The following is a 71,567-nucleotide window of genomic DNA, read 5'->3' as shown; positions in this document are numbered from 1 at the left end:
TTTGGCTGACGGCACCCTGAGAAGACCCTCTCTATGGGAGCGCATGCCGGTGCGAGGCATGTGGTAACAGAAGGCGGTCCCGAAGATATCCCGGTCCTATGCCATGGAGCGCTTTAAAGGTGGTAACCAGCACCTTGAAGTGCACTCGGAAAACCACAGGTAGCCAGTGCAGCCTGCGCAGGATTGGTGTTATATGGGAGCCACGAGTGGCTCCCTCTATCACCCGCGCGGCTGCATTCTGAACCAACTGAAGTCTCCTGGTGCACCTCAAGGGGAGCCCCATGTAGAGAGCATTGCAGTAGTCCAGGCGAGAAGTGACGAGGGCGTGAGTGACCATGCATAAGGCATCCCGGTCTAGAAAGGGGCGCAACTGGCGGACCAGGCGGACCTGGTAAAAAGCTCTCCTGGAGACGGTCGCCAAGTGATCTTCAAAGGACAACCATCCATCCAGAACACCCAGATTGCGCACCCTCTCCATTGGGGCCAATGATTCGCCTCCAACAGTCAGCCGTGGTTGAGCTGACTGTACCGGGATGCCGGCATCCACAGCCACTCAGTCTTGGAGGGGTTGAGCTTGAGCCTGTTTCTTGGAGGGGTTGAGCTTAAGGAATGCCAAAAAGCAGATTCTTTATATAGGCCATGGGGTGTGGCTCCATGACTCAGCACTTATCCAGGCCTGCCCCTCCCTTCCTTTTGCTGACGTCACCTCTCCATTCTCCGGAAGCGGGAATCTGCCCACCTTTCGTCCTTCTGCTCAGCTGGTGGCAATTCCAGCTCATGGCTGGCTTCATGCTCACACGCTGTAGGAGGGAGGTTTGTTTGCTCAGTCTGTCCGGACATGGTGCCAGAGCTGGGGGCTGGAGGCATGCCAGGCCATTCTTCTTCACTATCAGTCTCTGGCTCAGATAGCAGGAGATGGGAGGGGCCCGGCTGAGGAGAGGAGGGCAGGCGAGGCACAACACGGAAGCTCTCAGCGCCAACTTTGTACAAAGTGAACATACTAGGCCGAAGGCTTCCACACGCTGCCAACTCGACTACTACTGCGACCCGGTTCATAGCAGATCCCAATAAACAAAGTCACGGGTGAAGAAACCAAGTTCGGCTTGTTATTTAGCGGCGTCTGGCACAACCGCGGCTGAGTTAGCCAAGACATTCATTCTTTTGACACCCTTCTAACTACTAAAGCTTCCCCTAATGAATTCCAAGTATATTCCGAGATAGAATTGAAAGGCCATTTTCATGGTGAAGTGGGAATTCTGCTGCGGATTCTCCAAAACCTTCCTCATTTGTCAAGTCCACCTTAAGATCAGAAATGTCGCGATTTCTGCCGTGCCAATTACGGAAGGAGTTTTTCCACAAAGAGTGGCCTTTTCCAATTTAGTTCTCCTGCAAGCTCTGCAACCATTCTGCACCCTCCAAACCTAACTAACCACGAAGGCGGCCGGAGTATTGCTTGCTTGCTTTGCAGTTTTTGAAAATTGCAGTTTATTTATTTATTTGGTTTTCTTCAACAGATTCAGGCTCCCGTGAATACCAGCTAAACTCAAGTAATTCAGATTTCTTTGATACAGGGGTGAAATTCAGCAGGTTCTGACAGGTTCTCCAGAACCAGTAGCGGAAATATTGAGCAGTTTGTAGAACCGGCAAATACTACCTCTGGCTGGCCCCAGAGTGGGGTGGCAATGGGGATTTTGCAGTATCCTTCCCCTTGGGTGGGAATGGGGATTTTGCGGTATCCTTCCCCTGCCATGCCCACCAAGCCACACCACGCCCACCAAGCCACGCCCACAGAACCGATAGTAAAAAAAAATTAGATTTCACCACTGTATTGATACTGTATTGCTTATGATTTCGAAAGCAAAATTTAACCATAATCCCCAGCAGTGATTCATTGGCTAGCAATATCAAATGCCTATTTGGAACCAAATGGTCTTGTTTTCATAATGTGGCCATGAGTTCCACAGGTTAACTCGTGCATAAGTTAAAAAAAAAATACTTGTGCATATGTTTATAGAGTTATTTGCTTTAATTTAATTATGCCCAATTCTCATAATTCAGCCTTATTCAACCAACCCAGGTTTTTTTTTTTTCACCGTTCCCTCCCAAAGTTTGTTGAGATGAATTATCTTCAGTTCTACACATTTTTTTTGGTCTGCTTTTTTCCCATAAAATAAAAAGCACCAGATGTAGCCTCTCTAGGCCTTTGATCTTGAAGCAAATCAAAGGATCAAAGGACTACAATATAACACAGATGATGAGGCCCTAGAAAGGGTACAGGCAGGGCCCGACATACGGCCACAATTGACCCCAAAATTTCTGTTGCTAAGTGAGACAGTTGTTCAGTGAGTTTTGCCCCCTTTTTCGACACTTTCCTGACACAGTCGTTAAGTGAACCACTTCAGTTGTTAAGTTAGCCACATGCTTGTTAAGTGAATCTGGCTTCCCCATTGACTTTGCTGCAGTGGTGGAATTCAGTTTTTTTTTACTACCGGTTCTGTGGGCGTGGCTTGGTGGGCGTGGCGTGGCGTGGCTTGGTGGGCGTGGCTTGGTGGGCATGGCAGGGGAAAGATACTGCAAAATCCCCATTCCCACTCCACTCCAAGGAAAGAATATAACAAAATCTCCATTCCCACCCCACTCCAGGGGAAGGATACTGCAAAATCTCCATTCCCTCCCCACTCCAGGGGAAGGATACTGCAAAATCTCCATTCCCTCCCCTCTCCAGGGGAAGGATATAAAATCTCCATTCCCACCTCACTCCAGGGGAAGGATACTGTAAAATCTCCATTCCCTCCCCACTCCAGGGGAAGGATACTGCAAAATCTCCATTCCCTCTCCTCTCCAGGGGAAGGATATAAAATCTCCATTCCCACCCCACTCCAGGGGAAAGATACTGCAAAATCTCCATTCCCTCCGCACTCCAGGGGAAGGATATAAAATCTCCATTCCCTCCCCACTCCAGGGAAGGATACTGCAAAATCTCCATTCCCTTCCCTCCCCTCTCCAGGGGAAGGATATAAAATCTCCATTCCCACGCCACTCCAGGGGAAGGATACTGCAAAATCTCCATTCCCTCCCCACTCCAGGGGAAGGATACTGCAAAATCCCCATTCCCATCCCACTCCAGGGGAAGGATACTACAAAATATCCATTCCCTCCCCATTCTAGGGGAAGGATACTGCAAACTCTCCATTCCCACCCTACTCTGGGACCAGCCAGAGGTGGTATTTGCCAGTTCTCCAGACTACTCAAAATTTCCGCTACCGGTTCTCCAGAACCTGTCAGAACCTGCTGACTACCACCCCTGCTTTGCTGGTCAGACGGTCGCAAAACGGGATCACGTGACCCCGGGACACTGCAACCGGCGTAAATACATGCCAGTTGCCAAGCCTTTGAATTTCGATCACGTGACCCCGGGACACTGCAACCGGCGTAAATACATGCCAGTTGCCAAGCCTTTGAATTTCGATCGCGTGACCATAGGGTCGTAAGGATGAGAAGCAGCCCTAAGTCATTTGATTCAGTGCCGTTCTAACTTCCAACGGTCACTAAACAGGCCGTAAGTTGTCAGTAATTACAAGCGGCCCTTGTTGTTGCCATGGGCGCGCCGACTCTCGGAGGTGAGCAAAGCGAAAGCAGGCATTTTATCAGAGAAATACTGTCTTCCCCGTCAAAAACATGGCTCTCTGAGGGGGGCCTCGGGCTCCCCAAAGGATACGCAGCGGGAACGTTCATTAAAAATAATTGAATGTTAGGAAAGCCGCCATTCGAAGGAGAAAAACTATTGTTTCACGTAAATGGATGGTCCGGAAACAGAAAAGCAGCCAGATTGACAGGAAGAAATGGGGAGCTTTTGTAAACAGCTCGTATTTTCTGCTCCTCTTTCTTATTTTGGTTTTTTTGCAGGGGTGAAATCCAGCAGGTTCTGACAGGTTCGGGAGAACCGGCAGCGGAAATTTTTGAGCAGTTCCGAGAACCGGCAAATACCACCTCTGGCTGGCCCCAGAGTTGGGGGGAACGGAGATTTTGCAGTATTCTCCCCCCTAGAGTGGGGAGGGAATGGGGATTTTGCAGTATCCTTCCCCAGGAGTGGGGAGGGAATGGGGATTTTGCAGTATCCTTCCCCTGCCACACCAACCAAGCCACACCCACAGAACCGGTAGTAAAAAAATGTGGATTTCACCCCTGATTTTTTGGGGTGCTTTTTTTAAGAAATACTGGATTCACACAACTTTTCTGGGGCTTTTAAATGACCCTGTTGCAACTTGACAGGGTAGGTTTGATGACCTTAAAGCAGAGTTTTGCAACCTATAATAATAATAACAACAACAACAACAACAACAACAACAACAACAACAACAACAATAATAATAATAATAATAATAATAATAATAATAATAATTTTATTTAATTTCTATACCGCCCTTCTCCCGAAGGACTCAGGGCGGTTTACAGCCAACTAAAACAACGGTAAATAAATACAATATACAATTAAAAACAATTATAAAAAACGTATTCAATTTGGACCAATTAATTAAAATATACAATAAAACCCTAAAACCCCCATTAAAATTAGTAATAAATATCTATAATTATTATATGGCTTATATAATTATTACTATTATATAAGCCACGTGGACTAACTCCCAGAATTCCCCAGCCAGCATCAGGAATTGAAGTCCACTTGTCTTAAAATTGGCCTGGGTTGAGAAACATTGAGCTAAAGGACTTCAAGGTTCTTTTTTTCTCTCTTGCATTTCTCCCTTATCCAAGCTCCTCCCCTAGGGAATTCTGGGAGTTGAAGTCCACAGGTTGAGAAACACGGCTTTAAAACATCAGCAACCCATGAATGCTTTCGAATTCCCCTCCCTCCAAGTTTTAACTTTACTTGGGTTTGCCTGTAACATTACTTTGCATTATGTGCATCTGGTTCTATTTTCCTAACATGCTATGATTAATCTGATATTTTTATCAGATGGGCTTGTTTGGACCTTCACAAAATAATATATATATATAGTGTAAGCCGCCCTGAGTCTTCGGAGAAGGGCGGGGTATAAATGTAAATAATAATAATAATAATAATAATAATAATAATAATAATAATAATAATAATAATAATAATAATAATAATAATAATAATAATTTAATGTAGCCTCAAAAAAGTCTGCAGAAGAGGAAAAAGATGAATCCAGCACAGGTTTCTTACAGGAGAAAAATAAATGAGAATATTTTTCTTGTTTTTCTTCCATTCAGACACCTCCCAAATAATTTCTTCCCGGTTCCTCTGAATTAATAACTTCCTTGTTAATTCTCCGCACCCTTTTCCTCAGAAATAGACATGGAGAGAACATGCTCTGCCGTAAAGAAATAGGAACTGAGCCATCGAAAAAGTAGGAACTGCTTGATAGACTGAATGAAAGACAGGTAGTCCTCGACTTATGACCACAATTAAGCCCAAAATTTCTGCCGCTAAGCGAGACATTTGTTAAGTGAGTTTTGTCCCGTTTTACGGCCTCCCTTGCCAGCTCCCTTGTTAACTGAATCACTGTAGCTGTTAAGTGAATAACACGGTTGTTAAGTGAATCTGGTTTCCCCATTGAGTTTGCTTGCCTGAAGGTCGCAAAAGCGAATCACGTGACCCGTGATTATGCTGCAGCCGTCATAAATGTGAACCGGTTGTCATGTGCCTGTAAATCATGTGACCATGAGGATGCTACAACGGTTGTAAGTGTGAAAAATGCTTACAAGTCACTTTTTCCAGTACTTTGAATAGCCACTAAATGAACTGTTCTAAGTCGAGGACTAACTGTATATTTATTTATCCATTTAAATTATCTGATTGATTTTTATCCTGCCTTTATTACTCTGTAAGTAAGGCGGCAAACATATCCAAAGTTTATTTATTTATTTATGTATTTATTTTATTTATTTTGTCACACAGTATATATAAGCATAAGCATGAAATAACTATACAATATATAAGCCTATATATAAGTATGAGTATGTAATAACTATATTAATTGGATATAATGAAAGGAAACAATAGGACAGGAACGGTAGGCACGCTTGTGCTCTTATGCACGCTACAGTTCCTGTAGGAGAGGTGACTGACGAAGAGGTCAAAGGTGTCATAAGCCTTGAGTCCCTTCGTGCCCACAAGAAATCTCAATGCAGCCCACCTTGAATTCCCATCGATTCTTACCTACCGCCAATTTTTTTTAAAATTTATTTTATTTATTTATTTTTCAAATTTATATACCGCCCTATCTCCCTAAGGACTCAGGGCGGTTCACAGGCAGTTAAAATACATATACCGTATATACTCGAATATAAGCCGATCCGAGTATAAGCCGAGGTCCCCAATTTTACCCCAAAAACTGGGGTAAACTGGGGACTCGAGTATAAGCCGAGGGTGGGAAATGAGGCACCTACCGGTTGGGGAAACCCTCCCTCCCTCAGCTGAGAAGGCTGGCGGCTCCCCGCCCGCCTCTCACTGCACCGCAGGGCTTCAGTCCGGTAAAATGTGAAAAAGAAAAACCTCAGTATAAGCCGATATACTGAGTATAAGCGAGGCTTAAAAAAAAGTTTGAGTATAAGCCGTATAGACCCGAGTATAAGCCGAGGGGACGTTTTTCAGCACAAAAAATGTGCTGAAAAACTCGGCTTATACTCGAGTATATACGGTAAATACAGATTAAAAAACAATTAAAAAACTTATTCTATTGCCCGAAATTTAAAATAGTATAATAAAAATCCCTTAAAACCCATAACTTTAAAATCTAATCCAGTCCCGCGCAGATAAATAAGTGTGTTTTAAGCTCGCGACGAAAGGTTCGGAGGTCCGGAAGTTGGCGAAGTCCTGGAGGGAGTTCGTTCCAGAGGGTGGGAGCCCCCACAGAGAAGGCCCTTTCCCTGGGTGTCGCCAGACGGCACTGCCTAGCTGACGGCACCCTGAGGAGTCCCTCTCTGTGAGAGCGCACGGGTCGGTGAGAGGTATTTGGTAGCAGTAGGCGGTCCCGTAAATAGCCCGGCCGTTAGTAGTTCAGATTCTTGTAGAAAGCTTAAGCTTGCAATAACTCTTTATGAACTGGCTGGATTTTCTCCTTTTTTTCACCCTGGCACTTGACAGTCCCATCTGAGCCATGAAAGCTGGCTGGGTGAGCTTAGGGTCAGTCACTATTGCTCAGCCTAGCCCACCTCACAGGGTTGTTGGTATAAATTGGAGGAGGAAAGATTGTCTTGAGTTGTCTAGCTCCACATTAGGCATGAAAGCCAGCTAGGTAGCTTTGGGTCAATCGACAGGAGACGGGGAGTTCTAGTTTCGCCTTAGACGTGAAAGCCACATGGGTGACTTTGGGCCAATCAACAAGAGAGGGGGAGTTCTAGTCCGGTCTTAGCCATGAAAGCAGGTTGGTGACTTTGGGTCAGTCAGTCCCTCTCTCCCAGCCCAACCCACCTCACAGGGCTGTTGTTGTGGGGAAAATAGGAGGAGGAAGATGTGTTGGATATGTTCGCTGCCTTGAATTATTTATAAAAATAATAAAGGTGAGATAGATAGATAGATAGATAGATAGATAGATAGATAGATAGATAGATAGATAGATAGATAGATGATGGATAGATGGATGGATAGATGGACGGACAGACAGACAGATAATGGATGGAAACCAGTAAGCAGGTCACTAGGTAGGTAGGTAAGTGGATGGATGGATGGATGGATAGAAGATAGATAGATAGATAGATAGATAGATAGATAGATAGATAGATAGATAGATAGATGAATTGATGGACGGACAGACAGACAGATGATGGATGGATACCAGTAAGTAGGTCACTAAGTAGATAGGTAAGTGGATGGATGGATGAAGATAGATAGATGGATGGTTGAATTGATGGACGGACAGACAGACACATAGACAGATGGTGGATGGATACCAGTATAGGTCACTAAGTAGGTAGGTAAGTGGATAGATGGATGGATAGATAGATAGATAGATAGATGAATTGATGGATGGACAGACAGACACATAGACAGATGATGGATGGATACCAGTAAATAGGTCACTAAGTAGGTAGGTAAGTGGATGGATGGATGGATGGATAGAAGAGAGAGAGAGAGATGGATTAACGGACAAACGGACAGACAGACAGACAGATGATGGATGGATACCAGTAAATAGGTAGGTAGGTAGGTAGGTAAGTCAATGGATGGATGGATAGAAGATAGATAGAAAGATAGAAAGCCAGAAAGATAGATAGATAGATAGATAGATAGATAGATAGATAGATAGATAGATAGATAGATAGATAGATGATAGGCAGGCAGACAGACAGATGATGGATGGATACCGGGAGGGAAGGAGGGAGGGAGATAATAAAGGAGAAGGCCCCAGTAGTCTGATCCGTCAGACACTCTGCAGTGATGCTCATGTATTGAAAATCATGGGAATGGGCCAGATCAGACCTGTGTAATCTATTTTTTCCCCCTGCCTGTTTGGCAAATCCTTACCACCTTGAGGAGCCTAAAATATTACACATATATTTCTTGCATGCTCCTGTGATTTTAACAGCTGCAAGACTGGCAGAATTCCAGCCACGGAGACTTTCTACATAATTGCATGTGCTTGCCAAAAATCTGAATTTCTGCTTCTTACACAGAAGGCTATGCCAAAACTCAGCTGGCTGATCCAAGGGCCCTAAAGGGATCAATTCCAAGTTTTGCCCAATGCTTCCTGAAAAGGCTTGCTCCTTACCGCTTTGATGCAGTAACTATTTCACGCAACACTCAACCACAGTTAAAATCTCAATGGATGCATTCATACCACGTACTAAGCTTGGTTTAAAATATATATATATATATATATATATATATATATATATATATATATATATATATATATATATATATATATATATATATATATATATATATATATATATTTAGCATGTTCTGTAAATCCAACCCTGCCCTGGTTAGTAAAGAATTTAAAGGAGTGTTACTCAACCTTAGCATCTGGAAGATGTATGGACTTCACCTCCCAGAATTCCCCATCCAACATGGCTGACTGGGGGGGGGATTCTGGGAGTTGAAGTCCACGTCTTCAATTCGCTAAGTTTTAAGAAAGACAGTGTTAGAAGACCAAAAGCTGTTGGTTTTTTCCTGGATTTTTTCCCCCTGCCTTTCTTCTCTTTCCCCCGGCTAGGGAATTCTGGGAGTTGAAGTCTGCGCATCTTCAACTTGCCGAAGTTGAGGAAAGCCTGGTTTAAAATTTTAAGCTAATCCGGAAACCTGGTTGCTTCCAAAACACTTTAAGCTTGATGGGTAAACCAATCCAGCTTTGTACAGAGCTCTTTAAATTTTATTTTTAGGATCCTGAGGTAAGCAGAAACAGAGGGAGTGTCCTATTTTGAGTAAAAACAGCTGCATATTTGAACACTGACAAACAAAGTTTTCGGACAGAGAGTTTGAATTTCTGCCCTTTTTTCCCTACGCCAAGAAGTTTCTGCGTATAATATGTGAATTCAGCTTAATTCAGTGGCTTTTAATCAGATTTTTCCCTGGTCAGTTCCTCTGCTGGCTAAGATACTTTGCAAGTCAATTGGAAGAGAGAATAAAATATAGATAGTTCATAACTTGCAACAGCCCATTTAGGGACCGTTTGAAGTTACAATGGCACTGAACAAAGGGACTTACGACCGTTTTTCACACTTACGACCGTTGTCGCCTTCCCATCGTCACGTGCTCAAAACCAGAGGCTTGGCAACCGACCCATATTTATGACGGTTGCAGTGTCTTGGGGTCACGCGATCCCCTTTTGCGATTTTCTAACAAGCAAAGTCCACAAGAAAGGCAAATTCTCTTAACAACTGTTTACAACTGCAGTAGTTCACTTAACAACCGTGGCAAGAAAGGTCGTGAAACGGGGCAAAATTTCACTGAACAAATGCTTCACTTAGCAACGGAATGCTTGGGCTCAATTTTGGTCGTAACTCCGAAGACTACCTGTATAAAGAAAGAGGGTTTAGCGACCTCTGTGTGAGCGAGGCAATGTTGATTACGTTTTTCCAGGTGGTTAAAAGCTGGGATGAAGGGATGAAGGCGGAATGAGGGTTTCAGGCAGAATTATTGGTGAAGGGCTGTTAATTTTTTCCAAGGCTAATTTAACACACGGCCACTTAGTTGTTGTTTATGAGGTGTACAATATTAGCACCCACCCCTCTCCTAGAAGAATGAAATACTTTGAAAAATATTACACAGACAGAATATTTTTTTATTATTATTTGCATTTATATCCCGCCCTCCTCCGAAGACTCAGGGCGGCTTACACTATGTTAGCAATAGTCTTCATCCTATTTGTATATTTATATACAAAGTCAACTTTATAAAAGTCAATATTATATTTCCCTGGGTGAGAAATGGAGAAACATGGTCTTGGAAAGTATCCCCCACCTCCCTTAATAGCCCTCAGCAGATGACAAAAGAGCTAGCTAGCTCTATTCATAAGCAAATACCCTCACCCAAGGTCCAACAAAGGTAGGATTAGCCCTCAACCACAATAGGAATTGCCCAAAGCCCCTTCATTGCATCACCCTCTGAAACCTCAACCAAACGTAGCTCAGACAACCTATAGAGCCAGCTATGACCCCTACATAATCCCTACAACAGTCAATAGAATACATGTTCTTGCACAGGAACAGGAAGCTCAAGTGCAAAGCCCAAGAGAAGGTATAAAGAAAACCCCACTCTCAGAAGCTACCCAGAACCACCCACTTCCTTCTTCATCAACAAACGGACCTTCTTTCCAATCAGCCTCCAGCCTTCATTTTGCTTCCAGCGCCTTTCTGGGTTTTTTGGGTTTTAAATGTATTTTAAATCTGGGCCAAATTTAATAAGTTTTTTAGCTATTGTTTTATTTGTATTGTGTGTTTTGATTGTTGTTTTTATATGGCTGTTCACCGCCCTGAGTCCTTCGGGAGAAAGGCGGTATACAAATTAAAATATTATTATTATTATTATTATTATTATTATTTCTCCTGGCTTGGAACTGAACCAGATGGATATTTCTTCCAACAAGAGGCTTTTAGACTTTTGCCACTAACAAACCAGAAACAAAATTTGGAATGTGGCTAAGCTACGGCAACATTCGAGGTTCGGAAAAATTTTCTCTCTCAATTTAGCAGATTTTTTGGAACCATGCAAGGAAATGTTGCAGGGACATTGTGAGGGACAGTGAGGGACAATGCACAAGTGAAGAAGGTGTGGACAGGCGCTGGGGAGGATCAGATTCGAATCCAGTGTTTCTCAAACTGGACCTGTGTTTTAAGACTTCAACTCCCAGAATTCCACAGGCTGGGGTCCTAGGATTTGGAATCCACACACACTGGCTGAGGAATTCTGGGAACTGAAATCCACACAGGCTGGCTGAGGAATTCTGGGAATTGAAGTCCACACATGCTGGCCGAGGAATTCTGGGAATTGAAGTCCACAAAAACTGGCTGAGGAATTGAAGTCCACACAGGCTGGCTGAGGAATTCTGGGAACTGAAATCCACACATGCTGGCTGAGGAATTCTGGGAATTGAAATCCACACAGGCTGGCTGAGGAATTCTGGGAATTGAAGTCCACACACGCTGGCTGAGGAATTCTAGGAATTGAAGTCCACACACGCTGGCTGAGGAATTCTGGGAATTGAAGTCCACAAAAACTGGCTGAGGAATTCTGGGAATTGAAGTCCACACATGCTGGCTGAGGAATTCTGGGAATTGAAGTCCACACACGCTGGCTGAGGAATTCTGGGCATTGAAGTCCACACACGCTGGCTGAGGAATTCTGGGAATTGAAGTCCACACAGGCTGGCTGAGGAATTCTGGGAATTGAAATCCACACAGGCTGGCTGAGGAATTCTGGGAATTGAAGTCCACACAGGCTGGCCAAGGAATTCTGGGAATTGAAGTCCACACACACTGGCTGAGGAATTCTGGGAATTGAAGTCCACACATGCTGGCTGAGGAATTCTGGGAATTGAAGTCCACAAAAACTGGCTGAGGAATTCTGGGAATTGAAGTCTACACAGGCTGGCTGAGGAATTCTGGGAAGTGAAGTCCACACACGCTGGCTGAGGAATTCTGGGCATTGAAATCCACACACGCTGGCTGAGGAATTCTGGGAATTGAAGTCCACACAGGCTGGCTGAGGAATTCTGGGAATTGAAGTCCACACAGGCTGGCTGAGGAATTCTGGGAATTGAAGTCCAACCATGCTGACTGAGGAATTCTGGGCATTGAAATCCACACACGCTGGCTGAGGAATTCTGGGAATTGAAGTCCACACATGCTGGCTGAGGAATTCTGGGAATTGAAATCCACACAGGCTGGCTGAGGAATTCTGGGAATTGAAGTCCACACAGGCTGGCTGAGGAATTCTGGGAATTGAAATCCACACAGGCTGGCTGAGGAATTCTGGGAATTGAAGTCCACACAGGCTGGCTGAGGAATTCTGGGAATTGAAGTCCACACATACTGGCTGAGGAATTCTGGGCATTGAAATCCACATACGCTGGCTGAGGAATTCTAGGCGTTGAAATCCACACACTGGCTGAGGAATTCTGGGAATTGAAGTCCACATGTCTTAAAAATTGCCAAGTTTGAGAAACGATGTTCCAGTCCACCCCCAAGCGTGGAAAAGTGCCCTGTACATATGCCGCACTAAGTCCTTGAAAGAACATTTAACAAATACGTAAATAATAAAGGAGGAATATTTGTAGCTAAGGGTTGATATGAGGCAGTGGAGAAATCTGACCCGGTTCACTACCGGTTCGCAGCGTGCACGCACAATGCGCACCACGCACCAAATGCGAGGTGCGCACACACAGTGCGCGCCAAAAGGTGGCCTTCAGTTAAGTAGAACAGCACGGGAGGGGAGGGTGATCAGCTGTGGTGATCGATCTTTTTTTTTTTTTTTTACTTTTAAAAGCATTTTTTTTACAACCTATTTGGCCGAAGAGGTTGTAAAAAAATTGCTTTTAAAAGTAAAAAAAAAAAGTCTCTAACAATTGTGCGGCTCAGCTGGGATCGTCAGAGCCTTTTAAAAGCATTTTTTAAATGCGTGGCTCAGCTGGGCATTCAGGGATTTTTGCTACCAGTTCTCCGAACCACCCGCCGCCATCACTACCGGATCAGCCGATCTGGTCCAAACCGGGATCATTTCACCACTGATATGAGGGGCCCTTGATGCTCTCCCAGCTTGTTCGTTTCCTTGGAGACGTTTCATTGCCCAACTAGGTAACATCATCAGTGCTAGTCACAGCGATTAGCACTGATGATGTTACCTAGTTGGATAATGAGACGTCTGCAAGGAAACGAGCAAGCTGAAAGAGCACCAAGGATCCTTCAAATGCATAAATACTATGATTCACACTTTCACCCATTTTTCTATTAGGTATATGTAATAATAACTGTCATTGTCCAAGGACTGGCTCAGATTGTGTTTGTAACCCTTAAGGCTCACCTGAGGGTCCATGGGTTAATGCATGGGTCTGCAAACTTGGCTCTTTTAAGACTAGTGGACTTCAACTCCCAGAGTTCAAGGATGTTCTGTCCCCACCAACCACAACCAAGCAGACACGCGAGCTGACTATATCTGCCAGCAATTTACTCTGATGACAGATATCAGTTCTGGCAACGAACCTGGGATTGCCTGCCAAGTTCCCTTATCTCCTCAGACCAGCATAACTGCAGTTCAGAAATAAACAGAAGCCAAAGTCTTACTCTCAAAATATTGCAGCCAAAGTTTCCAAGAGTCAGTTTTTGTCCATCACAAGAAGCTATAGAGCAGCTCCTCCTGCTTTTATACCCTGTGGGGTGTGGCTTTGTGACTCAGCACTTTCTAGGTCTGCCTCACCCCTTCCTTTGTTATTCCCGCCTCTCCTTTCTGCGATGCCTGGGATCTAACCAGGACTGATTGTCAGCAGCTGGGTCTTGAGGCGTTGCCTGGGAGGGGGAAGGTGCGGGAGAAAGAGGCCTCGTCATCTCTTCCACCTGGTCTGCCTCTGGGACCTGCAGCGGAGCCAGAGAGGAAGGTCCTGCAGAGGGAAGCCCTGTTGGCTCTTCCCCCTCACACTCTGAGTCACTCTCTGCCAGGAGGCCAGGCTCAAAGCTGAAGACACAACAGAGGAACTCTGGGAGTTGAAGTCCACAAGTCTTAAAAGAGCCACGTTTGCAGACCCCTGGGTTAATGACAAACCATATTTCAATATTACCCAAATTTAGTATTGCTGCACATTTGAGGGATTAAGAGACAGTTTGGCCTAGTAGTGGTTAAGGCTGGAGACTAGAAAGCAGGAGGCTTGAGTTCCAGTGCCACCTTAAAGCAGGAAAGCCAGCTGGGTGAATCTGGGCCAATCACCAGGAGATGGTGAGTTCTAATCCTGTCTTAGGGTTTAAAAAAAAAGCCAACTGGGTAACTTTGGGCCAGTTCCTTTCTCTCAGCCCAATCCGCCTCACAGGGTTGTCATCGTTGGAAAAATAGGAGATGGACGGTGTGCTGAATATGTTTGTCACCCTGAATTACTTCTATCAATAATAAAGGTTGGGAAATAAATAAAAAAGGAAGGAAGGAAGGAAGGAAGGAAGGAAGGAAGGAAGGAAGGAAGGAAGGAAGGAAGGAAGGGAATTAGGAAAAGGAAGGCAAAGAAAGAAAAATGAGAGAGAGGAAAGAAAGGAAGGAAGGAAGGAAGGAAGGAAGGAAGGAAGGAAGGAAGGAAGGAAGGAAGGAAGGAAGGAAGGAAGGAAGGAAGGAAATTAGGAAAAGGAAGGCAAAGAAAAATGAGAGAGGAAAGGAAAGAAAGAAGGAAGGAAGGAATAGAATAGAATAGAATAGAATAGAATAGAATAGAATAGAATTTTATTGGCCAAATGTGATTGGACACAAGGAATTTGTCTTGGTGCATATGCTCTCAGTGTACATAAAAGAAAGAAGGAAGGAAGGAAGGAAGGAAGGAAGGAAGGAAGGAAGGAAGGAAGGAAGGAAGGAAGGAAGGCAAAGAAAGAAAATGAGAGAGAGAAAGGAAGGAAGGAAGGAAGGAAGGAAGGAAGGAAGGAAGGAAGGAAGGAAGAAAGAAATTAGGAAAAGGAAGGCAAAGAAAATGAGAGAGAGGAAGGAAGGAAGGAAGGAAGGAAGAAAGAAAGGAAAGAAAGAAAGAAAGAAAGAAAGAAGGATGGAAGGAAGGAAGGAAGGAAGGAAATTAGGAAAAGGAAGGCAAAGAAAAATGAGAGAGGAAAGGAAAGAAAGAAGGAAGGAAGGAAGGAAGGAAGGAAGGAAGGAAGGAAATTAGGAAAAGGAAGGCAAAGAAAGAAAAATGAGAGAGAAGAAAGAAAAGAAAGAAGGAAGGAAGAAAGGAAGGGAGAGAGGGAGGGAAGGGAAGGAAAGGAAAAGAAAAGAAAGGAAAGGAAAGGAAAAAAAAAGAAAGAAAAGAAAAAAGAAAAGAAAGCAAGCTATCAGGTAGTTTTTGAGTCTTAGCAACCATGGTGATAAAGATTTCTTTTTCTGTGACAATCTGTTTCTAGCCTGGTCTTTCGAGTTGCCCACCCATGCCCCCTTGACCATTACAGCGGAGTCCAACCGCCTCATGGCTGGCGTTTCCCTCTTCTTTTTTTCGTTCTCCCTTTCACCGCGTCGGGGCCTTCCTTCTCCAGAAAGCTGGCTTTCGCACAGCGTGTCTGAAGGAGGAAAATTTGAGCCAGCTCGTTTGTCACTTTAATGAGAACTCTGGGGTGAGGGCTTTGATGATCCATGGGTTTGTTTTCCTGGCTGTCCATGATCTTCTCAGGCGGTTCCTCCCACACCCAAGTTCAAAGCCCTCCATGCTTTTCCTATCCTGCTTCACCAAGGTACAACTCCTGCTTTCTTAGAGGAGGGGTGGGGAACCACGGCCCTTCGATGACTTGTGGACTTCGACTCCCAGAATTCCTCAGCCAGCATGCGGAACCACGGCCCTTCGACGACTTGTGGACTTCGACTCCCAGAATTCCTCAGCCAGCATGGGGAACCACGGCCCTTCGACGACTTGTGGACTTCGACTCCCAGAATTCCTCAGCCAGCATGCGGAACCATGGCCCTTCGATGACTTGAGGACTTCGACTCCCAGAATTCCTCAGCCAGCATGCGGAAATACGGCCCTTCAATGATTTGTGGACTTTGACTCCCAGAATTCCTCAGCCAGCATGGGGAACCACGGCCCTTCGACGACTTGTGGACTTCGACTCCCAGAATTCCTCAGCCAGCATGGGGGACCACGGCCCTTCGACGAGTTGTGGACTTCGACTCCCAGAATTCCTCAGCCAGCATGGGGAACCGCGGCCCTTCGATGACTTGTGGACTTCAACTCCCAGAATTCCTCAGCCAGCATGCGGAAACATGGCCCTTCGATGACTTGTGGACTTCGACTCCCAGAATTCCTCAGACAGCATGCGGAACCACGGCCCTTCGATGACTTGTGGACTTCGACTCCCAGAATTCCTCAGCCAGCATGGGGAACCACGGCCCTTCGATGACTTGAGGACTTCGACTCCCAGAATTCCTCAGCCAGCATGGGGAACCACGGCCCTTCGACGACTTGTGGACTTCGACTCCCAGAATTCCTCAGCCAGCATGGGGAACCACGGCCCTTCGATGACTTGTGGACTTCGACTCCCAGAATTCCTCAGCCAGCATGGGGAACCACGGCCCTTCGATGACTTGTGGACTTCGACTCCCAGAATTCCTCAGCCAGCATGCGGAACCACGGCCCTTCGACGACTTGTGGACTTCAACTCCCAGAATTCCTCAGCCAGCATGCGGAAATACGGCCCTTCGATGAGTTGTGGACTTCGACTCCCAGAATTCCAAAGCAGGTCATGACTGGCTCAGGAATTATGGGAGCTTAAGTCCACAAGTTATCTAAGGACCATGGTTCTCCATCCTTGCCTTAAGAGTGTCACACTAAACACCATGGCTTGTAAAAAGTCTGATCTTTGTAACAAATAGCCACATCAGATTATCGGAATTCAGAGAGTCCTTGATTTATAACAGTCCGTTTAGTGACCGTTCAAAGTTACCACAGCACTGAAAAATGTGACTTATGACCGTTTTTCAAAGTTGCAAACTTAGCAGCCTTCCTGTGATTATGTGAGCAAAATTCAGACGCTTGGCAACTGGTTCATATTTATGACGGTTGTTGTTTCCCAGGGTCACGTGATCCTCTTTTGCGACCTTCTGACAAGCGAAGTCAACAAGGAAACCAGATTCACCTAGCAACCATGTTACTAAGTGATCCACTGCAATGATTCACTTAACAACGGTGGCAGGAATGGTGATAAAATGGGGCGAAGCCCACTTAACAAATGTCTCACTTAACAACCAAAATGTTGGGCTCAATTGCGGTCGTAAGTCAAGGACTACCTGTATCTTTTCCAAAGGCCTTCGTGGACTACCAAATGCTCATCACATGCATACAGGTAGTCCTCAAATTACGACCAAAATGGAGTCGCAAATTTTCATTGCTAAGCCAGGCAGTTGTTAAGTGAATTCTTCTGCCTCATTTTATGACCTTTTTACCACAGTTGTTAAGCGAATCTGGTTCTCACATTGATTTTGCTTGTCAGAATCCGTCTGGGAAGATCGCAAATGGCGATCACGTGACCCCGGAACACTGCAACAGTCGTAAGTACATGCCAGTTGCCAAGAGCCCAAATTTTGAACACATGACTGCTACCAGGTCATAAGTGTGAAGCCGGTCATAAGGCACTCTTTTCAGTGCCAGTGTACTTTTGAACGGCCATTAAACAAATGGTCATAAGTCAAGGACTACCTATACAGTTAGTCCTCAACTTATGATCACCATTGTGCCCTGTCTTTCTATTGTTAAGTGAAACATTTGTAACGTGAGCTTGGCCCGATTTTACAACTTTTCTTGATACAGTTGTTAAGTGAATCACTGAAGCTAGTAACCCCGTTTGTTAAGAGAATCTGGCTTCCCCGTTTTGTCAGGAGGTCGCAAAAGGGGTTCATGCGACCGTAGGACACTGCGACCGTCATAAATATGAGTCAGTTGCCAAGCATATGAATTTTGATCACGTGACCATTGGGAAGGTTACAATGGTCGTTAAGTCTGAAAAATGGTCGTAAGTCACTTTTTTCAGCCCGGTTGTACCTTTGAACAGACTTCGTCAACTTCCGGACCTCCGGACCTTTCGCCGCGAGCTGAAGACGTATTTATTCTTCCGAGCAGGACTGGCATAAAATGGGTTTTTAAATTGGATTTTAAATGGGGTTTTATATTATGTATTTTATAATTTAAATTATTGGCCATATAGAATAAGTTTTTTAAATTGATTTTATTGTATTGTATTATACTGTATTTTATCTGGCTGTTAACCGCCCTGAGTCCTTTGGGAGAAGGGCGGTATAAAAATAAAAATATTATTATTATTATTATTATTATTATTAAACCAATGTTTGTAAAGTCGAGGCCTCCTTATATATAACTGATTGAAGTAAACAATTATAATGAAATATGGGGGGATTTTATAAAAATAGTGGTGGAAGGCAAAGGGAATGAACGAGGAGTAAAATCCAGCAGGTTCTGACAGGTTTTAGAGAACCAGTAGTGGAAATTTTGAGCAGTTTGGAGAACTAGGAGCAGAAATTTTGAGTGGTTCAGAGAACCGGCAAATACCACCTCTGGCTGGTCCCAGAGTGGGGTGGGAATGGAGATTTTGCAGTATCCTTTTCCTGCCACGCCCACCAAGCTACACCATGCCCACCAAGCCATGCCCATAGAACCGGTAGTAAAAAAAATTGGATTTCACGACTGGAATAAACCTACTGAAGAACATAACTTGTTTTGGAGGGGCACAATTGGAATATATCGTATATCTTTTAGTTGTTATAGAAGAAGAAATAGAAGTACTAAAAATGGTCTGCAGGTGTGTATGTGTGTGCATTATAATATTTGTATTTCCCTCCCCTTTTTTTCCCCGTATTTGGATTTATAACCTGTTTCCCCGAAAATAAGACCCAACCGGAAAATAAGTCCTAGCATGATTTTTCCAGATGCTCGTAATATAAGCCCTACCCCCAAAATAAGCCCCAGTTAAGATTGTCAACCAGATGGATGTATTTAGTACCGTATTTCCCCCAAAATAAGACCTAACCAGAAAATAAACTCTAATTTTTGGAGCAAAAAATTAATATAAGACCAGGTCTTATTTTCAGGGAAACACGATATGTTTGTATTATTTGTAGTCAATTTTTTTTTTTTAAAAAAGTTGAAGGTTCCTTATATTTCTTGACCGCTCATTCCTTTCCACTCCACGGTTGATCCTCAAAAGGCAGAAAACTCCCCACGCCACTTCAACGACAATTCCCAAACTTTCCCTGACCTGGATTAAGGGCGGTTGTGTGAAGACCTCAAAGGTTTCTTCGCCCTCATCTCACCTCTCCGCTCGAGGAAAACCGGTAGCCACCATAAAGCACCAAGATCCAGATGCCGGCTACTGTTGAAATCCCTAGGAACCGAGCCAAAGGTGGAAAAAGTTGGTAACCTGACATCTCCGCAGCTGCTGATCCGGTTTTACTGCTTCGGGAAAGCCTCGGAGGGCTTTGGGAAAGACAGAAGCGCCCCAACCAAGCCCATGAGTCCGGCTGCTTGTTTGGCAAGGCGAGAGAGAACAACATGTCTCTGCAGCTTCTGGGAAACTGGAGCTTTTTGGGGCGACTCCTGTCTTGACATACATTTTTTTTTAATTTCCAGGAGCTGGGTTGGTGTTTTTTTTTTCCTTCTTTTACTGACTCATGAGGGTTGCTTTGAAAAATCAGACCGATGCCAGCCAGCTCTGACTAGCTCAGCCGGCACCGGCAGCCTCTCTTGGCTTTCTTCTCCAACGTGGTTACGCTTCGGTGTTCCACCGGTGGCTTTGTTAGTCCTGGCCGACGTCCTCTGGAACTCAGAACATCTGGGAAGAAGGGCAGAGTTTGCCCTGGCGACCGACCAGTGGCACCAAATAGGTAAGGTAATATTTACCGGTAACAACAGTACCATAGCGGTGTTCTGCTATTGCCCGTGCAAGCTTTAGAGTGAACACAGGATTCTTTGGCACAGCCCTGGGTGGCCATGCCTGTTCCATCATGACGATCCTTAACAATCTCAGCGACCGTAATAGGTATTGTACATGATGATCTATAAACCCGATTGCTGAAATCGAAAAAGCTAAGCCTGCATCCTCACTGAACGCTTTTCTTTCGCAAAATACAAGTAGTCCTCAACTTATGACCCACAACGGAGCTCAAAATTCCTGTTGCAAAGCCAGGAAGTTATTAAAAAGGAGATTTGTGCATTTTTGAGTGGTGGTTTAACTTTCAGCAGTCACTAAACTGTTAACTAGGCTCCAGCATGAATCTGATTAAGTCGGCAGAGTAAATCTCTGATCCCAGGGACCGACCAAAATTCGATCTCACATCATTATCCTGAGACACATATATTTTATCTTCATTCAGTCATTAAACTGAATGTAAGTCGAGGACTGGCTGAGTCTACTCTTGGGATCAAGAAGTCCTGGGAAGAGATCTGAAGGATATTTGGAATCTACAACTGGTATATCCCAAAGTCCTGAATAGGATACATACACAAATACACCCAAAAGAAGGAAAAACATTAGGTACAGAACAAAATTAGGATTGTCTGCCACAGGTGGAGTAAAACCACCCAAAGGTATGAAATTTCAGAGTCATTTTGTTTTGAAGTTATCCCCAAAGTTGATACTGGAGGTTTTTAAGAAAAGATTTGCTTGAAATAGTATAGAATCTCCTGCTTGAACAGGGGGTTGGAATAGAGGACCACCAGATTCCCTTCCACTTCTGTTATTCTGCTCTGTTTTATTCTGATAATATGATGGCAAAACATTTCTAAATATAGGGGACATCACCGGGTCGAATTAATTTTGTTTCAATTCAAAGATGGTTTGATTAAATCTAATTTCTGCTTGCTCCCGTTTCTGACTATTCCTTTATTCTGGCTGCTTTGAAATTGGCGGTTGTTTGTGTGTGGTGTCCTGGCATGCCAATCAAATGTCAAAAGATTTTGGCTTGAAGTTGAAATTGTCTTGCAATTGTCTAAGTGTAACTTTGGGCCTCTGGTGGCTCAGACTGCTAAGACAGTCTGTTATTAACACAGCTGCTTGCAATTACTGCAGGTTCAAGTCCCACCAGGCCCAAGGTTGACTCAGCCTTCCATCCTTTATAAGGTAGGTAAAATGAGGACCCAGATTGTTGGGGGCAATAAAAGTTGACTTTGTATATAATATACAAATGGATGAAGACTATTGCTTAACATAGTGTAAGCCGCCCTGAGTCTTCGGAGAAGGGCGGGATATAAATGCAAACAAACAAACAAACAAATAAATAAATAAATAATTGGTCCACAAGCCTTTAAGTTGACAAGATTGAACACTCCTGTTTTACACCATCGAAGAACAACACCTACCTACTTTTAGTCCTTCGTCCACTTCTATAGGTGGACAAACTTCCAAATCCAGTCTAAAAATCTGACTGACTGTGTTGACGAAACCATAATAAGTTTAAATCTGAATGTATTAAAAACTACTGAGACCATCAAGTTTACTACATTTTGGTTAAATATTTTTAAGTGAATCTGGTTTCCCCACTGAATTTGCTTGTCAGAAGGTCGCAAAGTGGGACCACATGACCCCGGGACACTGCAACCGTCATAACTATGAGTCAGTGGCCCAAGCGTCTGAATTTTGATCACGTGACCACGGGAATGCTGCAATGGTTGTTAAGTGTGAACAACAATCATAAATCACTTTTTTCAGTGCTGTTGTAATTTCTAATGGTCACTAAAGGAACTGTTCTAAGTCAAGGATTACCCATATTAAGTTTCCATCAGTCTTTGACTGTCAGTCTAACCATAGAGTATCCATACATAATATAAATAACAACAACAATAATAATAATAATAATAATAATAATCTTTTAAGGCAATCCTTATGATTTATATTGATATATTGATCATCGTGTTGTAAATGTTGTACCTTGATGAACGTATCTTTTCTTTTATGTACACTGAGAGCATATGCACCAAGACAAATTCCTTGCGTGTCCAATCACACTTGGCCAATAAAAAATTCTATTCTATTCTAAAACTGGGGACATGCCTTGATGTTTGAAAAAAATGTCAGACTTTTGAAGGCTGTTATCAGCCTGAACATGCAAAACAGTGTGTGTCTGTTAACAGACATCTTGTTATATTTTTCTTTCCATTATTACTTTTTTTTCCTTTTATTTTTCCAAGTTAATTTTTTTTAATTTTTTTTATTTGCATTTATATCCCGCCCTTCTCCGAAGACTCAGGGCGGCTTACACTATGTCAAGCAATAGTCTTCATCCATTTGTATATTATATACAAAGTCAATTTTGATATACAGGTAGTTCTCCATTCGTTTAGCGACTGTTCAAAGTTATAAGGGCACTAAAAAAAAGCGAATTATGAGCAGCCTTCACATTTAACGACCGTCACAACATCCTCATGGTCCCATGATCAAAATTTGGGCATATATTTGTCAGAAGATCGCAAAAGGGGAACACGTGACCCCAGGCATATATTTACCATGGTTATAGCATCCTGGGACCACCTGTTTGTCTTTGGACAAACTGTGTCAATGGGAAAATCCAGATTTCAATCTAGGTTAACGTCAGGTGTGTTGCCAAGGGAACCTTGCCTCACCCTCCAACCCAGGTTTTAGGTGAAATAAGGGTTAAGAAGGATGAAGGACTAACAAATTCAGATTGGAGGTTTTTCTGCTATCCACAAATTGAGACACTTCAGATGTGTCTCAACTGACTGGGAATGGGGGAGACACACCTCCAGAAGATGCCAGGCAGGCGAGGTGTGCAAATCCAGAGAAAATCCATCTGCAGCCTCTTTTCAAGAAGTCACTTTCACCAGACAGTCACTTGTCTGAAATGCAAAGTGATGGCAAAGTTATGGCACATGTACCAGAGGTGGCGCACAGAGCTCCCTCTGTGGGCACCTGTGGGCACCGGAGTACCAGAAAACAGCCTGAAAACGGCCCGGAAAACAGCCAAAAAACAGGCAGTTTTTCAGGGCATTTTAAGGCTGTCTTCCAGACCATTTTTGGTACATTTTCAGGCCATTTTCTGGGCACTTTTCATGCCGTTTTTCAGGTCAAAAACGGCCTGAAAACAGCCCAAAGAACGGCTTGAAAAGGGCCTGAAAAATAGCCAAAAAAACACATGCGCGTTGGCCAACTGGTCTTCATGTTTCCGGTGCTCCGGCACACGCACATATATGTGCATGCATGCGCGTTCCAGTTTGGGCACTCGGTGCCCAAAAGCTTCGTTATCACCGGTATAGGATCTCCTGCTTGAGCAAGGGGAGGGAGTGGACTAGAAGACCTCCAAGGTCCCCTTCCAGCTCTATTCTGATTCTTTTGAGGCCAGACTGCTTTTCACATGAACTAAGGACACGCAGGTCACAAATGTGTGTTTTGGAGGCCAAACCACTCTCACAATCTGGCTGAAAAAAAGTAATTTAAAAAGCACTTCGAAAGAAAAAAATAAGTAGTAGTTTGACCCTAAGTGAACTTAAATGAGGGAAACGCCTCTGCTAGGCCTCGGTTAGGGGTGTTGTGTGAACCTAGCCCCTGGCTTTTGTCTTTTAACATAAGCAAAAACCACCATCATTGCCTTAGGGTTCCTAATGTTAAATTAATTTACAGCCCTAAGATCTCAATCGGGCCTCTTTTCTTTTCAGAGAAGCGCATTTAAATTTATTGGCTCTCCTAGGTGTGTGCAGAAAAGTTTGCCAAGTTTTCAACCAGCTGCTCAAAATAACACTGTTAAGTTTGCTGGGGTCTGAAGGAATAAGAGGAGGGAAATTTTAAAAATCTGGAAATAAATACAGGGTATTTATTTTATTGGCCATCCGAGCTGCATGTAGAGGCCCGAGATTTATTTATTCTTAAAAAAGGCCGTGACCTTGAGAAGGAAGGAAATGCCCCCCCTTTTTTTGGCATAATATACCTAATTTAGTTACTGGATTGATCCAATTTATGGATTCAGATAGCAGCTGAATTAGTGTTTTTCAACCTTGGTAACTTTATGAAGCGTGGACTTCAATTCCCAGAATTCCCCAGCCAGCTAAGCTAAGACCCAAACCCACACTGATCATGAAGCACGACCAAGGACCAGAAGCCAGACCGCAGCTGCAACATTAGCCATTTCAAACCCCTACAATCCATACATACAGCAGACACCCACTATGAAGATGTAGCACGACCACAAACACGAAGCCAAACAACAGCAATGCAGCTCACCAGCTCAAATCCCCCTGGAACTCAGACTAATCGGAGCACAACCAAGCCCCCACCCAAACAGGACACACCCCCAGCCAATCAGAGCACAAAAAAAACCCCCATCCAATCAGAGCACAGCCAAGCTCCCACCCAATCAGTTCAAACCCCCACTAGCAATTAAAAAGGAAGAAACAGCTGCAGTCACACATTGCTCCCAGAAGCACGAAGCTGAAGCCTGAAGATGACGAATGAGACTTCGTCGAAACGTCGCCAAGACACTTCCAATTTTACGGGGGAGAAAACCCGAATAACCAAAGACCTACATACAAACACCCGCGAAAACCTCAGAAAACAAATATACATACATACATACATACATACATACATACATACATACATACATACATATATATATATATATATATATAGAATAGAATAGAATAGAATAGAATAGAATTTTTTATTGGCCAAGTGTGATTGGACACACAAGGAATTTGTCTTGGTGCATATGCTCTCAGTGTACATAAAAGAAAAGATACGTTCATCAAGGTACAACATTTACAACACAATTGATGATCAATATATCAATATAAATCATAAGGATTGCCAGCAACAAGTTATAGTCATACAGTCATAAGTGGAAAGAGATTGGTGATGGGAACTATGAAACGATTAATAGTAGTGCAGATTCAGTAAATAGTCTGACAGTGTTGAGGGAATTATTTGTTTAGCAGAGTGATGGCCTTCGGGAAAAAACTGTTCTTGTGTCTAGTTGTTCTGGTGTGCAGTGCTCTATAGCGTCGTTTTGAGGGTGGGAGTTGAAACAGTTTATGTCCAGGATGCGAGGGATCTGCAAATATTTTCACGGCTCTCTTCTTGATTCGTGCAGTATACAGGTCCTCAATGGAAGGCAAGTTGGTAGCAATTATTTTTTCTGCAGTTCTAATTATCCTCTGAAGTCTGTGTTTTTCTTGTTGGGTTGCAGAACCGAACCAGACAGTTATAGAGGTGCAAATGACAGACTCAATAATTCCTCTGTAGAACTGGATCAGCAGCTCCTTGGGCAGTTTGAGCTTACTGAGTTGGCGCAGAAAGAACATTCTTTGTTGTCCTTTTTTAATGATGAATATATATATGTATGTAAAAAAATAGGCAACAACTATATTAATTTGATATATTTTTTTTTTGACTCTCCTGCCACATTATACTTAAAACAACATGAGATACCCAAAAATCATTAAAGTTTGACACCACGCCCGGTTCACACAACAACTTAATTATCTCAGCCTTGAGATAATGGCTAATTTCCCATGATACGCTCTATTCCTCAACCTGGTGTAAGCCTTGATTAGCTAGCTGTGCTGTTCCTAGCCAAGAGACATTCCAGCAGATGTACACGCGTGTTAAAAGTGCTTTGAAATCACCTGGGTTACATGTTTCTAGTTTGGGGTTTTGCACCAAGGACAGCACAGGAAGTCCTTGACTTACGACCACAACTGAGCCCATTGTTAAGCGAGACGGCAGTGAAGTGAATTTTGCTCTATTTTGTGAACCTTTCTTGTCACAGTTGTTAAGAAGATCACGGCGGTTGTTAAGTTCAACACATGATTGTTAAGTGAATCAGGCTTCCCAGTTGACTTTGCTTGCCGGTAGGTCGCCAAAGGGGATCACGTGACCCCAGGACACAGCAAAAGGTCATAAATATGAATCCGTTGCCAAGTATCTGGTCACGGGGATGCAGCACAGGTCATGACTATGAAAAACCGTCGTAAGTGACATTTTCCAGTTTCCTTATAACTTTGAACAGTCACTAAACGAACTTCAGTTGAGGACTACCAGTAGAATGCTCTGCATCACACAACCCAGGTTGTTTGGTGTGATCTGAACTCAGGACCAGAGTATGTGATGCTCAATGCGAGGCTTCGCGGGCTGCCTCCGTTTAGATGTCTGCACCAAGAAAGGATTGGGGAGGGGATCGATGACCTTGAGGAACCCTTCCCATTTTAACGGCTCCAAGGGATCGCATGCTGCACGGAAAAAATCAAAACACATAAATAACTCATGATCGTCCGGGATTTTACACGTGGAACCTTTTTGTGCGTGCAAACTTTTGCAAAATCTGCAAAAAGTCGTAGCCGGACGCTTTCCAAAAAAAAGGTGGCAGGCGAGAGGCCGCGAATAAGCCACGCGGGCTGTGCAAGGCAAAGCTCCTGAACCCAGCGCCGCATTTTTTAAGTCACCCGCGTGTAAAAATGCGACTTTTTCACCGCCAGCCGTTCGCGCCCCATCACTTTTCAACCAAACCCGACTCCGTTCCATCGAGAGTCCCGAGTCCGGGCGTCCCGTTTTTCCCCCGCGCACTTTTCATCGCGAACGACAGCCGCGGCGTCCAATCCCCCGCCGCAAAGCGTCAAGATTGTGTTCGCTCGGCCCTCCCGGCGAATGAGAACCGCCGGAGTTCCATGTCCCGCCTTCCGTGAGCCAGAAGCGGACGAGCGCGGCGGCCATCTTGAGCGCGGCATCGAAAAGCAACCGAGGCGGGGTGAGCTTTTACGGCCGGTCCGAGCGGCCGTCGCCGAACCGGGACCCCGAGAAGGGGATGTTGGGGTCGGGGAGGCGGCGGCTGTGGGGGACGCGGCCCGTAAGGCGGCACGGCTGGGCGACGGCACCGGCTGGTATCCCGGGCAAGGGCGTCCGGCGCCATCTTAAGTGTGGCAAGTCTTCCTCGTTTGCCGCCGCCTCCATTGCTTGTTATTGCAAAGCGGGGAGGGGGAGGGGCAGGGGGGGAGCGAGCACATTTTCGCCCTTTGCATCCCGAGGGTTGGAATTTCGGGGAAGTTTCAAAATGCAACTCCCCGCTTTGCAAAGCACCCAACTTTGCAAAAGCTACCATGCTTTTTGGGGGAAGAAAATCCGTCGTAGCTTTGGACTTTTTGGGGGTTGCAATTGCACCTTTGCAAAAAGAAAAAAGGGCAGGGGTGCAATTGCACCTTTGCAAAAAGAAAAAAGGGGCATTGTATAAGCAGCCCCTTTTTTCTTTTGTAAAGGTGCAATTGCACCCTGCCCCCTTTTTTCTTTTCGCAAAGGTTGCAATTGCAAGCGTTTTAACGACCGAGTCTCTTTGCAAACTCCCAGGACGGGGCGGGGAGGAAGGAAAAGCACCGTTTCGCCAGGTTTTGCTTGGCTGGATTCCTCGACGTGGAGAGGGGAAGACGTGTGGATGGGGAAAAACGCGTGTTCAGCTTTGCAAAGGGCGCCTTTTGGGTACCGGGGTGGGGTGGGAGAGAACGATCGCTCTCTGCAAAGCCGGAGGGGAAGAAAAAGCGGCTTGCCAAAGAGCGGGGACCGCCCTCTATGCAAAAGGCGGGGAGTGGTGGTGGGGGGGGGGAGAAAGGAAAGCGGGGAGCGAGTTCCCCGTCCCCTCCCTTCAGAACACGCAAGCGGAGCGTTCCCACGTGCACTCGCGGGCCTCCCGTCGGCCAAGCGCACGGGGGCCGCGCGAGTCCTCCTCCTTTGTCGTTTCTCCCCCCCCCCGGCGCGCGTGCGCAATGGGCAAAAAAAACCCACATTAGGTCGGGTGGGTGGCGCGCATCCCCGACGGGGCCCCCCGCAGGATCGCGCGGGGACCCCACCCCTACCCACGCCGTCGGGGGTAATGATATTAGGTTTGCAACTTGGAACGGCCGAGAGAGAGAGAGAGAGAGGCCGATCCCTAAAGGCGGCTCCCCCGTGCTCGACCTTGGCCGGACGGACGGTCCGCTCCGTCTGCGGGTGGCCGCGATCGGGTTTTGCGCATGCGCCTTTTTGCAAAACACCCCCGTCTATGCAAGAGAAGCGGGGGAAGCTCTTCTCCCTCCCTCCCTCCTTCCTCTCTCTCTCTCTTTCCTTTCGCAGCGCCTCCCTCCTGCGCGCGGGTGTTTTGCAAGCAGCCTCCCTCGGCCCTCCCCTTCTCTTGCGCGGCCTGCCCGGAGAAGGGAGGGGGGGAGGGAGCGCAGCGGCCCCCCGACGGCTCGTCAGCGGCCTTGCCCATTGTTCGCCCTCTCCTCCAATGGGAGCGCTCGGCTTCTCCCGGGCCGCCCAATCGGGGCCGGCGAGGGGAGGGCGCGCGCCGCCCACTCCTCTATATTAAAGGCGGCGGCACCGCGTGAGCCTCCACTGGCATCCAAAGCCATCTTTGCTTTGTTCCTGCCCCGGGTGTCGGGCTTGCGCTGGTCGTCGCGGGGCTTCGCTCTTCTTCAGCATCAGCACCATCATCATCTTCCTCACTCCTCTTCTTCCTCCTCCGTCTTGTCCTCCTCCTCCTCCTCTTTTTTTTAAATATATATATATATATATTTTTTGCAACCCGCGTACGCGCCCTCGGATCTCTGCCCGTCTTCCCGGCGTTGCTTGCCTTTTGTACAGTCGCGGGCTTTTTTTCCGCCGTCGCCGCACCACCACCACCACAGCAGCTCTCCCCCCTTTTCCCTCCCCGCCGGGCCAGCCATGTCAGACACAGCCGTGGATACCAGCTCCGAGATCTCCACCAAGGTAAGCCTCGGGGAGGGGACGTCCCGCCGCGGGGCTTTTTCCCTTTTTGCCTCCGGATCGCCGCTTTGGCACCTCCTCGGTTGCGCTCCAGTCAGCACCCGGGGAGATCCGCGCGCGGGGTTGTGTTTTGTGCCTGCGTGTGTATGTGTTTGTGTGTTGCCTTTCCTTGCGCTTTCGCTTCCCCCGCATCGGCGGCGTGCGCTCGTGTCTTTTTCCCCCGCTCGGTTTCTTCCTTCTTCCTTTGTTTGCGATCCGCTCTTTGCGCCGCTGCCCGGGCATCCCTTTGCTTGGATCGGGGGGGGGCTTTCCTTTGCTCCGCAAACGCCTCGGAAGGTGGGCAAGGCAGGTGGTTTCGCCTTGCAGTCCCTGGGCTTGTTTTGGTTCGCTTCCTTCCTTCCTCCCCTCCACCCGCTTTGCCAGGCTCGGATCGGACGGAAGGGCAAGCAGAGCCCGCTGAAGAGCGCTTGGCCCATTGGAGAGAGAGAGAGGAAAAAAAAGGCTGGCTTGGAAGTGGGGGGGGGATGTCTCTTTGACAAGACGCGGCGAACTTCCAAGGCTCCGTTTTGTGCCCCGACGGGGAGGAAGAAAAGGCGAAAGTCACCCGGAGGAGCCGGGCAAAGCAAAGGGGAAGGCAGAGGCCGGTCGACCGGCGCGATTGCAAGGCGCCGGCTTGGCTAGCTAGCGGGGCTCCCTCTTATCCCGTCCAGCAGTCCGGCGTTCCGCACCTGAAAGCGGAGCTGCGGCTCCTTTGCTACCTTGCCTTAAGCCCTTCGGGTGCCGGGTGTGCGTGTCTGTGCGCGTTACCCTAATTGGCCCGGGCTAATTGCGCGGAAACAACTTGGCGACCCCCCGGCCGGCCCGGGGAGAAAATCGGAAGCGGTTTGGCAGAGAAAGAAAAGGAAGGAAGAAGCGGGGGGGGCGGCGAGGAGAGAGAGAGAAAGTGGGGAGCCCTTGAATGGCTCTGCCCGGCCGTCGGATCGGGCACCCCGAGGTCTTTGCCGTCCGGCGCGCTTCTTTGTTTCCAGCAGGCAGAGCGCGTCGCGGCGGCGGCTGCTTCCCGGTACCGTTTCCTGGGGGCAATCGCTCGCTTTAAGCCTTCCGGGCTTACCCCGGCAAAAAAAATCCCGCTTCCCACGGGAAAGGAGCCAACCCCGACGGGGCTCCGAAGGCAGGATCGGATTGGGAAGGGAGAGAAAACGGGGCTGTTTAGAGACCTTCCTTCCTTCCTGAAGTTGGGGCGTCCCCCCCCCGTCTTGAACTCGGATGGCCCCTAACCCCGTTTGCCCCCCCCGTGGGAAGGGGAAAGCCGCTTTCCCCGGAGCCCCGACGTGGCGGGGGAGATGCGGAGACGTCGGAAGGCGGATCGAAAGCTGCCCGGCTGAACTGGCGCGTCCCGATGGAGGAGGAAAGGCGGGGGGGGAGGAGGGCACGGACGGGCATCCGGGCTGCGCAGTGCCAAGCCGGGGGGGCGATGCTGCGCGGCGTTTTTCGGGGAGCCCCTTCCCCGAAAGGCAGGCACGGTGAGGTGGGGGGAAGGAAGGAAAAGAGAAGGCTCGTTCCGATCCCCGCCCGTCGGGCCCTTTCCCCGGCTGGTGGATACAATATTGCAGCCGTTGTTGGATGCCGGTGGACGGGGGGGGGTTCCGCCTCGTTAGTCTCGGGGTTGCCGGAGAGAAGGTGCGGCGCGGGGGCTCCGCGATTGCGGCCCCAATCCTGGTGGGATGATGGGGCGGCCGGGAGCTTCCCCCCCGCCCCGCCGTCCTCGACGCCGATCGGCCGAGTCTCGCGTTCCTTCCTCCCCCTCCCCACGCGGGGATTATTGATCTGATGTCAATAGATCCCGGATCTTAGACGGGAAGCAATGGGGGGGGGGCTTTTTTTGATTCCTGCAAAGGGTCACCGTTGGGGCAGGTTGCAACCTGCGGAAGGGGGATTTCGGCGGGGGCGGGGGAAGGGAAGGGAAGGGCAGGCGATCGGGGATCTCCCCTTGGGGAAACCCTTATGGGGGGGTATTGGCCCCCCCCCACTAGCTTATTTCCAGTCCTGGGAAAGCCTTGCGCTGCTCTTCCTCCCCCCCCCCCCGGGCATCTGGGCATTAAAATGCATGGCGGGCCGGGGTGGGGGGAGCGAGCGAGCTTGAGATTGATTTCCCAGGCGGGCGGCGGCTCTTCTCTCCAGCGCCGCCCCCGGCTGTCTGCGGCCGCAGTAAACAGCGAGCGAGCGGCAAAGCCAAAGCCGCCCCACCACGTGCCGCTTTCTCCGCTCCTCGCCTTCTCCGGGTTTCCCTCCCCCCTCCCCGCCGGCGCGGCGCCTCCTGGGAGTCGTAGTTCGCTTCCCGGCCAATTTTCTATTTCCTCGACTGTACTCTCCCGCTCGGAAAGAACTACGCGGCCCGGCGTGCCTCGGGAGGTTAAGGCCGGCTGGCCAATCGAAGCGGTGGCAACTGTGGCGCGCAGGTTTGAATCGGCCCAGAGCGCATGGCCTTAATTGCCGCCGGCCGCTGGGAGCCCCTGGGCTCTTGCGCCCCCTGCAGGAAGGAGGATATGGTTACTTGCAACCTTGTTTTTTTTTAATGGGCCTTTGAAAAGCAAAGCCAAAATAAAACACACACACACACACACTGCCTAGCTAAGAATTAGGGACAGAAGCACTTAAGAATGCCTGGAGTTAATAGCTGGTGCATCAATGCATTTGGCAGTGTGTGGTTTTTGGCTAAAAGCTGCAGTGCTAGTGGGGTTGTGTGTGTGTCTTGCCTTATTTTGGCTTCTGTTTTATTGCCTGTATTTTCCCGTTAGTAAATGGCTTTCTTCTAAACAGGCTTCTGTATTGATGGGGCTATTAATAAAACATGGTTCCTCTAAGATATACACAATGCCGGACCTCGTTTTTTGCCTTGCCTGAATCGAAACTTTTAGGATCATCCCTCTCATTGTTGTGGCTGGTCTTGAAGCAGTAAACAGCTTTTTTCGCCACGCTTATAATTATAGGGACTCTTACCAGGATCTGTCAAAGACGTAAACATTGACTTCAAACATGTTGTTGCTTGTACGCTGCAGGCTGTGGTGGGTTGATTTTCTAGGGGAAACTCTGTCTAGGGAAAAGGAGGGGGGCGGAAATCGTGTTTGTGATCTTGGAATGGCATTGGCAGCCACGGCTTTCTGGCCTCTGCATAAAAAAATCAGGTTTAGCTTTGGGAGAAACCCACCCTCTCTCTCTCTCTTGACCCTACAGTTAAAAAGTTCGAATTTAGGAAATCGGCTCCTTTTCCGACAACGTTTTGCCGCTTTTCTATCACAGACCAAGCCTTGCTTTTTTTTTAGAAGGGACATGGAGGAATTAGAAAGGGCAGAAAATCAACCCAGCTTTTGCAACCAACCATACGAGAAGGCAAAAGCTGTAAGGGCCTGCCTGCGGTTGAAATTTTAAAAAGCAAAATTCCTGATCCTCGGCCCCACTTGCCGGCCCCTTGTTTTGAGGCTTGTGGCACCTAAGATCTGTGAGATGGGGGACCACGACACACATCTTACGGGGGTGGGGGGGTGGGGGGCAGCATAGTCTGAAGCTGCTAATCGGGTTTGGCCGGAGGAAGCTGTACGTGATGCCCTGAGAGGTTTTAAGAAAGCTGCTCTTGAATTGTGCGAAAGTGCAAATGCTCTTGTCTTCATAATCTGCGGGAAGAGAGAAAAAAGAGGCTTCCTTATTTACGGCTGAGCTCCGTGGAGAATGCCGAAGGAAAAAAAAAATCCCGCCTCTGGTACCTTGTTGTTTTTCCCTCCCCAGGCGAGCCAGGAGTGTGTTTGCTGAATTGTGTTTACACGAGGGCTCCCTCCCCTTTTCCGGTGGGGAGTTGTCGTAAATCTGTTAGTGCCCTTCGCCTTTCCAGCTTGGAACACACCAAAACTACAACAATGCAAAGGGTTTTGGGGAAGAGGGGGGGGGGAAGAGATTGAGTGGTTTAGTGGCAGGTCACACTGCCTCGCCAAGGAATTTGTAGGGAGGGAAGCAGATGGAGAGAAGGGAGCCCTTTTTGAAAATTGAAATAAAATACGAATAAAAACGCATAGCAAACACGCTTCGCCTCGGGAAGAGCCTTGAGTCCGGTAATCCCCTCTCTTGGAGGGGGTTGAGTGTTGGCTGTATTGAACAAAATTGTGGGTCGCAAATAAAGCTGAAACAAGTCACTACGTAGTAGTTGTGTTGTGTTTATGTCCCCCCTCACCCAAAAGGGGGGGGGGCGGGAAGGGTTGTCTGTCATTCTCACTGCCTGGGAATCTACACCAATAATGTCTGCGAGGCTGGGATCCCAATGACTCATCCTGCTTTTTTCTTTTTTTCTTTGTTTTTGCCCCCTTTTAAGGATTTGAAAGAAAAGAAGGAAGTTGTGGAAGAAACAGAAAACGGCAGGGATGCTCCCGCCAATGGCAACGCCGTAAGTATCAGCTGGGACCAAATTGGGGTTTTGACAGGAACGTGGAATAATAGAATTGGAAGGGAACTTGGAAGAAGAACCGGGAAAAACCCAGATTGAATTTTCCTAAGCAGGAGAAACTTTGCAGTCTCGTTTTTTTTGTTTTTAAACGTCTTGGTCCTGCTGTGTGCCATCACTTGCTCCTCATTCACACAACTCTCCCAGATGTGAGTGATATAAGTTGGGCAGTTCAGCCTGGGAAGCCAGCCCTTGTTGAGACCATTAGAGTTTAATCTGAATTAGGGGGTTCTGCAAACCATAGCAAATTCTGCTTGGTTAAACTCTAGTCTAGTGAAATGAAGGACTAGCGGTGCCATGATAGCAGTCTTCCAGTATTTAAGGGGTTGCCACAAAGAAGACGGGGGTCAACCTATTCTCCAATGCACCTGAAGGCAGAACAAGAAGCAACGGATGGAAACTCATCAAGGAGAGAAGCAACCTGGAATTAAGGAGAAACTCCCTAACAGTGAGGACACTTAACCAGTGGAACGACTTGCCACCAGAAGTTGTGGGTCCTCCCAACACTGGAGGTTTTTAAGAAGAGACTGGACAGCCATTTGTCAGAAATGGTATGGGGTCTCCTGCTTGAGCACAGGGTTGGACTAGAAGACCTCTAAGGTCCCTTCCAACTCTTGTTATTCCGTGAATCTGAACTCTTGTTTTAGTGTGTTGAACCCAGGATATAAGTTCTTTTCCTGTAAGGAAGGAACGCTGGTCCATATTTCAAGTTGTTTTATAAAGTGGTGTATCTCAACCGTAATCACTCGGAAAAGACGTGTGTGGACTTCAATCAACTCCCAGAATTCCCCACCCAGCCAGTTTATGATGTCGAGCAGGGGTGGAAAACAACCCTTGTGGACTTCAACTCCCAGAACTCCCCAGTCGGCCATGGCTGTTTCAGGCAAGGATTCTGGGAGTTGAAGTCCACAAGTCATCGAAAGGACTGTGGTTGTTTTCCTACTCTTGGTGTAGAGTAGGGGGTCCCCAAACTTGGCAGCTTTGAAGACTCGTGGACTTCCAACTCCCAGAATTCTCCAGCCAGCTGTGCTAGAAATAAAATAAAAATTTGTAAAATTTTATAAATAAGAATAAAATTCTGGGAGTTGGAAGTCCACAAGTCTTCAAGCTGCCAAGTTTGAAGGCCTCTGGTGTCGAGACATGAAAAGTTAACAGTCTCTTCGCAAAAATTTATCCCTCTTTCTCATTGCTTTTAGTTTCGGCAAACTAGCCTGTCAATGGCCATTCTTCCTTTTGTCACAGCTGTGGGACATCCAACATGGATGCTTTCGTCACAGGCCATGGTTCCACCGGGTCTATAAGTGCCAGGGAATGGGTTGAAGTGGGGTGGGGTGAGGTTTGGGAGGCTCCCCGTTTTTTGTTGTTGTTGTTCTTGTTGTTTTTAAAATTGTGCTTCATTTCCGCAAAGGCGAACGAGGAAAACGGCGAGCAGGAGGCGGACAATGAGGTAGACGACGAAGAGGAAGAGGTTGGCGACGAAGAGGAGGATGAGGAAGAAGGTGACGGTAAATTCCCTCCCCCCTTTTTGTGTGTGTTTGTGTGTCTGTCTTCTTGGGAAATGTAGTCCACCGAAATGGGAAGGGCGCCTGGTTGGAGAAGAGCAAGGCAGAGCCTAGCTATGGTGGAGGTGGGGCTGGCTCCCCCTGGTGGCCCTTCTGTGTAGATCACGAGGAACGAGTCAATTTCGGGTTGTTGTTGTTTTTTTTACACTCGCAGCAGGAGGAAGACGGCTAAATGGGATTGTGCGCCTTTGCAAAACGGGTGCCAAGAACTGGTGTCTCCAGGTTGTAACCCCTTGGGGAGAGAGGAATTAAAAAGCAACTCTCTTAAATCTTTTTTTTTATATTATTTGCATTTATATCCCGCCCTTCTCCGAAGACTCAGGGCAGCTTACACTATGTTAGCAATAGTCTTCATCCTATTTCCTATTTGTATATTTATATACAAAGTCAGCTTATTGCCCCCAACAAACTGGGTCCTCATTTTACCTACCTTATAAAGGATGGAAGGCTGAGTCAACCTTGGGCCTGGTGGGACTCGAACCTGCAGTAATTGCAAGCAGCTGTGTTAATAACAGACTGTCTTAGCAGTCTGAGCCACCAGAGCAATCTTGCCTCCTCCTCCTAAGTTTAGTTTTTCACCTTTTCTTTCCTAACCCTCGATGCAGCTCTGGTAGGTTGAGACGACCCATGGCTAAATGGAGGCTTATATCTCCCGTCTCTTTCAAATCAGCAGCACTCTCATTCCATCCAGGAATCTGTCTGCAGAAGAAGAAAAAAACCATATAGTTTTTATTTATTTGTTTATCCCACCTTTATTGTCTACGAAGATTGTCGTCCTGGTCACAATTGTCCCAAAAGTGCTTTTTCAAGAGGCAACTGGACTTTCTGGTCCAGTTGTCTCTTGAAAAAGCATTTTTGGGGGTCCCGTCTTTTTATTATTTTCATAAATACACATACCTTCCTTCCTTCTGTTTTCCTATAAACAACTCTGGATAGGCTGAGAACGACTAGGCCCGGCTGGCTTTCCTGCCTAAGGCGGAACTAGAATTCACCATTGTTTTTTTGCATTTATATCCCGCCCTTCTCCGAAGACTCAGGGCGGCTTACACTATGTCAAGCAATAGTCTTCATCTATTTGTATATTATATACAAAGTCAACTTATTGCCCCCAACAATCCGGGTCCTCATTTTACCTACCTTATAAAGGATGGAAGGCTGAGTCTCCTGGGGATTGGCTCAAAGTCATCCCATTGGCTTTTATGTTGAATAGTGGGATTAGAATTTATTATCTCTTGATGGTGTTTGGCCTAAAGTCACCCACCTGGCTTTCATGCATAAAGCAGAACTAGAACTCGCCATCTCCCGTTTTCTAGCCTGGTGCCTTAACCCAGGGGTCTCCAACCGTGGCAACTTTAAGCCTGGTGGACTTCAACTCCCCTTTGCTGGCTGGGGGATTCTGGGAGTTGAAGTCCACCAGGCTTAAAGTTGCCACGGTTGGAGACCCCTGGGTTAACCAGTAGGCCAAACTACTTTCCCCCCCCCCCTTTTTTTTCTCTCTGTTTTTTATTTTTATTATTTGCCATTCTGTTCCCATCTGTTTGCCTTCCGGCATTGAGAAAACCCATTCTGGAGTTTTGAACATTTATTAGATTTTTAAAACCGCTCCATAGCCAAACCTGTCTGGGCAGCTTTCCATAAAACCTGTTAAAATTGCAGCACCAATAAAAGACATAAATGGTTCAGATCGATAAAAGGCAAAATGAAAAACGCCATTCCGGCTAAGGAGCCATTCAGGAGCTAAGACAATTTGTGTTTAAATAGAAGAACAAATTTTCCAGACCCAAAAGTCTAGGAAAAAAAGGGTGCTAAAATGACTTCAGTGCGGCTTTCGCAAACGGGCACCCGTCGCCGAGAAACCTCTTCCCCCCCTTGGGAAGGCTGAGTGAGAGGCTATTGCAAGTAGTCCCCGATTTACGACCATAATTGAGCCCCAAACTTTCCATTGCTAAGTGAGAAATTTGTTAAGCGGCTCATGTTACGACCTTTCTGGCCACCATTGGTAAGTCGATCACCGCAGTTCTTAAAATTAGCAACCCGGTTGTTAAGTGAATCTGGACTTTTGTTTGTCACAAAAGGGGATCGCATGACTTCAGACTCTGCAAGCGCCATGAGCTGGTTGCCAAGCGGCTGAATTTTGATCATGTGACCACGCAGGGTTTCGCCGCAACCATCATAAGCGAGAAACCCGGTCATAAGTTTATAAAAAACTTTTTTTCCCCAGGACTGTTGTAACTTGGAACGGTCACTAAAGGAGCGGTTGCAAGTTGAGGACTACCCATCCTTGCCAATTGGGTGGGATTTTTTGCCTGTAAGATAATGCAGGGCCCCGTTCTTGCAAAGTGCTCTATAATTTTGCTATTCGTGGGCTGGTGCATGGGAGGGAAACACGCCAGGTTGAGGTTAGCCAGAATTCTCCTGGCAAATTTGCAACCTTCATTTGGGTCTTTCGGCTTCATGTCTTCGTGGGTCGAAAAGAGGTTAAAAAAAGAAAGAAAGAAATAGGTTCTTTGTCCCAACCACAGGATAAACAAAGCTGCCGTCTCCTTAAGTGGCAACTCCAGCCTTTTGCACCAGGGTTGGGGGGGGTGGGATGTCCGTCACGTGGCGTTCCCCCTACTGGTAGTCTTCGACTTATGACCCATAATCAAGCCCAGAATTTCTGTTGCTGAGTGAAACATTTATTCAGTGAATTTTACCCCCCCATTTTTCTGGCTACAGCAGTTCAGTGAATTGCTGTACTTCTTAAGTTAGTCACAGGGTTGCTAAGTGAATCTGGCTTGTCCGAAGGTCGCAAAAGGGAATCACGTGTCCGTCATAAATATGAGTCCGTCGCCAAGCATCCAAAGTTTGATTGCGGTGACCGCAACGGCCGAAAACGTGGAAAACTGTCCTTAAGTCCCCTTTTTTCCCCCCAGTGCCGTCGTAACCGCTGAGGGGACCATTGTAAATTGAGGACTACGCCTGTATTAGCATGGGGGGGGGGAGGGGGCTCCTTCCTGGATGCCCCAGGTTGGAAAGCTTGCAAATATTTGGAGCTCCGAACGCCCAGCCCGTTGGCCTTGTGGGCATTGGCTCCCTCGGCTTGGCTGCCCCGTCTAGGCTTCTATGCCAGCTGGAAGATGCCGACACCAAAAGCGCCAGCCGCCAGTCCTGCTAAGCCAAACCTGCCGCCCGTCACGGAGGCGACTCTGCCAGGGCTCAGGAAAAACCGGCTGGGCATCTGATCGAACCGCCATAAGTCCGTTGGCATCGCCGGCTGTTGTTTTCCAGCATCTCAGTTGCCGGGTGGGGACGGTTGCCTGGATACCCTGCCGGTTGATGATGATGGAGGAGGAGGAGGAGGAAGGATGCTTTGCACTGCCTGCCAGCCCCTCCCCCTTTCTCCCTCACTCCCCCCCTCGGTGGGTTTGGGCTGCTGCTCACCCCCCTCCCTCTCGGGATTGGCTTTGCGTGCCAAGAAATTGGAGAAGCTAATCTTGCGAGTGGGGGCGAAAAAAAGTTATTCTCAGGTGACCCTAATCTCTTGCAGATCCCAGTGGCACTTAAACCAGATTATTAGCCTCCCTGGGAAAGGGTCAGGCGAGCCCATTTATTTAAATCCGAAGAGCCTTAAAGCGCCCCCAGCCTCCACCCAGACTCTGTGGCTTGGAAACTCTGGGGGTGGAGAAGGGTCTTCCTCCCCATCCGATGGGGGTGCCTCCCTTTTCTTGATCCTTTCCTGAATCCAGTGGTGTTCGGTTCCACTTCTTTCTCTCTCTCCCTCCCCTCTTCCCTTCTTTTCTCTCCTCCTTCCTCTCTTTCTTCTCTCTTCCTTTCCCCTTCTTTCCTCTTCCTTTTTCTCTCCTCCCTTCTCCTGCCTCTCCTTCCCCTCTCCCGTCTCCTCCTTCCTGTCTTTTTCTCCTTTTTTTTTCTTCCCTCTCTCCTCTCCGCCCCTCTTCTCTCCTGTCTCTTGTCTCCCATCTTCTTCCTCTCCCCTTTCTCTTCTCTCTCCCTTCTTTCCCTTTTTTCTCTTCCCCTCTCTCCCCTTCTCTTTTCTCTCTTCTTCCTTCTCTTTCTCTGCTCCTCCCTCCTTCTTTCCGCCTCCTCTTCTCGCGTCTCCTTTCTCCTGCCTCTCTCTCTCTTCCGCCTCCTCCTTCCTGTCTTTTTCTCCTTCCTTCTTTTCTTCCCTCTCTCCGCCCCCTCTTCTCTCTCCCCTCTTCGTCTCTCCCCTCCGTCCTCTTGTCTTTTTCTCTTCTTTCTCCTTTCCTCCCTTCCCCCTCTCTTGTGTCTCTCCCTCTTCTCCTCTCTCCTCTCTGTCCTTCCTCTCTTCCATTTTCTTTTCCTGTCTTTTTCTCCCTCCCTTCTCTCTCGAGTTTGGGAGGAGAGGAAACGGGGGGAGAATCCAGAGGCAGGATAATTGGAAAGCTTGTGGCCAAACTAGCCGGAGTCCTGGCTCTCCTCCCTCATTAAAGAGAAGCTTATAGTGGAGAAGAGATGCAGAAATAATGTGGTTTTTGGCTGAGGGAAGGCAGCCTCTCTTGGCTGCCCTGAGCCTTGTGTGGCCTTGCCTGGAAGGCCTCCAGACTCGGGCCAACATCTGACCGCCTGCCTTTCCCATGAAGAAGAGGACCTTCTCCCCACGCTTCTTGCAAGGAATGGGGGGAGCAAGGGGTCCCCTCTCCGACGCTTAGTAGCTTTAACTCTTACCCAAAGCCCAAGCCCTTTTTGTAAGGATTTGAGCAGTTCGGATCCCATAAAATTAACAGTTCAATTAGAGCCACTACCATCGGGCGAGCATTCAGCAACCTCTTTTGCCACCCAACCTAAATTTTGGGGAGGTGCTTTTTTTTCCTTTTTTTAATTGTGCTTGCATGTACAGTTGGTCCTTGGCTTATGACCGTCCGTTTAGTGACCGTTTGAAGTTTACGACGGCACCAGGAGGAGCCACATGTGGCCTGTTTCCCTACACTTGACCGTTGCCGCGTCTCTGGTCACGCCATCAAAATCCAGACCACTTTGGCGGCCGACTCGTATTTATGACGGCGGCAAATAACGACGATTTCCCCTGGACAGCCTTCCTTCCGACAGGCAAAAGTCCAAAGTGGGAATCGGGAGTCAACTTCACAGCAGTTGCCGCTAACGGGACAACTGCAGCGGTTCACGGGACAACAGTGGCGAGAAACGTCGTCGAAAGGGGGACAGAATTCGCTTAGGGACCACCTCGCTTAGCTAACAGAAATGTTGAGGCCCCGTTGTGGTCGTAAGTTGAGGACTACCTGTATTTGGAAAGGAACAGTACTGAGGACGGTTGGCAGAAGTCTGACGAATACACACACACACACAAGCAAGCTGCCGGATCGGAAGGCCTGCTTCTACATTTCCCTAGAAGCAACTCCTTTTTTCCTGGGCTTTTTCCGCTTCTGAATGACGGTCCCTAGAGACCCTTTCCAGGAAGGGCTTCCTTCCTCTCATAACTTTTGCAGCTTCCTGTAGGCAAGTGGTTTGGCTTGAGGATGGGAAACAGGATGCTGGTTTAGGTAGATTGGCCCCTCTCTTCTCTTGGGAGGGGGGGCCCAAGGTGGACCCCCCCCACCTGCTTTAAAGACACCCGGCTTGGAGAAAGCCGAGATCGGCCTGTGAAGCATGCGAAGAAGCTGTTTGGGCCAGGAGCTCCTTTCTCACGCTCTCCTTCCGTCACTAGGCGAAGAAGAAGATGGCGATGAAGAGGACGAGACTGAAGGTCCAACCGGCAAACGGGCAGCTGAGGACGATGAGGTGAGAAGCCCCGAGGAGCAGTTTCGGCCCCATCTCTACCGCACATGAATTTTCAATAGCTTATCGAAACATAGAATGTTAACAATACAAAGAAAATACGCAGAGACATAACATGCAGAAATGCAAAGAGAATATATCGATATGAAGTGCAAAGAAAATATACAGAGATATAAAATGCAGACATGCAAAGAAAATACTCAGAGATATAAAATGCAGAAATGCAAAGAAAAATGAAAATAGTGGGAAAAGGAAGGGGGGGAAGTGTAGGGTAAAGGGAGAAGAAAAAAGAATTCACTTCCAACTAAATTTGATGCAGTATAATAAGGTAACAACATAAACCTCAACGTTTTAATTTTACATAACAGTATATACCGGCCATTTCTAGAACAATAAACCTATCCAATTGGCAAAACCCAAAATCAAAACTTTCATTTTTTTTCCCCACCTCGAGCACAAAGTCCAGAACCGGTTTCCATGCAGAAACCAAATGGTGTTCTTCAATCAAAGCAGTCAAATATAGCCATTGCTAACTTCCCTTCAACTTTCGCAGCCGTTCGTCCATTGTGGGAATTGCAAAGTGTCCTTCCATTTTTGTACATAAAGTATTCTTGCGGCCATACGTATACATAATACCAAAAGTTCCAAATTTTAGGCCCCATCAATTTTTAATTTTAGGCCTCATCACCGCATCCCACTGGTGGTCCCTATTTTTCTCCTTGCATTTACTTATATACCGCTTGATAATGCTTTTACAGCCCTCTCTCTAAACGGTTTACAGAGTTGGCATATTGCCCCAGCCAAACAATCTTGTCGGTTCATTTTACCGACCTCGGAAGGACGGAAGGCTGAGTCAACCTTGAGCCTGGTGACATTCGAACTGCTAAATTGCAGGCAGTCAGCAGAAGTAACCTGCAGGACTGCACTGCAGCCAGATAAAGGGATGGCCGTAATAACGCCACCAAAACAAACTTGTATATAAAATGAGAGCAAACCCCACTCTTTTTTTTTTTTTTAACACTGATGACGTTAGCTAGTTCGGTCATGAAAAGTCTGCAAGAAAGCCACCAAGATTGGAGAGCACCAAGGACCCTATAGTCGTCGTCCTCCCAACTCCTTTCTAGCATTGATGACGTTACTTAGTTGGGTCATGGAACGTCTGCAAGAAAACGAGCAAGCTCAGGTCATTAAAGACCCCTGAACGATAGTTTCTCTTTCATTGGAGGACGGATCTTCTCGAAAACCTGATTTTAGAAGCAGAGAAGGTGTCCCATCCATCCTGAGATCATTTATAACTACTGAAAATCCCCGTCCCCAGCCTGACCTTTGTAACAATAACCGAGTTGGAAGGGACCTTGGAGGTCATCTAGTCCAAACTCCCCCCCCCCCCCCCCGGTACTAGGGATTCGAATTGCCTGCCTTTCTGATCGACAAGCTCAGCCGACTGAGCCACCTAGCCAGGCTCTCTCTCTCTTTCTCTCTCTCTCATCCTTTTTCCGCCTTCCTTTCGCAGGACGACGACGTCGATCCGAAGAAGCAAAAAACCGACGAAGACGACTAGGGAGTAGAATAATAAAAAGAATCAACTTTTTTTTAAACTTTAAAAAAAAAAAGAGGAAAGATTTTTTTTTTAAAAAAAAAAAGGCCGGCGTGACCTGCTTTTCACCTTTGAAAAACTTCCTGTTACAAACAAAAAAATACGTCCCCCTGGTCACCGTCATAAAGTAGAGCAAACAAGCAAAAAAAAAAAACACACCCCACCCGTTAAAGCCGTACGACGTAGAGCTGCCATTTTTCCCCCAACTTGTAAAAACAAAAAAACCAACCAACCCCGAAAATCTCCCTCCTTCCCTTCCCCCGTCGTAGGTGGGGGGTGGGGTGAGGAGAGGAGGGTGGGTGATCCTGTCTGCCCCTCCCCCTCTGCCCCTCCCCCACCGGAAACTTCAAGGCCCAACTTGCTTTCTTAAAAGTAACTTTAAAAAAAAAAAGGAGGATTTGTTTGTATTTTTTATTTACATTTTATATTTTTGTACATATTGTGATGAGGTCAGCCATTTTTAACGCGATCTCCGATTGACCAAAAGGGGGTGGGGTGGGCTTCTGAAATGTGCTTTTCTTTTTTTTCCTTTTGTTCCTATAAACGAATCAAAAAAGAAAAAATCTCGACTTTACTTGTGGTGTGACCCTTGTCCAAAAAACAAAACAAAACACCATTATGTCAAAAAGAGAAGAAAACAGACGACCTTGTAAAAAAATAATAATTAATAATTTCAAAAATGCAAAAAAAAAAAAACCAACAAAAAAACAAGGTTTATGATGAGCATTCCAGTAACATATTTTTTTTTTTTTTGTGTATGTACTTTTACCTGTACCATAAAGTAGTGGGTTTGTATGAGATGGCAAGGCCAAAGATTAAAAAAGGGTTTTTTTTCCTTTTTTTTTTCCTTTTCGTTCTTTTATTTTTGTCTAAGGAGTTGCTGTTAATTTTTTTTTTTTTTTTTGGCCTGTTTGATGTATGTGTGAAAACAATATTGTCCAACAATAAACCGGAATTTTATTTTGCTGAGTTGTTCTAACAAAGCTGGTTGCACAAGTGCTGTGTAGTTTTTTTTAACACCACCCCACCCCAAGTAAATTTACCTCAGCTTATTGAGGATTTATCAAATCCTTTTCCTAGATAAAGTGGGGGGGAAAAACCCTTAGATTAGTGGTATAGATCAGGGGTCTCCAACCTTGGCAACTTTAAGACTTGTGGACCCTGGGAGTTGAAGTCCACAAGTCTTAAAGTTGCCAAGGTTGGAGACTCCTGGTTTAGGTAGTCCTCGACTTAATGACTACAATTGAACCCAACATTTCTGTTGCTAAACAGGACGGTTGAATTTTGCCCTGTTTTTTGCAACCTTCCTTGCCTCCGTTGTTGAAGTGAATCGCTGCTGTTGGTAAGTTATTAAGTAACGGGGTGATTAAGCAAATTCCCTGTTGACTGCTCTGCTCATCTGAAGGTCGCAAACATGACACTGGGATACTAACCATCAATGTGAGTCAGTTATCAAGCATTTCCGAATGTAAGCCACGTGATCATGGAGATGCCACAATGGTTATCGGTGTGAAAAAAAGGTTCTAAGTCACTTTTCAGGACCATTGTAACTGGTCACTAAACGGACAGTTGTAAGGTGAGGACTGCCTATAGAAGCATTCCTACTAAAATCCTGGCTCACCAAGTAAGAACCTGAGGATTGGATAAGGGATGACGTTCCCGTCTTCAAAAAGGGAAAAACACCCAGAAACTACAGACCAATCTAACAATGGCCACTAAATCCTGAAAAAGAGAAAACATTTGCAAACAACTAGAAGCATATAAAGTTACAACTAGTATCCAGCATGGATTTGTTAAAGACCGATCCGTGCCAAACCAATGTTGCTTCATTCTTTTGATAAAGTCGCTAAATTAGTAGACCAGTGAAATGCTGTGGACATAGCATACTTAAGATTTCAGTATGGCATTTGACAGTAGACCACAATACGTCTTGCTAAGCTAGAAAACTGGATGAATTTGTAGCTGGCTGACAAACTACTCAGCGAGTAGTCCTTAATGGGGGTACCGCAAGGCTCTATCTTTGGCCCAGTACTCTTCCAATATCTTCATTAATGACAGAATAGAATAGAATTTTATTGGCCAAGTGTGATTGGACACACAAGGAATTTGTCTTGGTGCATATGCTCTCAGTGTACATAAAAGAAAAGATACGTTCATCAAGGTACAACATTTACAACACAATTGATGGTCAATATATCAATATAAATCATAAGGATTGCCAGCAACAAGTTATAGTCATACAGTCATAAGTGGAAAGAGATTGGTGATGGGAACTATGAAACGATTAATAGTAGTGCAGATTCAGTAAATAGTCTGACAGTGTTGAGGGAATTATTTGTTTAGCAGAGTGATGGCCTTCGGGAAAAAACTGTTCTTGTGTCTAGTTGTTCTGGTGTGCAGTGCTCTATAGCGTCGTTTTGAGGGTAGGAGTTGAAACAGTTTATGTCCAGGATGCGAGGGGTCTGTAAATATTTTCACGGCCCTCTTCTTGATTCGTGCAGTATACAGGTCCTCAATGGAAGGCAGGTTGGTAGCAATTATTTTTTCTGCAGTTCTAATTATCCTCTGAAGTCTGTGTTTTTCTTGTTGGGTTGCAGAACCGAACCAGACAGTTATAGAGGTGCAAATGACAGACTCAATAATTCCTCTGTAGAACTGAATCAGCAGCTCCTTGGGCAGTTTGAGCTTACTGAGTTGGCGCAGAAAGAACATTAGATGAGGGAATAGAATGGGAACTCATCAAATCTGCAGATGACACTAAACTGGCAGGAAGAGCCAACGCCCCACAAGACAAAAAGATCTTGACAAACTTAACAATGGGCCCAATCCAACAAAATGAAGTTTTAATGTGGGGAAAAGTATAAAGTTTTACATCTAAGTGGGAAAAACTCAAAAAAGGAATAAGTACAGATTAGGCGAGGCCTGGCTGAAAAACAGTCACTGTGAGGACCTTGGGAGTCCTAGTGGACGATCACTTAAACATGAGCCATAAGTGTGTGGCTTATACCACCAAAAAAGCTAATACAATCCTGGGTTGTATGAACAGAATGCATAGAATCAAGATCGCGTGAAGTATTAGTGCCGCTTTATAAAACCCTACTAAGACCACAGCCGGGATACTGCAACCAATTTTGGTCACCCTACTACAAAAACAGATGTTGGGAAAAGTTTAAAAGAAGAGCAGCTAAGGCCTGGACACTAAACCGTATGAAGAACGGCTGCAGGTTTTGGGTTTGGCTGCTGTAAAGAAAACGGGAATTAGGGGTGACCCGATAGCAGTATTCCAGTATTTGAGGGGCTGCCGCAAAGAGGAGTGGGGTCAACTTAATTCTCCAAAGCACCTGAGCACAGGACAAGAAGCAATGGATGAAAACTCATCAAAAAGAGAAACAACCTGGAATTAAGGAGAAACTTCCTAATAATGAGGACAATTAACCAGTGGAACAGAAGTTGCCTTCAGATGTGGGTGCTTCATTAACGGGAGGTTTTTAAGAAGAGACTAGACCAGGGGTCTCCAACCTTGGCAACTTTAAGACTTGTGGACTTCAACTCCCAGAACTCTGGGAGTTAAAGCCCACAAGTCTTAAAGTTGCCAAGGTTGAAGATCCCTGGACTAGACAGTCATTCGTCTGAAATGGTAGAAGGTCTCCTGCTTGAGCAGGGGGCTGGACTAGAAGATCTCCAAGGTCGTTTCCAACTCTAAAGTCTAAGCTGGTTATTTATGTCAGAAGTGCCCCTTTTCAGTGCTGATGGGTGGCTTTGAGCTACCCATCGTTCCCATCACCTGTTTGAGGTGGGGGATGGAAAAGAAGGAAATCCAGAAGAAATCCACAGCGGCTTCCCAAGAAGAGTGAGAGACCATCACAGACTGCTGATCAGCGGTGAGTTTCCAATATCCTTACTGCCGGTTTGCCGCGCGCACATGTGCTTTGCACGTGCACACCTGTGCATGCGCCCAGCCTTCCGCACTCCTGCGATCTCCGCTACCGGTTCGCCCGAATTGGTTTGAACCGGCTGAATGCCCCCCTCTGCTGCTGATGCTAAGGAGACGAAGACAGCTTCTCTGTTAACTGTCTCCCTTGTTGTGGCTCCCGCCCCCGAACCTGGCCCCATGCCCGAAAGTGCCTTGGAGCCGGGCCTGCTGCCAGAAAGTGACTTGGACAGTGAGGGGGAAGGGCCGTCAGGACTTACCTCGGAAGCACCGGCCTCCCTGGCTCAGCTCCAGGAGCCAGAAGCAGGCCAGGTGAAAGAGATAACGAGGCCTCCTTCCCCTGACTCTTCCCCCCCCCCAGGCCACGCCTGCAGACCCAGCTGACAGCAATCAGGCTTAGCTGAATCCTAGGTTTCGTAGGCAGGAGAGAAGGGAACAACAGAAGCAGGGGAGGGGCAGGCCTAGGAAGTGCTGAGTCATGCAGCCACACCCCAAAGGATATAAAAGGCAGCGAGAGCTGGTGGGTCTCTTTGTATCAGGCAAATCCACTGATTGACTAGAGCTGAAGGTTGTGACTCACCAGCATCTTGGCAGCTAACGAGGGCTCTTGGCAGACGCTGATTCTTTTGCTGCCAGAGCTGATAAGAGTCGGCTAATTAAGCCATTGTTCGGATGGAGGCGAAGAGGACAGAACACTCCTGCAACTTTTCTGGATGTTGAGGTTGGGACACCCCGGACTGATGAATAGCAATAGCACTTATATGCTGCTTTCCAGCCTTCTCTAAGGAGTTTACAGAATCAGCCTATTTGCCCCCAACAATCTGGGTCCTCATTTTACCCACCTCGGAAGAATGGACGGCTGAGTCAACCTTGAGCCTGTCATGTCCCACTCCTCCGCTGACGGCCGGGTCAGGGAAATCCGAATCAGGCGTGCCTCTGCAGCTCTGCCAAAGTCCTAGCAAAGTTCTCAAGGCAGGCAGGAGACCAGAAAGTGACTTCAGCAAGATATGTTAGACTTTGCCTGACTCAGAGAATGCCAGAAAGCAGATCCTTTATATAGGCCATGGGGTGTGGCTCCAAGACTCAGCACTTATCCAGGCCTGCCCCTCCCTTCCTTCTGTCGCCGCCACCTATCAATTCTTCTGAAGCGAGAGTCACTCCAGTCTGCAGCTGTTGGCAATTGACCTTCCTCAGGCTCACATGCTGTGGGGGAGGGGTCTAGTTGCTCTGTTTGCCTGGGCATGGAGCCAGAGCTGGGGGCTGGAGGTACTTCTTCCTCCTCAGCCTGTCTGGGCATGGAGCCAGGGCTGGGGCCGGGAGGCATACTAGGACATTCCTCAGTGTTCGGAAGCAGATAAGAAGGCCCCGGCTGCGGTGAAAGCGGACGAGACACAACAGAGCCGATCAGGATCAAACTGCTGGCAGTCGGCAGAGTTCAGCCTGCAATGCCGCATCCCAACCACTGCGCCACCACAACGTCATAGGCTGCACAGGTAAACTCCATGACTACAATTGGCCGCAATTTATCAGAGTCTTGTTTTAATGTTTCTACACCGGTAATCCTTGATTTTCAGCCATTCATTTAGTGAGTGTTCCAAGTTAACGACGGCACTGAAAAAAGCAACCTGACCATTTTTCACACTTAACGACCATTGCAGCACCCTCACAGTCATTCGATCAAAATTCAGGCACTTGGCAAGTGACTCGTATTTATGATGGTCACAGTGTCCTGGGGTCACGTGATCCCCTTTTGCAACCTGATCGGCAAAGTCCATGGGGAAGCCCGATTTACTCAACAGCTGTGTCACTTAAGTTCACAGCTGCAAGGATTCATTGAACAGCTGTGGCAAGAAAGGCCGTAAACGAGGGCGAAATTCCCTTGACCGTCTTGCTGAGCGAGCAAAGTAAATTTTGGATTCCAATTAAGGTAAGTAGAGGATTGGTTATCAGTCACTTTTTTTAGTGCTGTCGTAAGTTCAAATGGTTGTTAAACAAAAGTTCGTAAGTGGAGGATCACCCGTAATGGAGCATTCTGCCAGAGCCCCAGTTTAGGGAAGAGGGACCAGTCGTCTCTCTTGCCTACAATAATTATTTCGGAGATAATCAGGGCCGAGAGATGGAGTCAACACTGTCCAGAACATTGTAGAGATAACCGCCGTGACGCATGGATGAGTTGCATTCGGTCTGGGACAGGCGTTTTTCTGGAATAGAACAGGGTCTCCTGCTTCAGAAGAGGATTGGACTAGAAGACCTCCAAGGTCCCTTCCAACTCTGTTATTCTATGTCAGTGATGGCTAACCTTTTTGCTACCTTGCGCCAGGAAGGGGGGGGCGTGCGCGCACATGCCCACACCCTTAATTCTATGCGCCCTGCTCCCGCGCATGCATGTGTGGCCCCCGCTCCCCCCCCCACCGCTCCTGGCACGCGATGGCCCGATAGGCCTGTTTTTCTCTCTCACCTTGCTCCAGAGCCTCTCTATGAGGCTGGGGAGGGCAAAAACGATCTTTCCCACCCACCCACCCCCGAGGCCCTCTTTGCTCTCCCCAGAATCGTAGAGAGGCTCTGGAGCCAGGTGACAGAGAAAAACGGGCCTTCCCCACCAGGCCCTCTGGAGGCAGGTGGGCCCAGAAGGCCTGAAAGTGCATGCGCCAGAGCTAAGCTCGCATGCCCACTGATATGGCTACATGTGCCACCTATGGCACACGCGCCATAGGTTCACCATCACAGCTCTTATGTTCTCCATGGGCTCAGCTTGAGCAGACTTTGGGGTCCAAAGCCCCTGAAGGCAGGACAAGAAACAATGGATGGAAATCAATCAAGGAAATCTGGAATTAAGGAGAAACTTCCTAACAGTGAGAGCAATTAACGCAGTGGTAGTCAACCTGGTCCCTACCACCCACTAGGGGGCGTTCCAGCTTTCATGGCGGGCGGTAGGGGTTTTGTCCGATACTGAAGCACATTCCTTTTTTTTTAATTTATTTGACTTTTTAAAAAAATTTCATAGCATTATTTAAAAACATTTCCATTAGGTTTTCATAAAATTCCCCGTGACAATTTAAATTTCTGAAAATATACTATTTGTATCGCCTGCGCATAAGTTTAATTCACGTCATGTAAGTGAAATTAAATGGTGCTATAGTGCGACCGCAAAAAAAAGACCCTCGTCCCAGAATAGCTGGCGCATCTCCCCCCACACCACCCAGCTGTAACAGACAAGCAGAGCTGGCAGCCGGCGCCTGCCCCAAACCCAATCCACGATGTGCAAGAGGCATGCGCAGACGACGATACACGGCGCATTACTGTGGAACCGACGGGCGGTTAGAAAATTTTACTACTAACAGAGATACAAAAGTGGGCAGTAGGTATAAAAAGGTTGACTATCCCTGAATTAACCAGTGGAACAGCTCGCCTCCAAAAGTTGTAGGTGCTCCAACACTGGAGGTTTTTAAGTGTACAGTCACTTGTTTGAAACAGCACAGGATCTCCTGCTTGAGCAGGGGGTTGGACTAGAAGACCTCCAAGGCCCCTTCCAAATTGGTTGTTCTGTTATTCGGGTTTTCTGCACACCTCTTCTGGGAAGAGTTGCCAGATTCCCACCAAGGAATTTCATCCCGCTCCATGCAACCGATGCTTGCCAGATTCTGCTTAGCCTCACGAAAAACCAGAGAATAAATTCGATCGGCGAGGAACTCCGAGCAAGAGCGGTCGGGAAGCTATAACTGGGACAAGTCCCCAGCCGAGAATGGCTCAAAAAAATAAAATATAGGGCAGGAGGAAAGAGGGAGGGCCGAAGGAATTTGCATCCCAGAGGGAACAAACACAGACATCCAGGTGGTGTAAAAACACACACACACACACACATTCCAGGAGCAAGACACTGGTGCAAAACCATTTGTGTCTATGGGTGGTTGTGCTGGAGGACCTATCATTCCCAAACTTTGCAAAAGGGTGTGTGTGTGGGTTTGTGCGATACGCACACGCACTCCCGCATCAAAAGAATAAAAAATATTTTGTTAGGTTTCAGCCCAAAAGCCATCGGTGCCTGTGTGTGTTTTACAGGCTCTTATCAAGCTGGGTATTCCCAAACTTTGCAAAAGGAGGTGAGTGTGTTTGTGTGATACACACACACACTCCAAAAGAATAAAAATAAAGGTTTTCCTTAAGAAAATACCTGGGCGATAAGTAAATATGCTTCTCCCCCCACCCCACCACCGATGTCTAAGAATTCCATTTTAACTGGTTCCATCGAATTCACTAAATTACAATGGTTCATTTAGTGACCGGTCAAAGTTGCAAGGGCCCTGCAAAAACCGACTCATGATTGTTTTTCACAATTGCAACCGTTGCAGCAACCCCCGCGGTCACGTGATCAACCGACTCGTATTTATGACGTGTTCCCGGGGGTCACGTGATCCCCTGTTGCGACCTTCTGACAAGCAAAAAAGTGAATGAGGAAGCCTCTGGTGGCTCAGACTGCTAAGACAGTCTGTTATTAAACACAGCTGCTTGCAATTACTGCAGGTTCAAGCCCCACCAGGCCCAAGGTGGACTCAGCCTTCCATCCTTTATAAGGTAGGTAAAATGAGGACCCAGATTGTTGGGGGGCAATAAGTTGACTTTGTATATAATATACAAATGGATAAAGACTATTGCTTAACACTGTGTAAGCCACCCTGAGTCTTCGGAGAAGGGCGGGATATAAATGCAAATAAAAAAAAAAAGCCTGATTCACTTAACAACCAGGTGACTTAACTTTCCCGCTGCAGTGATTCACTTAACAACGGTGGCAAGAAAAGTCGTAAAATGGGGCAAACCCCACTTAACAAATGTCTCGCTTAACAACAGATGCGTTGGGCTCGATTGCGGTCGCTAAGTCAAGGACTACCTGTCTTGTAAGACTTTCTCGCTGGAGTGGAACGATCAATCACGTTTTTTGACCGTTTTCCTCACGAAGATGTCTGGGACTTCGTTTCTGAAAATTGAGTTTTAGTTTCTGAAATAGGCCCCTGGAATTTCTCAACCTGGGTTAATGGGGATTGATATTTGTTCTTGGTCTGTGTGTGTGTGTGTATATCTGCAGGATGGGTCAAAAAAGTCAAGATGGCGCCCACAACTGGAATCTCGAACCCATTCCCCTTTCTCACGGCGTTTGAATTCTCAAAATTCTTTTCAAGCTTAGGAATCGGTTGAACTTGGAAACCTCGCTCAAGAGACGAAAACTCTGGCGAAAGAAAATTAGCAGGAAAAAAGGAAGGTAAAAACCCTGCTCTAGATAATCTGGGTTTGCGCTCTGTGCTGAATTGTTTTAATCATAGTTTGCATCCCCAGGCCACCACTGGCTGGGTTTACGCATGATGCTAAGTCATAAATCATGGTTTAAAACAGGGGTCCCCAAACTTGGCCATTTTAAGACTTGTGGACTTCAATTCCCAGAAGTCATAAGTCACTTTTTTCTGTGCCATTATAAGTTTGAATGGTCACTAAATGAACTGCTGTTATGTCGAGGACTACCTATATTTAAAGGTACCCAGGAAGTTGCTAGATTTATGAATCAACAGTGCCCTCTGGTGGCTGAGATGGGACAAAACATTTTGTAAGCCGGATACAAGTCACAGACTGGACAACTAGATCTTCAAAATCTCCCAAGAAAACCCAGTTTGATTTTTCTGCCAATTTGAGGCTTCCTTATGCTGCCCCCAATAGTTTGTCATCCATGCAAGATTTGAGATTCTGCTAACATCCCGTATTGCATTATGCACTGCATTAAAAGCAAGAACAACGGCCCACGTCTCAACAACCATCACTCTCACAACAAGAAGTAGTCAAAATAGGGAGCTCCCTATCAAACCCTGCACCTGTTGACAGTGGTGTCCCCCAAGGCAACGTTTTAGGACCCCCACTATTTATACTTTACATAAATGACTTTTGCAATCATATTATAAGCAACTGCGTTCTCTTTGCTGATGATGTAAAACTATTCAACATCACTGACAATACTGCTACCCTACAAAAAAAAAAACTTGACTATTTGTCAAAATGGTCAAACAATTGGCAACTCCAAATCTCAACCAACAAATGCTCTTGTCTTAAACATTGGCAAATCAAAATACAAAATACAAGCTGGGCGGATACGACCTTGTAGATGACCCTCAGTCTGTCAAGGACCTTGGAGTACTCATCTCAAATACTATTCAAAACGACCTTGATCATCTAACCGCTTGGTCTAAAACTTGGCAACTCCAAATCTCAACCAGCAAATGCTCAGTCTTACATATTGGAAAAAAGAACCCAAACACTAAGTACATGCTTGATGGACATTACCTTACAGATGACCCCCATCCCGTTAAAGACCTTGGAGTTTTCATGTCAAATGATCTAAGTGCCAAAACCCACTGCAACTACATAGCAAAAAAAGCTCTAAGAGTTGTAAACCTAATCTTGCGTAGCTTCTTTTCCAAAAACACTACACTACTAACCAGAGCACATAAAACATTTGCTAGACCAATTCTAGAATACAGCTCGCTTGTCTGGAACCCACACCACATTTCTGACATCAATACAATTGAACATGTCCAGAAATATTTTACAAGAAGAGTTCTCCACTCCTCTGAATACAACAAAATACCTTATGCCACCAGACTTGAAATTCTGGGCTTAGACAACTTAGAACTACACCATCTTCGGTATGACCTAAAGTAGCTCATAGAATCATCTGCTACAATGTCCTACCTGTCAATGACTACTTCAGTTTCAACCACAACAATACACAAGCACACAATAGATACAAACTCATGGTAAACCGATCCAAACTAGACTGCAGAAAATACGACTTCTGTAACAGAGTCATTAATGCCTGGAATGCACTACCTGACTGTAGTTTCTTCCAAAAACCCCCAACACTTTAACCTTAGACTGTCTACTGTTGACCTCACCCCATTCCTAAGAGGTCTGTAAGGGGCGTGCATAAGAGCACCAGTGTGCCTACTGTCTCTGTCTTAATGTTTTCTTTTATTCATACCCTTTACATGTGTTTATAATTATGTTTACACTTGTATCTGTCATAAAAGACATGCTTGATGAAATAAATAAATAAAATAAATAATAAAGTATTTTGCAATTCAAGAATTATTCAAAGATTTCTCTAACTATAACGGAGGCATTATTCTATCCCTTTGTTAATGCAGTCTTAGGATTGTGTTGGGTTTTTTGGAAGGAGCCATCCGTGTTCTGCAGCTGCCAATATATATATATAAAGAGCACAGAGAAGAGCAAGAAAGAAGATTAGGGGACTGGAGGATAAAACATATAAAGAACAGTTGCAGGAATTGGGTATATCTAGTCTAGTGAAAAGAAGGACCAGGGATGACATGATAGCAGTCTTCCAATAATGTTGCCGCAAAGAAGATGGCGCAGAAGGCAGGGCAAGAAGCAACAGATGGAAACTAATCCAGGAGAGAAGCAACCTGAAATTAAGGAGAAATTTCTTAAATGTTGAACAATTAAAACAATGGAACAACTTGCCTCCAGAAGTTGTGAATGCTCCAACACTGGAAGTTTTTAAGAAGAGATTAGATAACCATTTGTCTGAAGTGGTGTGGGGTTTCCTGCTGTAGGAATTTAGCACCCACCCCCCTCCTAGAAGAATAAAATATTTTAGAAAATACTTAAAAGGCAGAATATATTTCCCTGGATGAGAAATGGAGAAACATGTTTTAAAGACAAAGCAGCTTCCTGACTCCCCCCTCCCTTTGTCAATGGGCCATTAAAGCCTCAGCCAAGCTCACTCAATCCCCCCACCTTCCTCAATGGACCATCATTTGCAACACAATAGAACAGAAACTCACCACATGGCAAGGCTCAGGCAAGCTTGAGGGACAACCTACAATGTTAGCTAAGACCCCTAGACCACCTGGGAGTCTGACAACCAATCAGGGTACTTTTCCTGTGCCCCAGAAAGTTCAAAGCTCAGAAAAAGCATAAAGCCAGGGAGCACACAGGATCTCAGCCCTTTTTCTGTTCAGGAACTCAAGCCATGTGATCCTGACCACCATTAAACCATCTTTCCAAGCAGTCTCCACGTTTCCAGTGTCTTTGTCCCAATTTGGAACTGAACCCAGATGGATATTTCTTCCAACACTGCCTAAGCAGGGGGTTGGACTAGAAGACCTCCAAGGTCCCTTCCAACTCTGTTCTTCTATTCTATTCTAATATGATGTAACTTGAGTAAGAGAAGTTGGAATATATTTATAATTATAATTTTTTGAATGTTTTTACCCCCTTTTCTTGCACCTTTTGTCTTTCCTTTCCTTTCCTTTCTTTTTCTTCTTTTCTATTAGTAGGTGTTACCTTTTTTTCTTCCGGCTTAAAAGTATCCATAAAAATTATACGTGGGCAATATTGTACAGACACGACATCTGCAGAACGTAAGCTTATAACGTCCGTAGTGAGTACTCTGTAAATAGAACGAAAATATCCACAAGTAAAAAAAAAAAAAAAAAAGCAAGGTTAAAAATTAAACACTCAAAATTTCAATGAATCAATAAATCTTCAGGAAGCTCAGTTATGCATCTCAGTGGTTTACTTTATTAAATTTACATGCCGTCTGTCTCACCTAAGGTTTACAACACCTTAATAAAACCGTATTGGTAGACCGAATAAAAGCATAAATTAAAACCAGCGTTAAACACAGGTAAAAAACTTCCGAGTAAAGATAAAAATGAAGGTACCAAATTCAAAATTCAAATTTAATTCTTCCTGAAAGGGGGGGGGGCAGTCTGATTTCGATCAGGCAGATGTTCCAAGGGGCAAGCATTGTGTCCTGATTAATCAGAAGTCCCTCTTGGACAAGGATCACAGGTAGATTACAAGATCCCAAGGGCTAAGCCAGGCTTAGGGTGGGGCCCCTTAAGTTGCAATTGTAAATCTTTGAAAATCAATGATCCCTTTGCAAAAATTGCCAGTTATTTAACACTAACAAAGAGGAGGGTTAAAGAGGACTAAAGATAGCTGTCTTCCTGTACTTGAGGGGCTGCCATAGAGAACAATAAGAACAGAATAATAGAATTGGAAGGGACCTAGAGGTCTTCTAGTCCAACCCCCTCTGCTCAAGAAGGAGACCTTATACCAATTCAGACAAAGGGCTGTCCAGTCTCTTCTTAAAAACCTCCAGTGATGAAGCACCCACAACTTTTGGAGGCAAGGAGTTCCACTGGTTAATAATTTTCACTGTCAGGAAATTTCTCCTTAGTTCTAGGTTGCTTCTCTCCTTGATTAGTGTAGATATGATTAGTATAGAGAAGAGCAACAAAGAAGATTAGGGGAGTGGAGTCCAAAACATATGATGAACGGTTACAGAAACTGGCCATGGCTAGTCTAGGGAAGAGTAGGACCAGGGGAGACAGGATAGCATCTTCCAATATTTGAGGGGCTGCCACAGAGAGGAGGAAGGGGGTCAAGCTATTTTCCAAAGCACCAGAAGGCCATACAAGGAATAATGGATGGAAACTGACCAAAGAGAGATTCAACCTGGAAATAAGGAGGAATTTTCTGACAGTGAGAACAATCAACCAATGGAACAGAAATTGCCTCCGGAAGTTGTGGGAGCTTCATCACTAGAGGCTTTCAAGAAGAAACTGGACTGCCATCTGTCGGAAATGGTGTCTCCTGCTTGAGCAGAGGGTTGGGCTAGATGACCTACAAGGTCCCTTCCAACTCTGTTGTTCTGTTCTGTTCTGTTCTGTTCTCCTTCCTTCTTCCCTCCTCGTTCTATTCTATTCTATTCTATTCTATTGTTGGAAGAAATATCCATCTGGGTTCAGTTCCAAGTGGGGACAAAGACACTGGAAACATGGAGGCTGCTTGGAAAGATGGTTTAATGGTGGTCAGGATCACATGGCTTGAGTTCCTGAACAGAAAAGGGGCGAGATCCTGTGCACTCCCTAGCTTTATGCTTTTTCTGAGCTTTGAACTTTCTGGGGCACAGGAAGAGTACCCTGATTGGCTGTCAGATTCCCAGGGGGTGGGGGTCTCAGCTAGCCTTGCTGGCTGATGTAATCTTCCCAGGTGTCATGTGGTGAGTTTCAGTTGCTAGATGGGTCCTATTATGTTGCAGATGATGATGGCCCATTGACAAAGGTGGGGAGAATGAGTTTCTACCTCTGACCCATTGACAAAGGTGGGGGGAAATGAGTGAGCTTGGTTGAGGCTTTAATGGCCCATTGACAAAGGTGGGGGGGGGTCAGGAAGCTGCTTTGTCTTTAAAAGAACTGAAGAACTAGTTGCGGCTTGGGAACGGGCCGCGGCTGGGGCTTTGGACCGTGTCGTGCCTTTGCGGCCTCTGACCCAGCGTAGATCTCAATTGGCTCCCTGGTTCTCCGGGGAGCTGAGAGAGATGAAACGCCGGAGAAGATGCCTAGAGAGTGTTTGGAGGTCCAGTCGTTCCGAGGCTGATCGGACACTAGTGAGGTCCTTTACTAGGACCTACCTAGTGGCAATGAGGGAGGCGAAACGTTCCTACGTTTCCACTCTCATTGCATCGGCAGATAACCGCCCGGCCACCCTGTTTCGAGTGACCCGTTCCCTCCTTCAACAGGAGGGACGGGATGACCTCCTGCAGGGATGAGCCGAGGAGTTTAACGGTTATCTATACGATAAAATCGTTCAGCTTCGTGATGGCTTGGATCATGATTGCGATGATTCAGCCGAGGTGGCAGAGACTCGTCTTGTTGAGGTTATTTGGGATGAGTTTGATTCTGTGGCTCTCGAGGACGTGGACAGGTTGCTGGGGAGGTTGCATGCAACTATGTGTTTACTGGACCCATGCCCTTCCTGGTTAGTACTGGCTGCTCAGGAAGTGACACGAGGCTGGCTCCAGGGGATTATAAATGCTTCTTTGGCTGAAGGGGCTTTCCCCACCGCCTTGAAGGAGGCGGTGGTGAGACCCCTCCTGAAGAAGCCTTCCCTGGACCCAGCTATTTTGGGGAATTATCGTCCAGTCTCCAACCTTCGCTTTTTAGCGAAGGTTGTAGAGAGTGTGGTTGCATGGCAGCTTCCCCGGCACCTGGAGGAAGCTGTCTATCTAGACCCGTTCCAGTCCGGCTTCCGACCCGGTCACAGCACGGAGACGGCTTTGGTCGCGTTGGTGGATGACCTCTGGAGGGCCAGGGACAGGGGTTGCTCCTCTGCCTTGGTCCTATTAGATCTCTCAGCGGCTTTTGATACCATCGACTATGGTATCCTGCTGCGCCGGTTGGAGGGGTTGGGAGTGGGAGGCACCGTTTATCGGTGGTTCTCCTCCTATCTCTCCGACCGGTCGCAGACGGTGTTGACGGGGGGCAGAGGTCGTCCTCGAGGTGCCTTACTTGTGGGGTACCTCAGGGGTCGATTCTCTCGCCTACCCTGTTCAACATCTACATGAAGCCGCTGGGTGAGGTCATCAGTGGTTTCGGGGTGAGTTATCATCTTTACGCTGATGATACTCAGCTGTACTTTTCCACCCCGGACCACCCCAACGAAGCGGTCGAAGTGCTGTCCCGGTGCCTGGAAGCCGTACGGGTCTGGATGGGGAGAAACAGACTCAAGCTCAATCCCTCCAAGACGGAGTGGCTGTGGATGCCGGCACCCCGGTACAGTCAGCTGCATCCGCAGCTGACTGTTGGGGGCGAGTTAGTGGCCCCAAAGGAGGTGGTTCGCAACTTGGGCGCCTCCTGGATGGTCGGCTGTCCTTGATGAACATCTGGCGGCCGTCACCAGGAGGGCCTTTACCAAGTTCGCTTGGTTCGCCAGTTGCGCCCTTCCTTGACCGGGATGCCTTATGCACAGTCACCACGCCTGGTTACGCCTCGCTGGATTATTGCAATGCTCTACATGGGGCTGCCTTGAGGTGCACCCGAGGCTGCAGTTAGTCCAGAATGCAGCTGCGCGAGTGGTAACGGGAGCCGCTCGTGGCTCCCATGTAACACCACTGCTCCGTAGTTTGCACTGGCTTCCTGTAGTCTTCGGTGCGCTCAAGATCCTGGTTACCACCTTTAAAGCGCCCATGGCTTAGGACCCGGTACTTACGAGACCGCCTGCTGTTACCTTATGCCTCCCATCGACCAGACGCTCACAGAGAGGGCCTTCTCAGGGTGCCGTCCGCCAAACAATGTCGGCTGGCGGCCCCAGGAGTAGGGCCTTCTGTGGGAGCACCAACACTCTGGAACGAACTCCCCCCTGGCTTATGTCAACTGCCTGATCTTCGGACCTTTCGTCGTGAGCTTAAAACATATTTATTCATTCAAGCAGGACTGGCATAAATAGTTGATTTTAAATTGGGGTTTTAATAATATTTTAAATTTTTAAATGTTTTAATTATCGGCCGTATAGTAATAGTTCATTTTAAATTCTTTTAATTGTATATATTCTGTGTTTTTATTCTGGCTGAACACCGCCCTGAGTCCTTCGGGAGAAGGGCGGTATAGAAATTTAATAAAATAAATAAATAAATAAATAAATAAATAAAACATGTTTATGATCCATTTCTCATCCAGGGAAATATATTCTGCCTTTTTAAATATTTTCTAAAATATTTCATTCTTCTAGGAGGGGGGTGGGTGCTAAATTCCTACACTATTCTATTCTATTCTATTCTATTCTATTCTAAACATCCATTGCTTCTTGTCCTGCCTTCAGGTGCTTTGGAAAATAGGTTGACCTCTTCTTCTTTATGGCAGGCCCTCAAATATTAGAAGACTGCTATCATGTCTCCCATGGTCCTTCTCTTCCCTAGACTAGCCATGGCCAGTTCCTGCAAACAACCATTCATCGTACCTTTTGGACTCCAGTCCCCTCATCATCTCTGTTGCTCTTCTCTATATTAATCATATCTAAACTAATCAAGGAGAGAAGCAACCTAGAACTAAGGAGAAATTTCCTGACAGCGAAAACAATTAACCAGTGTAACAACTTGCCTGCAGAAGTTGTGGATGCTTCATCACTGGAGGTTTTTTAGGAAGAGACTGGACAGCCTTTTGTCTGAATTGGTACAAGGTCTCCTGCTTGAGCAGAGGGGGTTGGACTAGAAGACCTCTAGGTCCCTTCCAGTTCTATTATTCTGTTCTTATTGTTCTCTATGGCAGCCCCTCAAGTACAGGAAGACAGCTATCGAGTCCTCCTTAACCCTCCTCTTTGTTAGTGTTAAGTAATTAGCAATTTTTGCAAAGGGATCATTGGACCATTTGGCCCTGTTTCCCACACAAAAGGAAACACCGGGAGCCACAAAATCCTTCCAGTTCCTGACTTATTTCTTGAGCGGTCAGAAAACTAGCATATGTAGTTGAATTAAACATTCTGTTTTCTTCTGAAACTTTTCTTTTCTTGGATCTATACATGCTTGGTCTACCGGGGGTTGAAAAGCTCAATAAATCGCATGCCGGCGGGTGTCGCACATTGGCAGTTGTGACGCATATTTTGAGTGACAGGGAGCTGCAGCAGAGGAGGGGTGAAAGATCCACATGCGGCTCCAGAGCTGCAGGTTGCTGAGCCCTGTTCTAACGCATCGCTCTGTTGGCAACACCTGTAGTTTCCAGGTGTTGAACGCATCGCAGGAATTGATGCATTCCACGTGCTTCGTGCAAACAGAATACGCTGACTCACTAAAACACCAGAATCGACATTGGGGCGGGGGTGGTGGTCTCATCTGTAAGAATTATTTATGTATTTTGTAAAATGTATTTATTTGTAAAATTTATTAGCCGCCCATTTTGTCATAACGATTACAATATTGATATAAATCCCACCTGGGCAAATGCGTTGTGTGAAGACAGCCTTCCTGAACAGACCTATTTATTTTCAGATTTCTTTCTATACAGGCCGTCCTTGACTCAGACCAGTTCATTTAGTGACCGTTCAAAGTTACAACGGCACTAAAAATGTGACCTAGGGCCATTTTTCACACTTACGAACCGTTGCAGCATCCCCACGGTGATCAGAATTAAGACATTCGGAAAACTGACTCCGATTTATGACGGTCGCCGTGTCCCGGGGGGGGGGAGCGGGGGCCTCTTGATCCTCTTTTGCGACCTTCTGACAAGCAAAGTCAATGGGGAAGCCAGATTCACTTAATGACGGGGTTACTAACTTAGCAACTGCGGCAAGAAAGGTCGTAGAATGGGGCGAAAAAAACCCTCGCTGAATAAATGTCTCACTTAGCAGCATACATTTTGGGCTCTATTGTGGTCGTAACACGAGGGCTAGTTGTGCTTCAACCTGTAGTTGTTTAACCCTAAAGGCAGAATTTAGCCTAAGCCAGATGCTGGAGAGAAAAAAAAAATGTATTTTTGTTTTCTTGCAGAATTTTTCTTGCTTACTTGGCACAAATGAGTTTAGGCTGGAAAATGATATTCAATAATAATAATAATAATAATAATAATAATAATAATAATAATAATAATAATAATAATAATAATAATATCAGAGTTGGAAGGGACCTTGGAGGTCTTCTAGTCCAACCCCCTGCCCAGGCAGGAAACCCTACACCATTTCAGACAAATGGTTATCCAACATTTCTTCATTCCTTCTCCAATATGGATTCGGTTCACAGTGAAAAATCTGGTCACCTTATTCAAAGAATTATACGATTCCTCCCGGTGTTTATTGCTACAGGTAAGCAAAGCAGCTGTTTTCAAATAATTGCAGATTATGGCGGGGTACAGTAGTCCTCGGCTTATGACCGCAATTAAGACCAGAAGCGTTGGTAGGTGTGTTCTTGGTGGTACCCATCACCCATCTCCTTCCACTTATAACTGTATGACTGTAACTTTGTTGCTGGCAATCCTTATGATTTATATTGATATATTGACCATCAGTTGTGTTGTAAATGTTGTACCTTGATGAACGTATCTTTTCTTTTATGTACACTGAGAGCATCTGCACCAAAGACAAATTCCTTGTGTGTCCAATCACACTTGGCCAATAAAAAATTCTATTCTATTCTATTCTATTCTATTCTATTCTATTCTATTCTATTCTATTCCTAGTAACACAAGATGAATACCCGACACCAACAGTCAAGTAGTAAAGGATGCGCCAATCAAGGAATTACCAACTCAGGCAAGTCAACAATGGCCTAATCAAGGAACTACCAAGAAGAAAAGCACATTTCCAGCAACACTGACAGGTCAGCCACTAGTATATAAGTAAAGCGAACACCTCCTCCTTCTAGCACTGATGATGTTACCTAGTTGGGTAATGAAATGTTTGCAAGAAAACCACCAAGCTGAGAAAATACCAAGGACCCCAGAAGAGTCATCGTCCTCCTCCTTCTCCTCCCCTCCTCTTCCTTCTCCTCCTCCTCCTCCTCCTCCCCCCCTCTTCTTCCTCCTCCTCCTCCTCCTCCTCCTCCTCCTCCCACCTCTTCCTCCTCCTCCTCCTCCTCCCCCCCTCTTCCTCCTCCTCCTCCTCCCCCTCTTCCTCCTCCTCCTCCTCCTCCTCCTCCTCCTCCCACCTCTTCCTCCTCCTCCTCCTCTCCACAAGCCCCTCTCTCCTCTACCGCTAATGACATTTTCTAGTTGGATCATGAAACATCTGCAAGAAAACCACCAAGCTCAGAAAATACCCAGGACTCCACAATTGTCCTTCTTCTTCCTCGCCCCCTCCTTCCTCCTCCTCCTCCTCCTCTCCACAAACCCCGTTCCCTTCTAGCACTAATGATGTTACCAGTGGTGGGATTCAAGTAATTTAACAACCGGTTCTCTGCCCCAATGATTTCTTCCAACAACCAGTTTGCCAAACTGCTCGGAAAGTTAACAACAGGTTTTCCCGAAGTGGTGCGAACTGGTTGAATCCCACCACTGGATGTTACCTAGTTGGGTCATGAAAGGTCTACAGGAAAACAATCGAGCTCAGAGAGCACCCAGGACCCCACAGTCCTCCTCTTCCTCCTCCTCCTCCTCTTCCTCCCCTTTCCTCTTCCTCCTTGCAAACCCCACTCCCATCCAACACTGACGTCTGCAGGAAAACAACCCAGCTCAAAGAAAACCCAGGACCCGCCATTTCCACCCTGAGCTACAAATATTCTGTTCTAGCGATATAACCTTCCACCTCTGTACATACAGCAGCTTGCATACGGTCATCACATACAATACAGTACAATTCTTTATTGACCAAGCGTGATTGGACACACGAGGAATTTGTCTTCGGTGCATAAGCTCTCAGTGTACATAAAAAGACAAGATACCTTCGTCAAGAATCATAAGGTACAACACTTAATGATAGCCATAGAGTACAAATAAGCAATCGAATCATATTAGGAAACAGTCAGTATAAATCGTAAGGATACCAGCAACAAGGTTACAGTCATACAGTCGTAAGTGGGAGGAGATGGGTGATGGGAACGATGAGATTAATAGCAGTGGTAATGCAGACTTAGTGAATAGTTTGACAGTGTAAGTATATGTATAAGACAGTATAAGAACGAGGCGCCGTATTTTCTTTCAATCTGTTCATCCATTGGATCTGAAAGCAAAACTTCTGGACCCAAAATCAGAACCAACTTTACTTTTTTGGATCCCTCCACTACTTTCCACGGACGCATGGATGAAAAAATAATTAATTGTTTCCTGATTGCTTATTTGTAGCCTACGACTATCATTAAGTGTTGTATCATTAAGTGTTAAATTTGTACCCTATGACTACCATTAAGTGTTGTAAGTGTTGTACCTTGATGAAGGTATCTTTTCTTTTACGTCTACTGAGAGCATATGCACCAAAGACAAATTCCTTGTGTGTCCAATCACACTTGGCCAATAAAAAATTCTATTCTATTCTATTCTATTCTATTCTATTCTATTCTATTCTATTCTATTCTATTCTATTGTTTTATTTCTATCCTATTTTATTATTGTTTTATTTCTATTCTATTCTGTTATTGTTTTATTTCTATTCATGTTTTATTTCTATTCTATTATTGTTTTATTTCTATTCTATTCTAGTTTTCATTCCAATGTTTAATCTATTCTATTCTATTCTAGTTTTATTCCTATTCTATTCTATCCTATTCTATTATTGTTTTATTTCTATTCTATTCTAGTTTTATTCCTATTCTATTCCATCCTATTCTATTATTGTTTTATTTCTATTCTATTCTAGTTTTATTCCTATTCTATTCTATCCTATTCTATTATTGTTTTATTTCTATTCTATTCTAGTTTTATTCCTGTTCTGTTCTGTTCTATTCTTTCTAGTCCATTATTCTATTCTATTCTATTCTATTCTATTCTATTCTATTCTATTCTATTCTATTCTATTCTATTCTAAAAATAACACAAGACGAAAACTTCCAGGTCCCCTGATCAATATTTTTGGAGCCGTTCTATTACCAGCATAATTTTCGGGCCTTTATTATTATTATTTTTTCATCCCTGTTCATTTCCCTTTCATATTGTGATGAAGATTATTTGCATAGATGGGTTGGTCACAGCTGGATCTTAAAGACTGGGGGGAAGGACATGGGAAGCAGGATAATAAAACACTGCTGTCTGTGATAAAACGTTAAAGTCTGCTAGGGGTTTTGTTTTGATTTTTTTTGTGTCTCAAATGGAAGGGAGGAAGCATTTTGCAAATCAAATTAGGTTAGACTTGATTAGACCACGTCTGGAGCAAAATGACCCTCTGGCTGTAACAAGGGCGGGCTGGGAAACTAAAACTGCTCCTTGAAAAAGCAACTATCAACTAGCATTTGGACCAAACCTCTAGCACAGGGGTCTGTAAATTTGGCTCTTTTAAGACTTGTGGACTTCAACTCCCAGAGTTCTCTGGGAGTTGGTCCACAAGTCTTAAAAGAGCCAAGTTTGCAGACCCCTACTCTAACAGAAGCCCCGAAGCCCCGAAATTTGCCAGCAAAATACACGGTTTTCTGCAATGTGAGATGGGAAAAAAGGATTAAAACCAGGGGTGAAATCCAATTTTTTTTTTACTACCGGTTCTTTGGGCGTGGTGTGGCTTGGTGGGCATGGCAGGGGAAGGATACTGCAAAATCTCCATTCCCACCCTACTCTGGGGCCAGCCAGAGGTGGTATTTGCCAGTTCTCTGAACTGCTCAAAATTTCCACTACCGGTTCTCCGGAACCTGTCAGAACCTGCTGGATTTCACCCCTGATTAAAACCTTTAGCCATCGCAGGAATTGACCGTGTGTCTGATTACGGATTTGAAGAACTGGCACAAGCATTAGGTTGTGGGGGGCAAAGGGTTAAAAGCCCATGAAAAGGTTTATAGCACCAGCTTCCAAATGTGGAAAATGTTGGCTAGGACCATTTGGGTCTAGTGGTTGAGGTGCTGGCCTAGGAAGCAGAAGGTGATGGGTTCTAGTCCAGTTTTTAGGCATGAAAGCAAACTGGGTGACTCTGGGCCAGCCTCTGTTTTCGACTCCATCTCCCACCCTCCCTCTTTCTCTTCAATGGTGAAAAAAGGGAGGTTCTACATCTAGGCAAGAAAAACCAAATGCACAGGTACGGTATTTGTGGTATCTTGCCCTTTGCTGTGAGAGGGATCTTGGAGTCCTAGTGGATAACCATTTAGATATGAGCCAGCTGTGTGCAGCAGCTGTCAAAAAAGCCAACACAGTTCTGGGCTGCATAAACAGAGGGATAGAATCAAGATCACGTGAAGTGTTAATACCACTTTATAATGCCTTGGTAAGGCCACACTTGGAATATTGCATTCAGTTTTGGTCGCCACGATGTAAAAAAGATGTGGAGACTCTAGAAAGAGTGCAGAGAAGAGCAACAAAGAGGATTAGGGGACTGGAGGCTAAAACAAAGGAAGAACGGTTGCAAGAACTGGGCATGGCTATTCTAGTGAAGAGAAGGACCAGGGGAGACAGGATAGCAGCCTTCCAATATTGAGGGGCTGCCACATAGAGGAAGGGGTCAACCCATTCTCCAAAGCACCTGGGGGTAGAACAAGAAGCAATGGGTGGAAAACTAATCAAGGAGAGAAGCAACTTAGAACTAAGGAGAAATTTCCTGACAGTGAGAACCATTAATCAGTGGAACGTCTTGCCTGCAGAGGATGTGAATGCTCCAACACTGGAAGTTTTTAAGAAGAGGTTGGATAACCAGTTTTCTGAAGTGGTGTAGGGTGTAATGTATCTTTAAGAGTTTTGGAGGGAAAACTGAGCGGGAAAAAGCACGTTGCTGATTGGTGGAAGCCTCCGGCTAAACTGTATATAAAGAGAGGTTTTCCCTAGCACTGGCTGCTGGGTTCACCATATAGTAAAGAGCTGTTGTCACTATCCTGGTCTCCTGCCTCGTTATTGCCCGAATCTAACACTGGCGACGAGGATGGGATCTCGAGGCTAAGAGCGCCAGGAAAAGAGCTGAACTCACTAGGAAGACGCGAACCCAGCAAATAAGGGGCGGAAAGCAGCGATGTCCAGCTACACACCGCCAGCGCCATTCGACCGAGCTAAGGAGAAATGGGGGTCATACATGGCTCGTTTCGAGTGCTTCCTCGAGGCGAACGAACTTCAAGGAGTCTCGGACAACAGGAAGCGGGCGTATTTCCTGAGCCACTGCGGCCCGGAGGTTTTCGACACCGCAGAATCGCTGTCGGAGCCAACGCCGGTACAGTCGGTACCGTGGCAAACTCTGCAGACTGCGTTGAAAGCCCACTATGCACCAACGCCTTCCAAGTTTGTACAACGGTTCGAATTAAGGCAGCGCATGCAGCGAGAAGGTGAGTCCATCAGCGTATACATGGCAGCCCTGAGGAAAGCCGCGAACCATTGCGAGTACCGAGACTTGGAAGACGCATTGTTTGACCAGCTCATTTGCGGGGTCAGGGACATCCGTTTGCGACGGCGGCTGCTGTCTAGAAGCAACCTAACGCTGGCAATCGCCTTGGACGAAGCCAGGGCTCACGAGATGTCCACCCAAGCGGCAGAAACCCTACAAAAGCCGATCGCGCTAGGGGCTGGAGCGAAATCAACCCCGGTCCACAACGAAGAGGTCCAGGCCGAGTCGGACGGTGAGGAAGAGGAAGGAGTCTTCCACACCGGGAGGTCGGAGAAAGAAGACCGGGGCGAATGCGCAAGTTGCGGAGGGCAACACCAACGACAACACTGCAAATTTAAGGATGCGACTTGTCGGCGGTGCGAAAGGAAGGGGCACATAGCACAGGCCTGTCGAGCGCCCCAACCTTCCCGCCAAAAATTCAAACTGACCAATCAGAGCGCGGGAACGGCGAAGCGGCCCGTGATTGGTCAATTCAAAAAAGGCGCAAAGTTGAATCAGACTGCCGTGAGAGTGGGTCACGCATCAACACGCCTAGAAAAAAAGATCTTTACGAAAACACACATTGAGGGGGTACCGTGCCGAATGGAAGTAGACACCGGCTCATCGATCACGATCATGTCCTGGGACACTCTCGTGAAAGCCTTACCCGCCATCGCGAAGCGCAAGCTGCAACCACAGAAATTAAAGGTACAAGACTACCAAGGGAATCGCATCCCTGTTCGAGGGGTAACGTCTGTCCACGTCGAGTATGGACAATACAAGAAAACTCTGCCCATCACCATAGTCGATGGAACCCTGCCAAGCTTGTTGGGACTGGACTGGTTCCGAGCATTGGGCATGGGAGTGACTGGAATCTTCAGAAACGAAGTCGACCTCAAAGACACACTCATGAAGGAGTTTGAGGACGTTTTCAAGGACTGCCTGGGCAAGTACACGGGGACCCCTATCTCCTTTAACTTAGACCCACAAGTTGCCCCTATTCGGTTAAAGGCTAGGAGGGTCCCATTCGCCCTAAAGCCCAGGATTGACCGGGAACTGGACAAGCTAATAAACCAGGGAATTCTAGTGCCAGTTGACCATGCTAAGTGGGAGACCCCCATAGTCACCCCAGTCAAACCGGACGGGTCGGTCCGGATTTGCGCTGACTATAAGGCAACGCTTAACAAAGCATTGCAAAAGAGTGCTTACCCCGTTCCGGTGGTACAGCACTTACTACACTCATTGGGGCAAGGGCAGGTTTTTGCCAAGCTAGACTTGGCCCAAGCCTATCAACAGTTACCCGTAGATAGCAGCACAGCCGAAGCGCAGACAATTGTGACTCACAGGGGGGCTTTTAAGTGCACCCGGTTACAGTTTGGGGTTAGTGTGGCTCCAGGGTTATTTCAGAACCTAATGGAGCGGCTGTTGCAGGGACTACCAGGGGTGGTACCATACTTCGACGATGTATTGGTATCCGCTGAGAATCTAGAGGAATTAGGGGTAAGGCTGCGAAAAGTTTTGGGCATTTTCCGGTCTGCCGGTCTCAAAGTCAAACTGAACAAATGCCAGATCGGGGTTGAATCTGTGGAATTCCTGGGCTACCGGATAGACAGGGAAGGGATTCACCCCACTGGAAGCAAGGTACGGGCCATCAGGAAGGCCCCGGTTCCAAAGAACAAAACAGAGTTGCAGGCATTCTTAGGTCTGGTCAATTTCTACGCGGTATTTTTAAGAAATAAGGCAACAATAGCCGAGCCGCTTCACAAATTACTAGCAAAGACGGCTGCGTGGTCTTGGGAAAAGGCGGAAGCTAGGGCATTCGAAGGGGTAAAGAATCTCCTATCGAGTGATAGCCTCCTTATCCAATACAATGGCACGCTGCCATTAGTGTTAAGCTGCGATGCATCTCCCTATGGGGTGGGGGCTGTGCTCAGCCACAGGTTGCCAAATGGCACAGAAGCCCCTATTGCATATTACTCCCGAACAATGTCATCAGCTGAAAGGAATTATAGCCAGCTAGATAGGGAAGCCTTGGCTATAGTCTCGGGTAAAGAATCTCCCATCGAGTGATAGCCTCCTTATCCAATACAATGGCACGCTGCCATTAGTGTTAAGCTGCGATGCATCTCCCTATGGGGTGGGGGCTGTGCTCAGCCACAGGTTGCCAAATGGCACAGAAGCCCCTATTGCATATTACTCCCGAACAATGTCATCAGCTGAAAGGAATTATAGCCAGCTAGATAGGGAAGCCTTGGCTATAGTCTCCGGGGTAAAGAAATTCCATGAATACGTATTTGGTCGTGATTTCGAAATCATCACGGACCATAGACCCTTGCTAGGCCTGTTGGCAGGCGACCGCCCAACACCCGTGGCACTTTCGCCCAGACTGACCAGATGGACTATCTTCCTAGCGGCGTATTCTTACAAACTACTACACCGGCCAGGGAAGGAATTAGGGCATGCGGACGCCCTGAGCAGATGCCCGTTACCAGAGACTATCGAAGACCCCACTCCGGGGACACCCGTCCTGCTAATTGACTCTTTGGACTCTGGCCCAGTCACATCCAAGGAGGTGGCTCGGGCTTCGTACAAGGACATTACAATAAGGACTGTAATTGGTTGGGTACAAAGAGGTTGGCCCGCTGCGCCGGGCGAGCGTTTTAAAGAATTTGTAAAAAAACGTGGGGAACTCTCAGCTCAAGGGGGGTGCCTGCTATGGGGGGATCGAGTGGTGATCCCGGAAAAATTGAGGAAAAAGGTATTGGAAAAAGGTATTGGCCACCCAGGGATCGTGAGAATGAAGGGCTTAGCGAGAAGCTATGTGTGGTGGCCCTTAATGGACACGGAAATTGCTGAAAGGGTAGGGAAATGCCAGGCCTGCCAGGAGTCCAGACCACTACCCCCAACGGCCCCGATTCGGGAGTGGGAGAGACCCCAGGGCCCTTGGTCTAGGATCCATATCGATTTTGCCGGCCCCTTCCACGGCCAAATCTTTCTGGTAGTAGTCGATGCCTACTCCAAATGGCTGGAAATCATTCTCATGAGATCCATGACAGCCGAGGCCGTGATTTCAGTCCTACGGCACCTATTTGTAACCCACGGGTTGCCCGACATTTTAGTCTCCGATAACGGCCCGCAATTCACGGCAACCCAGTTTGAGGGGTACTTGGCAGAGGAGGGCATCCGGCATGTCCTCTCGGCGCCTTTCCACCCTGCGACGAACGGCCTTGCAGAACGTTTCGTTCGGAGCGCAAAGGAAGCATTGTCTAGAATCAGGCCAGGCGATTGGCAAACTAAAATCGATACTTTCCTAGCAGTCCAACACAGAACCCCCTGTGTAACAACTGGCCGCAGCCCGGCAGAGCTATTAATGGGTCGGAAGCTTAGGTGCCCACTAGACCGTTTAAACCCAAACTACACACCAGACGGTTACAAAGGGGCACACGGTAAAACAAGAGGGATGACAGTAGGCGACCTAGTGTGGGCACACAACTACAGCGAGGGTCCGACCTGGTTAACAGGGAAAATCCTAGAGATAACAGGACCAAAATCATATCTAGTAGAGATAGAGGATGGCCGGGTATGGAAGCGCCACATAGACCAAATAAGGAAACGCATAACCAGCAGGTCAGACTCAGACGAAACAAGCCCTGACTACCCAATGTTTGAATCCACAGCTGACTCAAACCCGGGGCAAACGCGGGACTTATCTGAGTTCCAGGAGGTCCAGCGACACCAACCGGTTCCTCCTGAAAACAGCAGGGACGACTCTGCAAATAATCCAGGGCCGGATGGCCTAGAGGAGGAGCTGAGAGGAACAAACAGTCCCTCCGGTCAGCTCGACTCACTCCCAGAAAATGAATTGCGCAGGTCCGAAAGAGTCAGGAGACGCCCAGTCTACCTGCGTGATTACGTAGAAAAATAAGATGCTAATTTTATGCAAATATTGGTAAAGTGTTTTCTGGGAGGGAAGGAGTGTAATGTATCTTTAAAAGTTTTGGCGGGAAAATAGCACGTTGCTGATTGGTTGAAGCCTCCGGCTAAACTGTATATAAAGAGAGGTTTTCCCTAGCACTGGCTGCTGGGTTCACCATATAGTAAAGAGCTGTTGTCACTATCCTGGTCTCCTGCCTCGTTATTGCCCGAATCTAACATAGGGTATCCTGCCTAAGCAGGGGGTTGGGCTAGAAGACCTCCAAGGTCCCTTCCAACTCTGTTATTCAATTGAATTGAACTGAATTCAGTTAAAGTCTAGTCTAGTCTAGTCTCTCTCTCTCTCTCTCTCTCTCTCCAAAACCCACCTCACAGGGTTGTTGTTGTGGGGAAAAAGAAGGAGGATGGAGTATTACACAGGTTTACCACTTTCAGTTATCTCTAAATGATAATGAAAGCAGGATAAAAATCAAATCAATAAATCGATTGTACAAATTTACCCTAGTCGTTGCAGGTTTTGTTGATGCAAAACATAACCATATATATGTCATCACTTCCTTCCTTCCTTCCTTCCTTCCTTCCTTCCTTCCTTCCTTCCTCCCTCCCTCCCTCTCTCCCTTCCCCCCTCCCTTCCCTTCCCTTCCCCCTTTCCTGGTATAGTTTTAGGTGAGAAACTCAGGTAGGCAAAAGAGCTTTTCCCGGTACAGTTTGTAAACCATGCTAATGAACTTTCGGCTCCCTTTGAATAAAGCAGCTGATGGACGTGGGTACCCAATGCATGTGGGTAGTCATTTCTTGGATGGCCCATACAGGATGGGGAGTATGGGTGCTGAAGTCTGAAAGAACCAGAGCATGCCCCTTTGGGAAGACTCAAAGGAAGTTAAAACTATATTTCTCAAACTTGGCCATTTGAAAACGTGTGGACTTCAACTCCCAGAATTCCCCAGGCAGCAATTACTCCCCCCCCCCGCAAAAGGATGGTTGTGGAATTCTGGGAATTGAAGTCCGCGCATCTTCATGTCACTGAAGTTTAGAAATTTAAGAATTCGCTTTGAAAGAACTGTTGTGTTTTGCTGCCATCTAGTGGCCATACCTGTGAACAACTCTGAAGGTCTGGCCGATGGAGGATTTTGATGGCTGGTTTATAAATCCCTCCGTTGGTCCACCCATCTTCAACTTGTCCAAGTTTATTTATTTATTTATTTAGTTTGTCAATCATATATAAGATAACAGGTAAAAGTATAAATATAATTTGGATACATGAAAAGGGTAAGTAAAAAGGAATATTAGGACAGGGACGGTAGGCATGCTGGTGCGCTTATGCACGCCCCTTACAGACCTCTTAGGAATGGGGTGAGGTCAACAGTAGACAGTCTTGGGGAAGCACTGCTGGTGGCGAAGAGCCGAAGGGCCTCGTTCCAGTGGGACTGCATCATGGTCTGGAACTGGCTGATCATCTCAGCCCACTGAGCCTCCAGGCGCCGGTACCTGGCCTTGCACTCCCGCAGGTCTTCCCTCTGTTTGGAAAGCCTATGCTCCTAGTCCTCAGTGAGGTGCTTCTACTGAGCCTCCTTCTCGGTCAGATCCAATTTGAACTGAATTATTTTGCCAACTTTTTCTCATGGTGGCTGGTTAGCTCCAGCAACTGCTTCCCGTTGG

The 71,567-nt window shown here is 46.5% G+C and overlaps 1 protein-coding gene across 2 annotated transcripts; it reads left to right on the top strand.

Annotated features, from left to right (window-relative positions):
* Positions 1-28,521: 28,521 nt before the first annotated feature.
* Positions 28,522-42,640, top strand: PTMA (prothymosin alpha). Of its 2 annotated transcripts, none has more exons than XM_058187333.1 (5): positions 28,522-28,899; positions 33,257-33,328; positions 34,794-34,884; positions 40,628-40,701; positions 42,212-42,640. In XM_058187333.1, exons 1-5 carry the CDS (start codon positions 28,855-28,857, stop codon positions 42,257-42,259), a joined length of 330 nt encoding a protein of 109 aa, XP_058043316.1. In that variant the 5' UTR covers positions 28,522-28,854; the 3' UTR covers positions 42,260-42,640. The 2 variants fall into 2 exon arrangements, with proteins under 2 accessions (XP_058043316.1, XP_058043315.1); XM_058187332.1 differs by having other exon boundaries at positions 28,525-28,899; positions 34,794-34,890.
* Positions 42,641-71,567: the final 28,927 nt, after the last annotated feature.

This window comes from Ahaetulla prasina, chromosome 6 (genome assembly GCF_028640845.1).
Source record: "Ahaetulla prasina isolate Xishuangbanna chromosome 6, ASM2864084v1, whole genome shotgun sequence".
In the NCBI taxonomy this organism is placed as follows: Eukaryota; Metazoa; Chordata; class Lepidosauria; order Squamata; family Colubridae; genus Ahaetulla; species Ahaetulla prasina.
Note: the sequence above shows the minus strand (reverse complement) of the source record. Positions and strands in the feature narration are given on the sequence as shown.

What these genes read in the sequence shown, in the direction of transcription:
- PTMA (XM_058187332.1), top strand. Translation starts at nt 28,855, where the DNA reads ATGTCAGACACAGCCGTGGATACCAGCTCCGAGATCTCCACCAAG. An exon ending in GGATGAGGAAGAAGGTGACG is followed by an intron (nt 34,891 to 40,627) that starts GTAAATTCCCTC and finishes TTCCGTCACTAG; the next exon opens with GCGAAGAAGAAGATGGCGAT. An exon ending in GGGCAGCTGAGGACGATGAG is followed by an intron (nt 40,702 to 42,211) that starts GTGAGAAGCCCC and finishes TTCCTTTCGCAG; the next exon opens with GACGACGACGTCGATCCGAA.